At 44.3% G+C, this 72,089-nt stretch overlaps 2 protein-coding genes across 5 annotated transcripts; one reads left to right on the forward strand and one right to left on the reverse strand.

Moving 5' to 3' along the window:
* Positions 1-6,244: 6,244 nt before the first annotated feature.
* On the reverse strand, positions 6,245-26,474 carry LOC119650695 (calnexin). 4 transcript variants are annotated; one of them, XM_038053698.1, is made up of 13 exons: positions 26,315-26,465; positions 26,155-26,267; positions 25,838-25,992; positions 17,108-17,464; positions 16,974-17,045; positions 16,775-16,908; positions 16,489-16,696; positions 16,302-16,422; positions 15,913-16,175; positions 15,698-15,838; positions 15,501-15,626; positions 14,730-15,011; positions 6,245-6,689 (listed from the first exon to the last, which is right to left on the reverse strand). In XM_038053698.1, the coding sequence occupies exons 3-13, from the start codon at positions 25,958-25,960 to the stop codon at positions 6,633-6,635; spliced, it is 1,884 nt and encodes a 627-aa protein (XP_037909626.1). In that variant the 5' UTR covers positions 25,961-25,992; positions 26,155-26,267; positions 26,315-26,465; the 3' UTR covers positions 6,245-6,632. The 4 variants fall into 4 exon arrangements, with proteins under 4 accessions (XP_037909626.1, XP_037909635.1, XP_037909607.1 ...); XM_038053707.1 differs by lacking the exons at positions 15,501-15,626; positions 26,155-26,267 and adding an exon at positions 15,123-15,242 and having other exon boundaries at positions 26,315-26,474; XM_038053679.1 differs by lacking the exon at positions 26,155-26,267 and having other exon boundaries at positions 26,315-26,474.
* Positions 26,475-26,919: 445 nt separating this feature from the next.
* Positions 26,920-36,709, forward strand: LOC119650709 (putative neutral sphingomyelinase). The gene is made up of 6 exons (XM_038053718.1): positions 26,920-27,106; positions 34,944-35,117; positions 35,234-35,417; positions 35,630-35,787; positions 35,931-36,093; positions 36,171-36,709. Exons 1-6 carry the CDS (start codon positions 27,069-27,071, stop codon positions 36,654-36,656), a joined length of 1,203 nt encoding a protein of 400 aa, XP_037909646.1. The 5' UTR covers positions 26,920-27,068; the 3' UTR covers positions 36,657-36,709.
* Positions 36,710-72,089: the final 35,380 nt, after the last annotated feature.

A 72,089-nucleotide genomic window follows, 5' to 3' on the forward strand; every position in this document is an offset into this window, starting at 1 on the left:
AATGAGGAATGCGTAGTTAGTTAGTTAGTTTAGTTAACTGGGGGGCGATCCATCTTCCGTGACTGACCCGTCGGTGAAGATTATTAGGTCTGTAATCTGAAAAGACTCATGGCCACTTGTCGACCATTCCTCTCTTTCGGTGATTACGACAGTGTATGTCTTTTCAAAGACGAATCTGGAAACCATATGATCGATCGGCATCAGGGCTACCGGATGTTTTTCAAGGAATTTCCAGATAGACGCATGCCCGTTGGATTGGCCGCCTTTCCACATCCCAATGGTATCGAGCCTATATGCGTAGTTGGCCGCTTTCCGTTTCACCTCCAAGTGAATGGGGGGTAAATTTAGGATAGCTTCAAGTGCTACAGTCAGCGTAGTACTCATTGCTCCAGTAATACTTAGTCAACAAAGTCTCTGAATCTGCGTTAACAGCTTCCTGCTGTTAGCAAGGTTCAGTCTTGGCCACCAGACGATGCATGCATACATCAAAATGGGTTTTATTATGGATGTATCCATCCAGTATATCCGTTTAGGTGAAAGTCTCCAGGTCTTACCTATCGCATTCCTACAGCATCAGAGCAATCTGCAGGATTTCTGATATTGTTCCTGGATATGGTGATTCCACGTTAACTTGGAGTCGAAATGTACTCCTAAGTACTTGACTGTTTGTGCCAGCTGGATTTCCGCCCCTGCTAAGGTGGGTAGCGTATAGCTACCCCACCTGACGTTCCTAGTGAACATACCTAGTCCAGTTTTCCTAGCGTTCACCGTGAGTCCATTGCGGAGGCACCAGCTGTGGATTACATGCAGAGTTCCATTCAAGCGGTCACATACTGTGTCCGCAAACTTGCCGGTAATTATTTCGGCTAGGTCGTCCGCAAATGCTTGCGCGATGACTTTTTTGTCCTCCAGGAGCCACAGCAGAGTATCCATCACCAAGAGCCATAATAGTGGAGAGAGAACCCCTGCCTGTGGGTAGCCCCTGAGACATCCTGCTTCAATAGACTTCTGGCCGACCGATATGTGGATTTTTCTCCACTCTACATGTGAAGGATCCAACTGATTAGCAGCGGTTCGATTCCATGTTGTCTTGCCGCATCACAAATTGTCGCGAATGAGGCATAATTGAAGGCACCTTCGATGTCCATGAATGCGGCTAAGGCGTATTCTTTTTCGGACATCGCCTTTTCAATTTTTGCCGTATGTTCATGGAGTGCTGTCTCCGTGGATTTGCCTTTCTGGTAGGCGTGTTGCCTATGGTGAAGTGGCCACTTAGGAATGTGTGCATCCCTTACGAACCGATCTACTAGTCTTTCTAGTCCATTTAGCAGAAAGGACGTTAGACTGATCGGTCGAAAGCTTTTTGCGTCTGTGTAGGTGGGTTTTCCTGGTTTGGGAATGAACAACACCTTCACATCCCGCCATTTAATTGGAATATAAGCGTGTGCTAGGCATGCGCGATATATATTCCGAATATGTAGACCCATGGCATCCATTCCTTCTATTACTAGTGCAGTGATGATGCCATCCGGACCTGCAGATTTGTATCTATGGAACGAGTTAAATGCCCATTTCACTCGCTCCAGTGATATTACTTTGCATGCCAGATTCCAGTCTCTCGGTTGAGGGCTGTATGCACCTGTTGGCCCCGAGATTAGATTTTGGATGCTGCCTGGGAAGTGTACTTCAAGCAAATGATTTCCCGTTTCTTCATCGCTTTCTGTGTACTTCCCATTCTGTAAACGTAAATAACCCAGTTTCTGGCTACGTTCTTTAACCAGAATCCGCTTCAGCTTTGAGGTTGCCTCAAGAGAGTTAGTCTCTTCGCAAAAGCGTCTCCAAGATGATCGTTTGGCCGATCTTATGCTCTTCTTTAGAGCCTTCTGTGCCTCTTTATAGCGATTCCAGCTAGTGCTTGATTCACCCTTCAGAGCACGAATGAGGAGCATCCTTGTCGTTCTCCTCTGTTTTGTCAAATCCGAGTCCCACCATGGTGTTTTACCCTTCTTTGGTATCTTAAGTGGACAGCTTTCTTCGAAAACTTCTCTCATGCTAGTTGTGATCATCTGGGTTGTCTTCTCAATTCCAGCAATGGATTTGATGCGCTTCCCAGGGATCGTGATTCGGACGTTCAATTCTGTTTGATATATTACCCAATCTGTCTTCCTCGGATTCCGAAATGGAGTGGGTGGAGGTGGATCCATGCCCATAACGAAATCAATGCGTCTGTGATCCGAGAGTGTGATATCGTTTGATACTCTCCACTCTCCGATCAGAGCCGCGATGTCAGGAGATGCCACCGTGATGTCGATGACCTCCCGCCTGATCACGTTGAAGAAAGTGGGTTCATTACCCACATTTAGGATCTGCAAATCGGTTCCTACTAGATACCCCAGTAGTCTCGATCCTCTTGCATTGATGTTCGAACTTCCCCAGCATATGTGGTGAGCGTTGACATCACATCCTGCTATTACCCCCATGCCTCTACTTTTGGCATATTGGATAGCTCTGATGAATGTTCCACTGGGAACGTCTTCTGCGTCTTAGGGGAAATATGCAGGTTGTGCGGAACTACTAAAGTCTCTTTGGCTTCAGCGACTATTGGAGAGCGATTCTCTTGAGGTGCTGGCCGTGACTGCAGATAAAATACATGTGTACGCGCGCCCCGTGGTCATGGAGGTGTTTCACGAATCCGTCGACGTGACGCAACTTTGGAGACAATTAGTCGCGCTTACAAACACTGTGGCCATACTGCCGGCGGCGGTGGATGCTCTGCGTTCGAAAGAACGGTCTCGAACTCGTTCAATGGTCACCTTGAGAAATGGGTGTTCGGGCAGCCGGATACCGCGGTCCACATAGAACTGTGACGTGTCCAGGTACCACCGTACGTTTGCATACCATAAAATGTACTACCCCTTGCATTTTAAACGACTGCAAAAAACTGAGTTCGCTGATGTCCACGGCGACCTCTACCCGAAGCACAGCAACACGCCACTTTACATCTGGCAAACCCAGGCGCGTAAGTTTCCTCCCCATCTCCAGACCCAATAAACTATTTCCGGCAGCGGCAGCAAACTCCTGGCTATCGCAACTTACGGCTACAGGCAAGTTGACGTGAGTCTTGGCTTGCGTAGGACCTTTTCGTGGTGCTTCATTTTGGCTGACATCAGTGTCCCAAGTTTCATCCACTGTTTATAGCCTTTTTGCTTCTCACTAATTCAATTTTTTCGAAATCAATTGAGCCGGCAAGACGTACTTTACACGACACTCTGTGTGAAGTAGTTGCGCTCTTTCAAATCGACCTCGTTCCAGTGTGCCCAGTATCGCTCCGCCACAAACCTATGCTGATCTGTTTGCATCCTTCAGTGCTTCGTAAGCATTGTTTCCTGCTAGATTTGAAATAAGTAACGATAGGCCAAATTACAATCAAAAAAATCATTTTATTCACTTAATAGATTTTGGTTCTCATTCAATAGTACAATATATAACTAACTCTTATTAGTCCACTTTATTAATCTATTGATTCTTGGTTCAATATTACCCTTAAAAGCTGCGCGAGAAACTAAGATTGAATGGAATAATCAATTTATCATCATCCTTACATGTAAATACAAATATTTATGAAAAACAAAGCGACACGAACATTCTTTAAAAAAAACGCTTCCCGTTCAATAAATTAAGACAATATGAGTTTTCCTCTGATTCCGTTGCACAAGTAATCGTAAATATGAAAAAGGATTAGCTTAGAAATAGTTCTACTCCAATAGACGATCGATCACGAATATCAAATACGTAGAGATTACGGAGCGGTTTTACAGACCCGCTTAAAATCGAAACGAAAACTGTCTAAGGCTAAGCAATGTGTACAAATATGCAAAATGTTCGTTGATCTGAGAAACAGTTTGATGTATGAAAAATGAAGTAAAATCTTATCGTGTATTTTCCGCATTGGTTGTGAATAAACTCGTTCATCTATTGCTGCTCTATTTGTTCCTAACAATTTAACAAGGTAGTGTTTATCCAAAAACTGTACATTTTATGACTTTATGACTTCATATTTAACGCTGTGGAGGTTTCCTAGGTCTGGGAATATTTCATGGTTGGGATATGTAAAGGAAGTGCCGACCTAGCATGGGTTGATTTTCTTTTTGTCATTTGTTTATGGTTCCTTGGGGATGTAAAATTCACTTAACATATTATGTTGGGGAAAAAGTAATATCGTATTTTGTCAATAGATGGTGACACTGAAACATATCTTGTGTTGTACTTATCGCATCGGGTCATACTATACGGCGACAATCTGGCCTGCAGGTGCCTCTTTGACAGTTTTATGATCGTACGTTTCAGTCTCAAGTTATAGCGCGTCAAAGATGGAGTCCACCAAGGAAGAAATTCGTCATATTTTATATTTTTACTACCTGAGAGGTAAAAATGCAACGAAGGCGACCAAAAAAATTTGTGAAGTTTATGGGTCCGATACTGTAACGATTCGCACAGCACAGCGTTGGTTCGATCGATTTCGTTCTGGAGTAGTGGATGTCGAAGATACACCCCGTCCTGGTAGGCCAATCGTCGTCAAAACCGATAAAATCGTCGAAATCATCCAGGTAGACCGGCATGTGAGCATTCGCTCGATTGGTCAGGAACTGGGCAAGGACCATTTGGAACCATTGGCAGAAGATTGGATTCCAAAAAAAGCTGGATGTTTGGGTGCCAGACGAGTTGACGGAAAAAAATCTCTTGGACCGAATCAATGTCTGCGATGCACTGCTGAAACGGAAGGAATTCGACCCATTTTTGAAGCGGATGATGGGACTGGTGATGAAAAGTGGATCATTTTTGAAAATCTCAAGCGAAAAAGATCGTGGCCAAGTCGACCCAAACCATCGCCAAGCCCAGATTGACGGCCAGGAAGGTTTTGCTGTGTGTTTGGTGGGATTGGAAGGGAGTCATCCACTATGAGCTGCTCAACTATGGCCAGACTCTCAATTCGGTCCTCTACTGTGAGCAACTCGACCGTTTCAAGCAGGCGATTGACCAGAAGCGGCCAGGATTGGTCAATAGGAATGGTGTTGCGTCCCACCAGGACAACGCTCGGCTTCACACATCTTTGATGACCCGCCAGAAGGTACGGGAGCTCGGATGGGATGTCCTATCGCACCCATCGTATAGTCCGGACCTGACACCAAGTGATTACCATCTTTTCCGGTCCATGCAAAACGCTCTTCGTGCTACTAAGTTGGCCTGAAAAGAGGCTTACGAAAACTGGCTGAGTTTTTTGCAAATAAGGAGGGGGGTTTTATAAGAGGGTGATAATGGAGTTGCCTTCTAAATGGCAACAAGTTTGCGGACTTAAATCGGATAATTCTAAGTATGTTAAATAAAGCGTTAAAATTCGATCACAAATACGACATTACTTCTTCCCCAACCCAATATTTTCTTAGATAAATGCGTTTCTAATGTTCGTGAGAATGTTTAATGTTGCATAATGTGAATGTACGCCTAAGTGTAATCGATGTTGTTAACGTGGTCGCGCGAAAGCAAATTCGCTTTGGAGTGATTAAGGTCAGTTTTTCTCCCGATTTTCGTCCTGTATTCGGAATATTTGGGAGAGCGCCAGTGCAGTGTCGAATAAAATCAAAGTCCGACTTCTTAACTTTGCGAAAAAAATTAAACTTCTTGCCCCGCGTTTCTTTTGAAAATTTCATCGTTCACATTCCGAATCCTCCGAATCCAGCGAGTGGAAATCAACCTCCAAAGCTTTAATCAATTCCACACCCTGACTAGTCAGCGTTGCATTTGTTTACATGCTATCGTTTCGGAAGCAACTATTTCAGTTCAGTTCTTTTTTATATAATCCGATTCTAGTGAAAACGTAATAAATCTTTGGTAGAAAATGAAATGTATTCAATACTGAACCCATAAGAGTTCTGTTCGGACGCAAACACTTGCGATATTTAATAATAAAGAAATACTGAGAGATTGGGTTTTCTAGCCTAGGCGAACTATGTTGTTAGAACTTATATCCCTGCATCCCATAAAATGCGCGCCTTTACCAAGTTACTTTACTGAATAAATAAAAACAAGTAAAATAAGAATAAAAAGAAAACAGAAAAACGCAATACTCGTCATGATCCCTGATCACCTTACCCTAAACGCCCAAAATTGAAATTGTTGCTTGAGAAACATTCATTATTCTTAGACCATTGAACCTCTAGCTCGTATACGAAATAAAAGAATAAACTCCAATGAAATATTCGATTTATAAATTTACGGTTCATTCCCAGTCAATTGTGAACAAAAAACTGAACATATAGAAACGAATGTTTTCATGTGAACAATCACCGCACTTTGTAATGACGTAATACAGGTAAAGAAAATCAATCAACATACGTAATTCACTTCTCGGTGTTCTATTTCGTTTATGTTTCTCCTCTTTCTGCGACCTCTGCCCTTCTTTTTATATATTTATTACCGTTTATATAATTTTCATTTAAATAGCGCTAAAATTAAGAAAGAAAAAACTGAAAACGACTTGAGAAAATATCGCAATTACATAAATTTGTTTCATGGAGATATTTTGTCTACTGGATCGTTTTCTGTGTATCTCACAACATACACTAGATACTAATTTACTCTTTTCGAGGCCGACGCTTCTTCACGCCTTCTGTATGTTCAGGAACCGCTTCCTAGGTTTCAGAAAAAATAGTAGAATTTATGATTTGTTTAACAATAAATTTTATACGACACGAAAGTAAGGGAACAACCTTTAAGGGTCATCCGAATTGAATGGCTAAATTATCTTCTATCTTGATGCGCACACACATCTTACCAATTTTGTTATTGCAGTAGAATCCCGATTAACTCCCCTGTAGCCTGTCCCAAGCGATAATTGAGAAAGGAGGAGGGAGGGAAAGCTGTAGCCTGAATGGCTGAGTTACACCTAAGTGTCTCAGGTGAGTAGGGTGTCACGAACTACGTAGCCCAGTCTGCAACAACATAGTTGTATAAACTATGGCATGTTTCAAATCACCTGAAGCAGCTACCACCGAGGCCACCCCTGGATAGAATTTTGCGATGGGGCGACAACCCATGTATGTAAAAACTACGCCATCTCCAGAAACCCGGAACATTTGCCTTAAGATTGGACGGATAAACGATGACGACTAAGCAAACGCCTAATGGACTATTCTTTCGAATTCTGGAATGTACGCTCCTTGAACAAATCAGGTCCCGTCAAGACCCTACTCCTTCAACAGCTCGAGATTTACAAATTGAGCATGGTTTAGCGAAATAAGCGATATGAATTCACACACAATTTTCGAAAGTGGCAAACCGTCGAGCCACAAGGAGTTTGGAGTTGCATTTATAGTGAGCAAACAGCTCAAGCCGCACATCATCGACTTCACTTCGAAAATCGGAAACGAAAGCTGGTATCGAGGAACCACTGGAAGACACAGTCTCTATGAGGAATGTAATCATAACGGTCAACGATTAATTGACTTCGCCAGTAGTAGGAATCTTGTCGTAAGCTCCACATGCTTCCCGCATAGACACATTCACAAACAGACCTAGAAATCACCAGACGCATATACCTTCAACCAAATTTACCATTTCCTCATTAATAAAAGATGGGTGTCCAGTGTATTGGGTGTAAGATCTTATTGAGGAGGAAACTCCGATTCAGACCATCACTTGGTGCAGATTCTCCTCAGTGCACTAAACGGGAATCAGCCCTACCAAAATCTTTGGAGTTGATAAATTCCTGAGCGTATACAACCACTCTGGAGGAAAAACTATCATCTCTGTTACATGACTTCAGCAACACAGATGTACACGGGTTCTGGTGAGAATTTAAAGGCACCATCATCAAGAAAGTCGCAGAGAAGATCATGGGATACAAATCCCGGCGAATGCGAATTGACTGGTTTGACGATGAATGCAGAATATCATTTGACACAAAGAACGAAGCCAGCAGACAATATGTTCAACGTGCAACCGGAGCTAAAAAAGGAAAGTATGACGAGCTACGGCGAAATTCGAATAGAATAATTCGAAGTAAGAAACGAAAATATTTCTACGAGCAGTTGGTGGACATTATTAAAAGCGTTGCTAATAGAAACACTAGATAAGCATATATACTAATGAATACAAACGGTTATCAATCCAGGATTAGCCTTTCATAGGACAAAGATGGAACAACAAACGCTGGGCCTTCTATTTTAAAGTGATTCTGAATCCGACACCTGCTGCCCCCATACAAGTAGCCCAAATCGATGGTCCTGGTTCCACTACACATCCTCCGATAGCAGAAGAAATTAATTTCGCCGCGCGGTCACTGAAATCAAACACTGCGCCAGGCGCGGACGAGATTCCAGCCCAGCTGTTAAAAAGCAGTGGAACGTGTCTACTGAATGAGATACACCAACTGAGTCGACTAGATTCATCCTTATCCATCCAATGGCAATAACGATCTTAAGAGTTTACGCCCTTAAAGCGCTAGCTGGATCCTCCAAGTATCCACTGATACCTACCCGTTAAACCCAAGGACGAGAAAAAACAGTCACCAGAAATATTCGGGGGAGCTTACTAGAAATGGAATAGTCTAAAATGCGCCTATCCAATAAATGGCTTAGGATCATTGTGGGTGTATTCACCATCTATCGAAATTGAGGTTCTCCGAGGATATTAGCAGAAGATTCTGTGAAAAGGGCAATGAAACCTAAATACGTCATGATCTTCTTTTTGATTAAATAATAATAGTCGTATGCAGATGGGCGCCCAGGGTACGATCTTATCGGGGAGCAAACTGCGATTCGGACCATCACTTGGTGATGGCAACATATCGGTGCAGAATTTCCCCAGTGCACTAATCGGAAATCAGTCCTACCAAAATCTTCGTAGCTGATAAACTCCTGAGCGTCCTACTTTGAAAAGCGTAAGAGTAGCTCAAATCGATCGCGGTTTTGGTGATCCTGGCTCCACTACACATTTTCCAACAGTAGAAGAAGTTAATTTCGCCGTTCGGTCCCTGAAAACAAATAAAGCGGCGGGCGTGGCCGAGATTTCAGCTGAGCTGTTTAAATCTGATGGAACGGGTCTACTAAATGCGATACACCAACTACTGTTGCGAATCTGAGAGGACGAGGAGATCCTAGACGACTGGCGCATGAGCATCATCTGCCCCATCCACAAAAAGGGAGATAGATTACGTTGTGAAAACTACATAGGCATTTCACTAGTAAGTTCGTTCTATAAAATACGGACAAAAATTCTAGAGAATAGAATAAGACCACACGTCGAACGACTCATTGGCGAATATCAAGGAGGTTTCAGGTCGGATGCTCCGCAACCGCCCAGCTTTTTACCGTTAAACTAATTTTCCAAAAATGCTGGTAATATAAAGTTGACGTGTACCAAATCTTGGTCGACCTCAAGTAGGCACCCGACAGTATAGATCGTGGAGTACTGTATAACGCTGCAATTTTGTACACTACGTACTGGTTTGAAGCAGGGCGACGGACTGGTGTCGATGTTCTTTAACCTAGCACTCGAATATGCCCTAACCCAAGCCTCCGAAAATTTGCTAAACACATTCGAAAAGAAAGTTCTTTGGCGAATTTTCGGAATAATTAGGGACTGTGATGGATGGCGTATTCGGAAAAACCATGAGTTATATGAACTGTACGATGAGCTAAAAGTCTCGAAATTCGTTAAACTAAACGCCTTCAGTGGGCAGAGCATGTCCAACGAATGAGCAACTACTGGGTTTCTATGATTGGAAGATACGGTCACGTGAACGAGTTGATTGGAGGACAACAATGTCGGGAGTTCGGGAAGTAGGACAAGATCATGGTCTAGATCCATCTCCCTAAGAGGATGGATGATCGAGTAATAGATTGTCGGCCTCGGACAGGGCCCGATATCGGGCTGTAGTACTGCTACGATGATGATGATGAGAATCTAGATAAATCGTATGGTTGGGGACTACCAATTATAGGGAGCGCAAAGTAAAGAAAATTCTGGGGACCGGGAAATTTGTACGAACTAGCCGGAAATACGAATAATCGGACTTCCGCTGCATAGAAAAACTCATCCTGTAGAGAACACCATCTGGGGTAGAATCTATGGCGTTGCGACACAGTTTTTAAATATGTCAGATTGAGAACTTTCGTCACTCCAACTCTGCTTGTCGCCTTCAAATCCAGAGCTATTTGGCCAAGGTATATTGACTCAGTGAAGAAGCAGGCAAATGTCAACAACGTAGTGCAGTTAATAATAATAATCGTTGGCGCAACAATCCATATTGGATCAGGGCCTTGAAGTGTGTTAGAGCACTTCATTCAAGACCGTAACGGTACACTACAGTATATTGTAGGAGACAATGTGGTCAGCATAGCGCTAGTCGAGTTGCTTCGAGAAAAAATTACATCGTTAAATGAAAAGGTCAAATCCTCCAGCTAAGGTAGCATGAAGAAGTTACCGATAACGAGAAAAAAAAGTATTGGTGACAAAATTCTTGAATCCGCTTTGAATTTCAAATTTCTCACAAATTTTACCTGAATGCAGCAGGTGTCATATTACGCGGCCATAGGCTGCTCTGTTAACTGCTATTAGTTTGACCGGATTGTCTCTCCTGCGCACACATCCTGTTCACATTGTTGGCAGCTTTCTCCAAAATCGATAAAGATTAGGTCAAGCGAAAATCTGAATCCCACACGCTGTTCCAGACTGGGCTGATGTGGGCAATGCAGAGTAACCCAGAGCGAAAGCCATTTTGCTCTTCGTCGATTAAGCTTTGGGGGTTTTGCAGTGTTTCAGAATAATTTTAGACATTTTTTGTAACGGTAGGAAACGCACAAATGTCCCTGCAATTATCACATTCAACCCGAGCGCCCATCTCGGGATCGCAATGATCATTTTCCTCTTTCATTTATTGGGAAAGATCTCAAACTCCCAGAATTCACGAATGTTTGGAAGTAGTTACTCTGGAGCGACTGCAGGGACTGAACGGAATAGACCATCAAAATGCTTCCCTCCGTTTAACCGCGTTGATTGAAGATAATTTCGCTTTTGTTGAAGTGCTCAATTTAGCTGTTCATCATCTTAGGCGAAAGTCTGCTTCTCTCACCAACATAAAGGTGGAATTTCTTTTCTCGCCGCGTACGCTACGTTGCACTTCTCTAACTTTGTCACAAGAACGAAGCTCGCCTCCGCTCGCAGCCATCAACAAAGCTCTCAGTTCCTTGCGTTAATCGATTCGTCTCGAGATTTCCATAGTCAACCGGGTCTTTTGAGATTTGGCCGACAAGTTCATCCGCACCAGAAATAAAGGTTCTTTTAATGGCAGCTGAGTGTTCACCAATGTTGGATTCGGAGTCCTTGAGCAAGTTGGCCGTCATCGCAGATAAAATCCACGAGGACCACGCGTGACCCCTACTTGCTATAGTGTCTCATGAGACGACAAATCAGGTGGCTCAGCAGCAATAGTTGTTGTAGTGCTAATAACCACCTTTTTTGCGAGAAGTAGGATAAGATCGCGGTCTAACTCCATATACCTAAAAGTATGTCGAGTAAAAGGTCAACGAAGCGCTGGACAACCACCAGGACACCATCAGTGGTGGTGGTGGTACCAGTGTAGGTTCGCCGAGAATGCCACAAAATGTACCGGCCTCTGCATTTTCTCGACAAAAAGCTAGACTTATCGGGAGCTCTCACGTTGCCTGACAATTAAAGACCTCTTGAGGCGGCGCTACTAACTAGTCGATACAGGCTTTGAAGTATCAGTCCTCCCCAGATCCCGAAATCATTAATTCTCATCGACCCGCACGTATGGCTACAGGCACGAGCGTTTTCTTTACGTTTCATTATAGCAGATATCAACACTTCCATCTTAGATGGACTTTCTATGCCATCAATGAATGAATTGCTATTTGATTTGCATATCGTATTTCTTATTGACCCAATAACCTCCCATAGGTTATCATTAAGAATTTCAACCTGCATGGCCGACACACTTTCCGTCGTTTTTGAAGAGGTTGCCCAGCCAACCGCAACATCATTACCAAGCATAATCTCGCTGAGCCAGCTAAACATTATGTTTAGCACCACATCAATACTATTGGCTCCCCTATCCCCTTTCTAAGAAGCGTCTACTACCATCGCAGAAGCTTACAGCTATGTGGAAAGAGATTGAAGAACTGCTTAAGTGGGATATTTGCAGACCTTCAGACAGCTGTCAGTCTTCGTCACTTCATATTGTCCCTAAACCCACTGGCGAATGGAGGCTTAGTGGCGATTACAGACGTCCAAATGCTCAGACAATTCCAGATCGATACCCTAATTCTATTCATCCGACTTTCGGTACTCTATAACAAATTGCCGTATTTTCTTGACCTTGAAATTAGTCAAAGCATATTACCAAATCCCTGTATACATTCACTAAGACGACTTTTGGACTTTACAGTGCAGCGCAAACCTTTCAGAGGTTCATCTACTCTGTGCTGCGAAATCTCTATTTTTGTTTCGTTTGTTTTAGTGATGTTTTGGGCACATCATTCTCTGAGTCCGAGAATTTAGACCACCTCGAGTGCATTTTCAACGTCTCTTTGAGGCCGCTCTGCTACTCAATGTTGATAAATGAAAATTTTTGCAATTGCCGGTGGAAATCCTAGGACACCTGATTACTCCTGAAGGCATCCAACTAGTTAGTTCGCTTGCTTTCAAACAGAAGCTCGGTGAAGGATCGTTTCACCAATTTCGGCACCTGATCTTCATCAGCCACTTCACTTCCGACCTTCATCACGTGTCTGTAAAGGATAACATTGTTGGGGACGCTTTGTTATTTGTAGAAGGGGTAAAAATCCTCGCCATCGTTAATTTTCCGGCAATCGCGAATGTCGCAATTTTCAGTTCTTCAGGACTTACTACAAATACACAGGGAGTTTCCTAAGATCTCAGATAAGGGAACAAAAAGCCATATATTCTGGCGGATTTCTGTGAAGTATTTCACGCCGTTCAGGACCTACCGTATCCAGGCACCTAGCCAAATAAATCGATTAGTTACGATGTAAGATGTAGACGTGCCTCCCGTTTCACCAAACGCATCCACATAATCTAACTCGATATAATTGGAACTCGCTCGATTTCTGATATTGTCTGCCTCATAAACATTGATAGATTCACGCGTTGGCCAGAGACGATATCTTTGCACAATTTTGTGGCGAAGCTTTCCGTCGGGAGTGAATTCCACGCTTCGGTCATAATCACGGACCAAAGAATGCAGTTCAAGTCCTCTATTTACTCGGAGTTAGCCAAACTACTCGGCTTCAAACACCATCGGAAACTACGTACCATTCGCAGTCTAATGAAGTGCTTGAAAGATGGCGCAGGACACTGAAGGCTGCTATAAAGAGCGAAAACGACTCTTCTTGATCTAAGTCTTGCCAAACGTTCTACTTGGCCTACCTCAATGGCTAATCCCGCGTAGTTGGTATGCGGTGACAACATGAGACTTCCCAGTGAATTTGTACTAGACATTAGTTCGGGCCTTTACATTACTAGATTGCTGCGTCTGCTCAAGGAGCAGTGCTGAAAACAAAGTCACAACCATTCGTCAACCAAGAAAAACGTGGCCGACGTGCTCAGAAATTTCAACTCCTGCACGCATGTCCCAATTAGGTTGGACGCTTCCATTAGACCACTTTGCAGTCACTTTCCGAAGGCTACTCTGCTTTTCTTCACTCTTAACTTTAACTGTCTTTGAAAAACAACTTTTTACTGACTCAAAAAAATTGTTTTTCAAAGTCATGGTCGACTCTTTACAGAGGGCTCACTATTGCATGTGGTCGTCATACAAATTACTCATTCCGCCACAAAATAACTTTAACATTGTTTGCAAAACTTGTCCAGTTTCTTCTCTAATTTGTCGGATAGAACGGATAACGTTGTAGGATAATGGGAAATCTTCAAAATGCTCACTTCGTTCCTGTTACATTTTCAGTAAGACCTCTGGACAAAAAAAATCCAGACGCTGACTCTCCCCTGGGAGCAATGTGACCGAAGTCGTCACTGGGTGTTATTTGCCTTCTTACATATAATCCATAACACTCCCTGGATATGAATTATATTCATGTTAAGAAACGTCCAGTTCAGGCCTCAGCCCGTTGAGGCCGATTAATTTTTTTCACCGGGAAGTTTCTAGAGGGAAAGAATCAACTTGGCACCCGTTACTGAAGGATACTATACCAGCGCAATGGCCCAATAACATTAGCAATAGCATATCGCCGGATTTGAGGTATTGTGGTGTACATAGAGGAGTACGATAATAAGTTTGTTCCTCCATTTTTTACAGCAAAACCAATAAGATAAATCAAAACGTCGATGAAAAGGACATCTGCTGTTATAAGTAAAATATCGTGAGGATATTATCGCTATATGAATTGACAACAAAGTCGATACAAGTCCTATTAACTGCTGTTGTCCTTAAGTGTCCAATAAATATAAAGCATCAAACTAGATCCATACGGGCCGACCTCGCTACTGAATAGGATAAAAACTAAAGCAGAACTCTTCATAAGGGCATCGACGATCCTTTTCAAATATCGTTGTATTGGATCCATCAATTAGTCGATAATCTAGCGTGAAAATTTACTTCTTCAAGCACAAGAAACAGCTGACTTTCCCTGTACTTTCGTGTCAAATATTCTAATTAGTTAAATCTTAATTACCTCCGCTGAATTATCCTCGATTACAATTTCATCTTCACCTCCCTCCTCTTCATCATCGACGTTGTTATCTTGAAGCGTTTCAATATCATCATCTACTTCTAAATCAGACTTTTTACTTTTAGGACTAGGTTTTTGTTGGTGTGTTTCAGCATCACCGCCTGCTGCATTTTTGTGAGGTTGATTTTTCTCGCCTTTCTCACCATTCCTTGGTTCATCATCATCAGCTGTTGGCTCGTCTGTTTTTTTCGCTCGTGCTGCTGAGTCTGCTTGTGGGTCTTTGCCCTGTTCAATAGCAATTAGAAAACATTAGAGAAAAGAAATTTCCTAAGGAGGAATCACTACTACAAAGCCATGACTGATGGATGAGTTTAGCGAATTGAAACTACTAGTTACCTTGCTGGAGCACAAGCTATAAATAGTGTATGATAGCGGTACTCCTATGCCTAAAATGTATAGCGCCCACATCCATGGGTTATCATTTGTGTATTTAATTAGCTTACTAAGGAAGTTTTCCTAGAAATGAAGAAAAAAATGAACAACATATGAAAATATGGCATGAAATTTGAAAGGAATAGAATGAGTTTTGAGCAACATGTCTATCCTAATGTTTTCTGAGAACAGTGATGAAGTTCTGGAGACTGGGATTATGTCTCCGATAGCAACCGAGCCTAACTGAATACTCAATTATACGCTACACAATACAATGGCCAACTAAAATAAGCCTTGCATCTGATACAATAAATAGCCACTGCAATAATACGTTTCTGGTACCTCTTTCGCAAACTTGACAAGAATGCGGGCATATATCGCAATCGGTATTGCACAGTAAATAAAATATACCGCCCACCATCCCGGCTTGTAGCCCATATGACGCATCATACGGTGCCAAATAGTTTTCTTCAAAATATGTTTATTTCCATTATATTTTCCCAGTTAGATGCGTACGACCAGATCATTTCAGTACTTACCGAGTCTTTGTTAATTTGATGTCGCTTCAGCGAATACGTTGCTTTAGCCCATGCATCGGCATCTTCTAAATTGTCCGTTATGATGATGTTATCGAATAAAATATTATTAGACATCGACCAGATTTCAATGCCAACAGCTGACTGAAAATTCCGAAAGAAAAAAAGGTTGAGTCTGTATCAAGTGATCCGAGCTGCATAAAGCAGAATCGACCTACAATTGAGGTAAGTTTCTTGTATGGTTCTAAATCCTCAAAGAAGTCCGGATTGGGAATCTTGCGTGGTGCCCACTTTCCTTGGTAGTTGGGATTGTCGATTAAAGGAGCACGCCACTTGCCTTTGTAATTCGGATTAGAAATCAACGGTGCTTTCCATGGTCCACAGCCAGGCGCCTTTTCACATACGGGATTTTCGATGAGTGGAGCTTCCCATTCGCCGTCCATGTCAGAATCCCAATCCTCAGGCTTTTTGGCATTTGGATCTGTAGTAAAATTGTTGGGAAATCAAAGGGTGAATTGTGGTGACAGAGAGGGAAATTGAAGATGCAAAAAGTTCGTCTGAAGCTTCCACTTGCTGGAGAGAAAGAAATAGTGAAGACTATCCTCACCTGGAATCATTTCTTCCTCATCATCCAGCCACCCTCCAGGCTTGGCAGCATTGGGGTCTGGTATTTGTGGTGGAGCATCTTCATCCCAATCATCAGGTTTTTTCGAGTCTGGATCAGGAATCTGGAAAACAGATAAACTTAGACGTTAGAGAATGTCTTCCTGGAACTTTTCTGAGCCCGCTATTACCTTTTCACGTTCGTCCCAATTTTCTGGTTTTAGATCAGATGGATCGTCGATTTCCCGGGGCGGATTCACAGGCGGGGTGAAATCATTCAGTAGTGTGCCCTCGTTTATTGTCTTCTCATCGACCTGAATTCGATACTGTCCGTTTGGTTGCAAATACAATTGATACAGATGTGGATTTTTGTCTTTGAATGGTTCTTCTAAACGTTCCCTGTTTTGCGAGAAACAAATTAAGAATATTTAAAATCATCTATGAAAGTGCGATATGGAAACATGATGCAATACATACTTCGCCTTTCGACAATGCTTTTCAGTTACTGATCCGTTAATTGGATTAGTATAACGGAAAATGAAATGAAGCTTGACGTCATTGCCGCACTTGTCTGGCCCAAACATAATAGTGTACGGCGTTTTGTCGTGGAACTGAAAATATATATCATTTCATCAGACTTTGTTGAGAGTGCATTGTAAGCATATTATGCGATTACCTTGGTTAGGTCAGCGGTCTCTTTGCCAGTCGACAATAATTTAATATACGAACCGCCGCAGTCTTGTCCGTCCTGCATTTCGAAGAATTATTAGGAACTTCTTGGCAAGCATGATTAGAAGCAAAATTTCTTACCTGCATGGTAACTTCATATTGAACGACTAGAGCTTTATTGGGGTCACGAAAATCGAATGGCTTCGATAGCCGCGACGCGATAGCAGCATGTTTTGCTTTCGATTTTAGTACCAGACCAAAATCGTTTTTGAGAATTTGCTTTGCTGGGGCCTCTATCGCCCACTCGCCGTCGTACTTGGCTATCTCCTCGGCTATATCATCTTTCTTTGCTTGCGACTTAATCCATGCTTTTCCGAACCGGTCCAGATCGTCGAAATGCTCAGCGAAATAGAAAGTTTGGGGATTTGCTTCGGGACTTTGGTAGTTTTGAATGGCTTCTTCTGCGGCTGGATCCTCTTCTTCCACATCGGAATCATACTGGGAAAATGATATAAGTTGTAATTAATGCAGCTGGAATTCGGTAAACTTTGCAGTAAAGGGCAACGATGGGTCTCTGAATGGTAAATGGCCAATATGTCACGGTAGGCCTTCACAGGTGAGATTACGGGGGCTGGTAGAGTAATACACATGGAGAGAGTCGGGTCGGGTGAATTTACGTTGAACCGCTCTAAGACTACAGTCTGTTACATAAGAGCGTGGTCACTGTTACACGTAGATAAAAAATCTGAGGGTCCTGTTTCTTTTTCTATGACATAGAGGGCACCTCAGTCCTTCATGCTTTTTGTAAAAACTCAGCTCTCTGTCAAATTTACTCTTCAATGGAGTGGTTTTTCGAAATGAGTGCTGTTTACGCCTCTCGCTTTGAGGCAATTTTTCTATGTTTGCATGAAAAAGGACCCAAATTAACGCAAACTGCTGCTGCGAAATATATGGGAAAGTCGAAGCAGGTCGTTAGCAAGTGGATAAATCGCTATAAAAAGGTCGGTAACGTTGATGATTTTCCTGATCGCGGAAGTGCAAGCAAAGTCTCAAAAAAAGACGAAAAAAAGATTCTCGCATTGTTCTCGAAAGATCCAACTTTGACTTTACGTGGAGCTGCTGTGAAATTGAGAGCAAGAGGTGTTGACATATCTTACGGAACGATTCGCAGGCACTTGCTTGCCAATAAACTGAAATATCGCAGTACTTTGGAAAAACCAATGTTGAGTGCAAAACACGTTGAAAAACGAGTGGAATGGGCGAAGGAAAACTTGGACCGCGATTGGAGCAATGTAATTTTTTCTGATGAATCCTCCTTCTGGGCATTTCCGAGCATCAAACAGGCCTGGGCAACCTCCACCAGTAGGATGCTTCAACGGACTGTTGAACACCCCGTCAAAGTCCATGTTTTGGGGGTGCTTCTCAAACAAAGGTTTCGGTACTTTGTTCTTATTTACGGAGAATTTAAATGCCGAAAAAATGAATAAAATATATGAAAAGGCTTTGTTACCATCTGCTAAGCAATGGTATATCAAGAAAAATGAAAGCTGAATCCTTCAAGAGGACAACGATCCGAAACATCGGAGTCGAGCGTGTAGCGAGTGGAAGGCGCAAAACGAAGTTGTCACTTTAGATTGGCCATCTCAGCCACCGGATACAAATCTCATAGAAAATGTGTGGGCTCTGATGAAAATGCAGCTTCGCAGACGCAAGCCATGTAATTTAGATCAACTTTCTCGACAAATTCGGAGGTCTTTTCCGGTAGAATATGCAGAAAAACTAGTGGAAAGTATGCCCCGACGGTGCCAGGCCATAATTGACAATGCAGGAGATTGGACTTGCTACTGAGGTATTTGCATTGAGTATTGACGACCAAATTATCAATAAATTTGCGAATTTTCGAAAAATCAATTGTTGTTATTATTTAACAGTGACCACGCTCTTATGTAACAGATTGTAAGGCAATCATATCTGCGAAGAGGAGACCTAATCATGAAGCAATATTCAAGGATGTTGCCAACGAGGGTGAAGAAGGGTGTTGAAGAAAACTGGGTCGAGAAGCCAAAAAGGAACGCATGATGGAAGGTTGGTGATATCAAGGAAGTGGTAATTCATACAGAGTTTATTGATCTGAAAGGGATTGACCAACAAGAGATTCGAAGAAGGGATTTGAGCGAGCGACGCACTGAGGGGAATTTGTTCATGTTTAGGGTTAGCTTATTTGTAAAACATTAGCGAACCAAAAGGCAGCAACCTTGAACCCTGGGAGACACCAGAGGAAGGAGAAAAGACAGAAGGAAGAATATCGTGATCGACTGAATAAAAGGCTTTGAAAAACCATTGTAAATGATGTGTACATTCTGGGTTGAATTAAGACACCGAACAGTTTGCAGGTAGTAAACCGACGTTTTATGAAACTATGTTTCTCTTTTGATATAAGCTAGTCCTCTAGGGGTCTAGAGTCTTCGCTTTTGCGAACAGATACAGTTTCATTACCTACCCTTCTGCTGGGCTTTTTGGGCGCAGAGGTATTCTCGACGAATCCGACTATGGAACTGGCCCGAGCTCTCGGAAAAAGGACGACCATATTCCAGGCGGAGATATAGGACCTTTCATTGGCAGCAGAAGAATGCCTGCGACAAAAATGGAGGGGTCGCACCATTTGAATCTGTTCCGACAATCAGGCAGCATTATCAGCAACGACACATTAAGCCAGTTGGTATGGAGTTGTCATCTGGTGCTGCTGAAACTTGTCCGACTTGCTCGAAACATTCCTGATGTGGGTGCCGGGATAACCCAAACATCGTTGGTAATGAGGAGGCTCACAGACTGACTCTATCTGGATCTATAATGTTGGGGCCAGAACCAGCTTCTGGAATCCGGCCATTGTCACGTCTACTCTGAAGGTTGAAATTGCAAGGATTCACGCAGCCGAGTGAAGAAATTTCAACTCTTGTCGGTATTCGAAAGTCCTTGTGAAAGAACCTGAGGTGGCCAGAGCGGCATTTTTGTTGTCCCTTAAGAAGTGGGACATGAAAACCTTTAACGGGACACTGTTTCTTAAAATACTATATGGAAAAGATTGGGGTGGTCGGAGGAGTCTCCTCAGACGAAGACACCTTGGTAGGATTCTGAACACCCTCTGCCTCTAGAGAATGTTTTCACACTCGCTAAAGCCTGCGAACGTCGTCGGCCGGATTTACGGGGATAGTACAATGGGCCTAACAATGGCCTGAGTGCTCGCAGCTGCGGCTTGCCCCGTAAATTAAACTAACTCTTTTTTTTTTTCTGAGAATTGTGGGGTCCTAAGTCCGCATCAAATTGATGCCGGATCGGACTGAATGGGGAGCAACTTACTCCCTCTTTTTTTTTTTGGTCCATGGACCGAGACAGGACAGAGATGAGGCAGCGCCTGACGATTCGCCTCTGCCCTGATAAGAAACCGTAAATGCGTCATCGCCTAACATTAAACTAACTAAACTGGTCAAAACGTTAGTGGCCCTAATTCGATGAACAGGGTAGATAGGGTGTAGAAGGGGAGACAGAGGACTTTGCAGTATACACTAATGAGAAGTGTAAAGTAAATTAGATGAAAATAGTGAGGAGTCGAAAACGGAATTAGGAGATTTGAGCAAGTAGGAAAGAACTGGGCAGGGTTGAAGAACGGCAAAAATTGAGAAGGCAACGTTTGATAAAGAATACACCTTAGGCGCCCTCAATTATGCCTCATTCGCGGCGATTTCAGGTTCAATGCCGGGGTTCTGACCGTTGGGCAGCATTATCAGCAATAAACAACGACATAGCAAACCAGTTGGTGTGTAGTTGTCATCAGATGCTACTGAAACTTGGCCGACTGAACGAAACATTCCTGAAATGAGGAAGCTGATAAGACTGGCTCGCCAAGGTTCCGAATTCACTATGGGGGGGGGCCAGAACCAGCTGTTGGCATCCAGCATCAATCTTTGTGAAAGAACCCGGGGCCGCTAGAGCGACATTTTTGCTGTCCCTTAAGAAGTGGGACATGAAAACCCTAGTAAGGCTTTTAACGGGACACCGCCCTTTAAACTACATGGAAAAATCGGAGGCTGATGATTAGGCGATCTCCGAGGATAGTACAATGGGCCTAGCAAACGACTGAGTGCTTGGAGCTGCGGCTCCCTCCTTCTCGATTTTTGTTCTTAAATAATTAATTTATGTGGTCATTATTATTTACTTTAGGACGAGCTCGAGGACCATCTGGGAGCAGACGCGAACGACTTGATGACAGTAACTCCAGGAATATTTTTAACTAGCCAAGCTATGACCAATACTAGTGTTGCACAAGCAGAAGTAAAGTTAAATCCTCCTAAAAGATCGAAGAAGCTCTATGACGTAAAATTAAGTTTTACCGTAAATGAACTAAACAAAAACGTAAGCTTTAAGGATTCCAAAGGCCTCTATTGGCTACATTGGATTATTTGGCATCGTTATTATCTCGATCTCCTGATCTCGGGACGATTACGGTTTCTGTGGCCCCGCGATTTAATGACGGAACTTGGTACACTGGCCCGAAATAAGACTAAAATAAAAAGTAACAATTTTCGAGATCTCTCTCCGTTTTTGAAATATCGAATATTGAAGTTTTCGAATCGGCCCTTAGTCAAAACATGCACTTGGGTTACGGTTTCGGTGGCCATGGATTATGGATTCTCTTAACATAAGATAAAATTAAATTACGATTAGTTTCCGGAATATTGAAAACTTTTCAATATTTCGCTTAGTTTTTCATCGTTCCCCCCTAAGCTCAACCCTAGGTTCAAGTTCTTTATTCAATCAGTTGGGAACCAATCCTATTCGAATTTAGCCTGTAAAGGACGAGCTGAAGCAGGTCCCTTTTGCCAGCACTACTTATCCCGGACTTTAGTCGTCGCCACCTGTTTAGGCTTAGGTCTTTCTATAGGTAAGCATCTGCCTTCTGACAGAAAACATTATCCGGGTAAACGGGCTTCTGGTAAAACATTGCCTCTGAGCAAATTGTCTTCAGGCAAGCTTCAACCTACGGGTAGTGCCAATGCTGAGGAGAAAGGATCGCCGGGGTTATCTACAGCTAAAGGCAAATCGAGCCGCAGCGGCCCTCTGACTATATAAATCCCCAGCCCAAAGGATAGCAAAGAGGACTCGGTCAGCAACGGATAAGTCTTCATTTGTAGCCAAGGCTATAGAATCGAAGGGAGAGGACGACTCAGTATATCTGGTTGCGATAATATGTATTGCGAATAGCTTAGGAGGAAACTCTCCTAGCAGTAAGGACCGCATCATCGCCAGGCATCAAGCACGGCACATGTATACCTCAAAATCATCATCAACAGCGCAACAACCGGTATTCGGTCTAGGCCTGCCTTAATAGAACTCCAGACGTCCAGGTTTTGCGTCGAGGTCTACCAATTCGATATCCCTAAAAGCTGTCTGGCGTCCTGACCTATGCCATCGCTCCATCTTAGGCAGAGTCTGCCTCGTCTTCTTTTTCTACCATAGATATTGCCCTTATAGATTTTCCGGGTGGGATCATCCTCATCCATACGGATTAAGTGATCCGCCCACATTAATCTATTGAGCCGGATTTTATTCACAACCAAGTGGTCATGGTATGGCTCATAGATTTCGTCGTTCTGTAGGCTACGGAATCGTCCATCTTCATGTGGAGGCCAAAAATTCTTCGGAGGATTTTTCCCTCGAACGTGGCCAAGATTTCGCAATTTTTCTTGCTAAGAACCCAAGTTTCCGAGGAATACATGAGGACTGGCAAAATCATTGTCTTGTACAGTAAGAGCTTTGACCCTATGGTGAGACGTTTCGAGCGGAACAGTTTTTGGAAGCTGAAATAGGCTCTGCTGGCTGACAACAACCGTGCGCGGATTTCATCATCGTAGTTGTTATCGGTTGTGATTTTCGACCCTAGATAGGAGAAATTGTCAATGGTCTCAAAGTTGTATTCCCCTATCCTTATTCTTCTTCGTGTTTGTGTTTGACCAGTACGGTTTGATGTTGTTGGTTGGTTCGTCTTCGATGCTGACGTTGCCACCATATATTTTGTCTTTTCTTCATTGATGTGCAGCCCAAGATCTCACGCCGCCTGCTCGATCTGGATGAAGGCAGTTTGTACGTCTCGGGTGGTTCTTCCCATGATGTCGATATCGTCAGCATAGGCCAGTAGTTGGGTGGACTTGAAGAGGATCGTACCTCTTGCATTTACCTCAGCATCACGGATCACTTTCCCGAGGGCCAGGTTAAAGAGGACGCATGATAGTGCACCCCCTTGTCGTAGACCGTTGTTGATGTCGAATGGTCTTGAGAGTGATCCTGCTGCTTTTATCTGGCCTCGCACATTGGTCAGGGTCAGCCTAGTCAGTCTTATTAATTTCGTCGGGATACCGAATTCTCCCATGACCGTGTACAGTTTTGCCCTGGCTATGCTATCATAGGCGACTTTAAAGTCGATGAACAGATGGTGCAACTGTTGTCCATATTCCAACAGTTTTTCCATCACTTGCCGCAGAGAGAAAATCTGATCTGTTGCTGATTTGCCTGGAGTGAAGCCTCTTTGGTATGGGCCAATGATTTTCTGGGCGTATGGGGCTATCCGGCCTAGCAAGATAGCGGAGATTATCTTATAGATGGTACTCAGCAACGTGATACCTCTATAATTGCTGCACTGTGTGATATCTCCCTTTTTATGTATGAGACAGATCTTGCCTCGTTGCCAATCGTCAGGCATTGATTCGCTGTCCCATACCTTGAGCACAAGTTGATGAACCACTTGGTGTAACTGGTCGCCTCCATATTTAACCAATTCGGCTGTAATTCCATCGGCTCCTGGCGACTTATGACTTTTTAGCCGATGAATTGCACGGACTGTTTCTCCTAAACTTGGTGGTGGCAGTATTTGTCCGTCGTCTTCAGTTGGTGGGACCTCCAACTCGCCGATGTTTTGGTTGTTCAGTAGCTCATCAAAGTACTCAACCCATCGCTCTAATATGCCCATTCTGTCGGAAATCAGATTTCCCTCTTTGTCTCGGCAGGATGAGCATCGTGGTGTATAAGGCTTCATCCTGCTGACTTGTTGGTAAACCTTGCGCGCCTGGTGCGGTTGCTCCTTGTACTTTTCTAGTTCACAGACTTGTTGGTTCTCCCAGACTTCCTTTTTCCGTCTGTGAAGTCGCTTGTCTGCTCGACGGAGTTTGTGATAAGTCTCTGCGCGTGCTCGCGTTTTTTGAGAATGCAACATTACTCGATATACGGCATTCTTCCGTTCCGTTGCTAGCTTACATTCATCGTCCAACCAGCCGTTCCAACTCCTTTTGCGGCTGGAGCCAAGTATGTTTGTGGCCGTATCAATAATAAGGTTCTTCAGGTTGTTGTGAAGATCATTTGTTGATGCTTCATCTCCAGGTCCTCTGTTGACTGTGATTATTGCGGCATCCATTTCCCTCTTATAGGTGTCGCGGTGGGTTGTGTTGTGGATGGCTTCAGTGTTAACTCTCACCTGATTGTCAGAGGGGATTCTGGGTGGTGTTGTTATTCGAGCTCGGAACACCATGCCAATGAGATAGTGATCCGAGTCTATATTGGCCCCCCTATATGTTGTGACATTCATCAAGGCTAAGAGATGGCGGCGTTCGATCAACACGTGGTCAATTTGGTTGAAAGTGGTCCCGTCTGGAGAGGCTCACGTATGTTTGTGGACTGATTTCCGCGCAAATCCGGTACTTCAAACAACCATTTCGTGTGACCCTGCTAATTGAATAGTTTGCAGTCCGTTATCATTTGTATTTTGGTGTAAGCTATGGGGCCAACGTATCGCCTGAGTAGGGGCTCCTTCCCTACTTGGCTGTTAAAATCCCCAAGTATGATTTTGATATCATATCTGGGACAGGCTTCGAGGGTTCGTTCTACTGCCTTGTAGAAGGTATCCTTCTTCGACTCTGCAGTCTCCTCTGTAGGGGCGTGAACGTTAAAGTTGTTTTCCGTGTAGGGTTGTCAGCCCTACCTAACCCCTAACCTGGAGGACAGGTTGGTATAATTTGTCCCGTTTTTAGACGCGGGAGACTCGCCTTCATCCCTCTCCGTCTGCAGCTTTTCGTTAAGCAAGAGCTCCCAGCGGTTACCGCGTGGAGGTGGAGATAGGGTTTGGTAGTAGAGCTCTTGGTGTTGGTTCAGCAGACATTCCCCAGGTTTTATGCTCCATCGTGGGTACCAATCCACGTTTCGCCCTGGGACCTATACTACCCTTTGACCACATACATTAAAATGTTGCGGCTAAACTTTTCCGATGATCGATTTCCCCCAAGTGTTGTGTTGATATTAAGATCCAATGTTGAGCCTGCACTGCTACATTCAACATAGCATCCTAATCTGGTCTTTCAAGTTCAAAGGAGACAACTTATTATCTGCCAAGATAATTGCTAGATGTTATGTCTAACGAAGAGAATGGGCTGGAGTTTAACACTGTTTCCAAGTTGTTGACAAACTTTAAGTCCTAGTTACTCCACGTCATTACAGAGAAAAACTATAGAAAATTGGGAAAGCCAAAGGGGTTCATTGTCAAGATCCGGTACCGAGATTTTCGAAGAATCCAGAACAAAGGCAATTAATGCAGCCACAAGTACATTTAATTATGAACGTTCCATGGTAGAGAGTGTTGCCTAAGGCTGATACTCATAAGAAGGGGTTGTTCCCTAAATCTTGTACGCAAACAATCATCGAAATATTCCAGAAAGTGCAAAAACCCAAATGACCCGACATAACCTCAAACGTCGCCGACCCCCTTCCTAATTGGGACACGTAATGGTATGGAAAGTGCGCTTTCAATCAGTCGCGAGTTTCCCAACTTACATCGTCTGAATCATCTCCATCGTCGACTTCTGCTCCATCATCGCCGTCCGCTTCCTCCTCTGCTCGCACGGTCGCAATTAACGCCAACCCGAACAACAAAACTAGAACAAATTTCCACCTCATAATCGATTCTGAAATTTAGTGCTTGCGGTCAACTGCAATTGGGAAACGAGAAAAAAAATCGATTAGCCACGGAACTGACAGCGTTTTTCCACGATTTTCCGCAAATCTTTTTTTGCACGTCAGGTTTTCCAGGCACACTAATTTCCCGACGATCTCGGGGTGAAGTCGCGGTTGCTTCGATTGAGGCAACGCACCTTTCAGACGGACGATGGAATCCCCTTCGGCGATGGAAAACTGCTATGAGGTCCCTCGCGACCAATTTCCCTCACGCGGAAAATATTCTGGAAGCACTGCCCGAGTGGAAAATCTAAAACCTGTGTGAGGGGTAAACTCAAATAGACGCGAGAAACGCACCTTGTGGAAACGAATGAAAGCGATTTTCAGTAAGGAATTCTCGCAACTTTACCGGCACTTTTCCGACTACACGGAACTGGCCTCACGGCAACGCGACTTGAACAAAACACGGAATTTAGTGCAGCTTTCAATTGTTCGAATTCTAATCAGTTTAATGGATGACTGGGACTTATGGGTTGGTTATGTTGGCAGACTTGGTTGCATCGCGATGTTCTCAATTAAATCCTTGTTTTTATAAATGTTTGCTTTGTGCGCTAATTGGAGTGGTAGCGGACAACGGGAAAATTGAAACTAGGATTCCACCCCGATGCCGCCAAATCCCTATTTCCAGATATTTGCCGTTTTAAGGATAATTCAGATGCGATGTTATCTGACATTTGCCGTGCTGATAGTACTGTTTACAAACAGGACCTGATTAACAACCATAGTCCCCAAGGAGGGATTTTTCTAAAATTCGTCTAATCATGAATTAGAAATTGTTCGGCGGACGGTATTCTTCCATTCCTGAATTCTACTCATGGCTTTGAATAACATAAACTGAAGAATAATCGGAATTGACTCCACTTAGCATGTGTCATTGGCTGCCAATTTGGGAGAGGGGACCAGTGTAAATGTCATCGCGTTGACAGGTCACGGCTGGTTGAGTCCCCGAGAAGCATCTGTGAAAATGTGGCTTGCTTGATGGAAAGTTTTACATTTATTTTTAAAAGTTCATTCCGTGTTTTTTGAATTAAGAAGAATTTTATCAGTGAAAATGGCAATAGAACTGTGCATACTGACTTTAAACGTTTGGTGAGTAATCGACTCAGTTTACGTCCGTGGCTTACGTACAAAGAACAAAGTCGGGTCTTTGTATACACTTTAGGGAACTTGCCAGGTTTATTAACAAAAAGGCACAGAAGAAATTAGCTTCAGGACGACAGTAAAAGGGAGAGGATAAAACCTTCCCTACAATCTATCGAGAGAATATGGAGCACATATAGTAGTTCCTTGTAAATTGGTCATCAACACACATATCCGCCGAACTCGGTAGGTAGTGCTCCTCGTAACCCTTGACGTCAGAAACGCCTTCACTTCCGTAAGATGGAAAGACATTCTAGACACACTAGACAATACCTTCAACGTGCCGAACTATCTCTTACGGATTTTGAGGGACTATCTGAGGAACCGCTCCCTGCTCTATGAAACACTGGAGGGTCAAAGGTGGATGGAGGTCACGTCGGGGGTAGCACAGGGATCCATCCTAGGGCCGGACCTCTGGAACGCTACCTATGACAGTCTGCTTAAACTCGACATGCCAGAAGAGTCGCGCCTGGTCGGCTATGCAGATGATGTCGCAGCGCTTGTTGCTGGACGCACTGTCGAACAGGCGCAAAGCAGACTTGGCATGTTGATGCGACGGGTAAGCGGATGGATGACTACCCATGGTTTCAACCTTGCACTGGAAAAAACCGAAGTAGTCATCCTGACTAAAAAGAGAATTCCGATCCTGCGTCCCATATCGTTCGGTGAGTCGATGTTCGAGTCAAAATCAGCGGTAAAGTACCTCGGGTTGACTCTTGACTCAAAGATGAGCTTTTCTGAGCAGCGAACAAGGCTGCGGCTGGAGTTTCGGCGTTAAGTATGCTAATGGCAAACATTGGGGGTCCTATGTCTAGCAGGCGACGTCTCCTGATGAGTTCAACGCAGTTTGTCCTGCTCTACGGAGGAGGAAAAAGGAGGTATATCGTAAACGCCTGGCGCAAGTACAGAGACGGGGAGCTTTACGAGTGGCGTCTGCGTACCGCACTGTCTCTGAACCGGCCGTGATGGTGATCGCGGGAGTTATCCCCGTTGCCCTTCTTGCTAGGGAGCGTCAGGCCATATACAAGCGCAAGGGAGTTGAGCCAAGGGAGGTGGTTACTCGCGAAGAACGGCAACACACTCTAGACGAGATAAATGGACTGCGCGGCTCATCGGCAACTTAGATGCGTGGCTGAATCGGAAGCATGGTGAGACTGACTATTTCCTTACTCAATTTTTAAGTGGGCATGGAGGTTTTCAGTCTTACCTGCACAAGATTGGAAAGGCGCGTTCTCCGGATTGTGTTTTGCAATAGAGTTGTGGACGACGCTCACCACACTATCTTTTCTTGTGGAAGATGGGATGGGGTTCGTCAGCAGCTCTATTTAAAGACAGGGGATCTCTCTCCAGACAACATTGTCGAAGAGATGCTGAGGACTGCTGACAGGTGGAACCATGTTGCCCATTATGTTCGGCCCCTTCTCGTTGCTAAGAAGATAGAACTCGACCGGTGGAGGAACCGGATGGCAGGGGGTTCCTTGAACTGACAGTTTCCTTCCTCCTCTCCCCTCCCGTTGGTGAAAGGAATTCCCTGATTTGAAGGCTCCGCAAGACGGGAGAGTTCGGGGACTAGTCCGAAATAATGTGACAACCGGTTCCAGGCTAGCTAGGGGAGGTGTTTAGTTGGTAGTCCGACGACGTACCGAATCGGGAGTCCAACACTGTATGCGTAAATGCATTCACCTACTCTACCCCAAAAAAAAAAAAAAAAAATGTTTGGGGAAGTTACAAACCCTTGAGGAGCGCTTCCCTCAGATTTCAAGCTGTAGACTCATTTTATTCATAATACTTTCCTGGTTTGACAACTTGGCCCGCTTATTAACAACTCCAACTCGTGACCTGGACACCTGCCAACTCGAATATCGAACGTCATTCCAGCTCTGCTCCCCTGCTATGCATCTGCCAATGCCAAATTGTGATTGAAGTCGTCTTTTAATGAACCTCAGGTTCTTGCGTGATGTGTTACTTGTGCAAGCTTCCATTTCATTGGTCAGCAGATTTAGCAGATGCCTTCCGAATGTGCATAATAAAAAAAGTACTGACGAAAGGAACCACCATTTGATGGTTGCTTATCTCCCCTTAAATGTTGCTATTAGGTGATTTTCCCTGCAAAGCAGAGGGTCGGTCGGACCTGGTTGACTGCGGAAACATGAAGGCTGGTTGGAGTTCAGTTGTTACCTGAGAATAGGGGTAAATGCGACTTGCTAGTGAAAGAGAGGTTTTGCTATTGCATTGGTCAGGGAAGCAGACATTGTCGTATATAACTATAATGCCCCACGTCACTAAAGAGCTTTCAGGTGATTGTCAGCTTTTCAATAGTCATGTGAGGGACGCTAAAGGTAGACTTCTACCCCGCCATGATGAAGAGGTGAAGATGGGAAGGGAAATCTTCATCACGATTTTCAATGGTATAAGATCTAGTGAAGTTCTAGCTCTTGGGGATGATATGATATAGCAAACCACCTTAAAATGCTGAGAACCTAAGATCTTTCCCAAGGAAAGGATGGTCTTTCAGGGGGTATTTGCGTGCTTCCTGCTTTCGCGAAGATATTAGCTAAAATCATTCGAAAGCCTGATCGGCCGGGAACAGACTGGTTTCCTCTTTGAGTCCTCCTGTACCATACCACATTAATATCCTTCGCATGATGATTTGGCAGTGTGTGGAGTTTAGACTATAGTTCCTGTGTGGAGCTGCCAAATTTCTCATCAGGCGGGTCCCTTCGTCCGGATGAGGGAACGCTCGGCGGATGGGTTATGGGTATACACATGCATGCATCCGGAGAAGTGTGTATATGGGCATGATTATGCGCATGCCGTGTAGTTGGGAGCAAAAAGCCTGCCCGTGAATAAAAACTGGCTATGGGAACGATACTCAGAAATAAAACCAAACATGCGAGAAGTAGAAAAGAAGTAAGTTAGTGCAGGGTTTAGAAACCCAGTTCCGGCGGCTTTTAGGAGTGGGCAGGCAACGACCGCAGTGCCTCAGTAGTGGAAACCTTGGCTGCTGTGGCGTCTAATGTTACATACATCGGCGGATCCGTTCAGAAAAACTAGATTCTTTGCAGATCTCCCCTCTCCCAAATGGGCATAAGTCCGCGCTACCCCCAGTGTGAAGCGTGTAGCGGAATCCTGGGGGCCGAATCACCCGAGGTTTTAGGCAACGATCAGTCAACCTTTACTGCGCATTCATCAAAATATAAGGGCCATGATAAGAGGAATCCATTTGGCGTACGACAAGGCCCAAGACGAAAAAAGGGGAAGCAGTTGAACGAAAAATACGAAAGAAGAGAAACCGGGAAAGAGTTGAAAAGTTGAACGATTAAATACAACAAACCCTGAAAAGAAAAAAAGGAATTAACTCCCAAAAAGGCGGAGCACATGAGGACTACGATTGAAGTTGCCGACGAAACTATTGCAGTGGCGACCTTGGGAAGGGGGATTGGATCTCTAAAAAAGGATGTGCAAGCCTTTAGAAAAGTGGATCGGAGGAAGATAATACCGGAAGTGATTATCATTCCCAAAAAAGGGGGGGAGGGAGGTCAAACACTGCCAAACGCTGCCATTCTAGAAAGTGAAGGCAAACCCTTAACCCACCAACTTGGAAGATAATGTCAGCCGCATAAGACGGTCCCAAAAAAGAGATCTTATGTTGGAGCTCAAGAAATCCAAGGATGTAACCACGAACAAATTCTTGAGCCAAATCGGAAAGTCTTTTAGACAGGAAGTAGACATAAGGGCTACCAGGCCGGAGATCACTATAATTTGCAAAAATATAGATGAAATCGCCACGAAGGAGTTTCGCGAAGCCTTGGAGAAGTAGTCCGAGTGTCGGACTGCAGGAGTCAGCGGTGAAAACGCTTAGGAAAGCCTACGGAGGAACAAATCGATATCATCGGGTCACCAGTAGAGACATCACTCAAACTGTTAGCAGCAGGGAGAGTAAGAATAGTCTGGGCTAGGGAGCGGGTGACACTCAAGCGATGTTTTAGATGTTTTGGCTTCGGTCATATTGCGAAGGCATACCTCAGTTCAAATGATAGGTCGAAGCAATGCGGAGTGGAAGCCCATATCAAAGGACTACGGAGCTGACCCAAATTTCTTACTGTACAAAAGGGAAGAGAGTGTGGATAATCCACACATTGCAGGCAGCAGCAGGTGATTAGAATACAGAAGAGCCCTTAATATAATACAAGTCGCACATGAGGTTGATACAAGTCAATCTCAACACTGTCAGGCGGTGCGGGACCTACTTTTACAAATCATTCGGCAGAAAAACACCGATGTGGCCATAATTATGGAATGATGGAATAAAATTCCAGTCATAGACCAAAGGGGCCAGCAGGGCTATAGGCTTGTGGAGAACAAACCTTCGAAAATATAATGAAGTACCAGGAGGAGGTGTCCACATCAACAGCTGCTATGCTTCATCCAGCGCTACACTTGCCGAATATGAGCATATGCTTGCCGCTATAGTTTTGAATGCAAGAGGACGTTGGCCGACCATAATTTCAGCAGACTTTAATGAGTGGACTCTTGAACGGGGCAGACGGGAAACGAATGTGAGGGGAAGTGTTCTTCTTGAAGCATTCGCGGAGCTACATGTGGTACTCGCGAATGTTGTATCCTCGTACACATTCAAGGCAAGATACCTGGGGTCTACAATGGACCCGACATACGTGAGTGCCGCTTTAGCGAGTAGATTTGCTTGGCATGTCAGTGAGGACTATACTCGCAGCGACCACCAGGCAATCTGCATGGAAATCAAGGGCAGTTCCAGCTTGAAAAAGAGTTCTCGTAGAATGCCGAGTGGTTTGCTCGGCTGCACGGTGAAAGCTTTTGAGGGAGACACGTTTTCCGTGGCGCTCAAATCCGACATATCCCGGAATAGTACGGGCAAAGAAAAAGCCACCAAAATCATCCGATGCTACTATGCCCAGGAGGCAACTACTGGTGAAACAATGAAGTCGCAAGCTTGCGAACTGCATATTTCCGGGCACGGGGCTCTACCAGAGGCTCAGGGGAAAGCCCAGTGACGACGGTTGAGAGGAGGCACACATACAATTGCCCAAAAGAGAGTATATTCCCTGTCCAGTGGAAGTTGATTTTGCTTTCCAAACCTAAAAAGCCACCTGGAGATCCAGCATAATATCGTTATATTTATTTGCTGGATACAATGGGGAAGATGATGGAGATGTTAGATGTCAAAAACGCATTCAAGTCAGCCAACTGGAACAGAATTAAAGGGGCGTTGATTGACATTGGTGTCCCCGAGTACTTAGCGAATTTGGTGGGAAATTACCTCTCAGAGAGGACTCGGGACGGGACGAATGAGCGCCCCAAAGAGTACATTGTCGCAGAGTACATTGACGCATAGGGATTGGTACTTGGTCTCCTGTTGTGGAATATCATGTATAATGGGGTGCTTGCTCTTCCCGTCCCAGAGGGGACTACGATTGTCGACTTTACAAATGACCTAGCTGCGGTTGTTACAGCAAAACCCCCAGAAAATGTGGATGTCTACGCGACGGAAACAGTGAGAGTGGTAAATTCCTGGTTAGGAAGAGTCGGGCGGCCGTGAAAACGGAAGTGGTCTTATTAACGACTCGCAGGAAAAAGAACACTTTGAAAGTGGAAATCTGTGGGCATGCGGTCGTATAAAATACCTGGGGGTGATAATTGACACCAAATTGAGCTCTAGGGAACACCTAGAGGACGCATGTACAAAGGTAGCCAGTGCAATCGCGGCACTTGCAAAAATGTTGCCGAATATTGGCGGGCCCAAATACTGTCGGAAGCTATTTCTAGCCGGAGTGGTGCGATCCATACTGTTTTACTCGTCACCTGTATAGGCAGAGGCGCTTGCAAATCTCAGACCCTGAAGTAGGTGGACTCGGCTGATGGTTCTAAGGGTTTGCAGTGTAGTATTAAGAGCGGGGCACGATCTCTGTCGACATTCTGGTAAAATAAATAAGAATGCTGTACTATGCAAGATGTATGACGCAGCACACGGAACGTTTGTTTGCGGCAAGGTCAGGGTCGCATAATCTCTGGCAAGGAAAATGGGACGAGTCTACGAACAACATTAGGGTGTGGCTTGAGCGGAAACATGAGGAGACCAACTACCACATTACCCAGTTCAGTTCGCGGGATGCTTTTTAGTGGATGCGAATCCCACATGCGCTCGCTGTAGCTACTGCGTTTGTGCGGTGGAGCTGGAGCGGACGTGCCACATCTCGACCTGCTCTTCATCGATTTCGAGGGAGAATTCAATCGCGTGAACAGATTGTATCTGGAATGCTCTACAAAGGAGAGATATTCCAGAGAAATTAATAACTGTTATCAGTGTGACATATGGTGTAGTAAAATATCACGGGCTGCATCGAGGTAAAGTCACAGATGAATTTGAGGCCCAAAGCGAAGTCCACCAGGATTTCATCTTGTCGCCTATAATCTCCTCTCTTTATCGGTGACCTTTTTCGTGTTCCCTTTGATTGAGGACGAGGATGGGTTCATTTGATGATTTTATACTTCCTCAAACAATATGACTACGCTGATAAAATCCGTTAGCTCTTTCACCGAGTCATGGGCTCTGGTCAAATCGCTCTGGATTTGGGAAGAAAGGCAAATAGAATCGGACTGACGATAGATACCAACAAAACCAAGGTGTCCTGTCTAAATTGTTATCACACTCTTGAGATTTACATAAATGGGCAGAACGTGAACGTGACGTGTTTCTGGCGACGGCGGCAGTGAACTTGGATGTCGCTCGACGCATTAACACCGCTAAATCCGTTTTCGGCGAAAATCCAAGGAAGCCAAATCCCGAAAAATACTAAATGATGTTGTCCATAGTTAGTTAAAATGAGTGCCGCATACGCCAAACAGTTTGAAATTGTGTGTTCTTGTGTTTACACTTTTAATTCCCATTGCTATGGCAGGGCGATATTTAAAAAAGTCGAATCAGTCCAATTGCAAGTGAATTGACCAATATAACGCGAGGAAACCGGCCAAGGATCGTACGAAAATGTGTACGGAATCTTGCTGTAACGATGCTAGCGCGAAAATAAATCTTGATTAGTCTGAGGTCAATAACATGAAGGCAAAACACCCAATCTGTAGCGCTGGAATTTTCGTTCAATTTGGAGAAAGCGAGCATTTCGGCGGCCTCGATATCCTTGTTGGTAATTAGAATTACCAATCCTTACCGCTCGGACATCTGTGTTCTTAGCAAGAAAAATTGTGAACTCTTGACCGTGTTCAAGAGAAGAATCCTACGAAGAATTTTTGGCCCCCTACATGAGGATGGACGATTCAGTAGCGGTGGGCGGGTCATTTAGTCCGCATAGGTCACGATGATCCAGCCCGGAAAGTCTATAAGGGCAATATCTATGGTAGGAAAAGAAGGTGTAGCAGATCCTTCCTGAGATAGAGCAATGACGGACCCCAGGACGCCAGACACAAAACCGGGATGTCTAGAGTTCCTTACTAGGGCATGTTTAGGACGGTTACGCTATCGAGAATGCATATACTTAGGCCCGTTCTAGGGTTTCGAAGATAGTAAGCCCTCTCATTTGCTCTGATGTAGAGGGTATATTGAATTAACAGCGGGTACCATCAATAATGCATACAATTCCGACCTCCTCTATACCTATGCCACGATAGGGTTTAATTTCCTTTAAGGTTACCGGAAACGGGATCTAAGCTCTGCTTTCATGCTTTTATTAACGGGTCAAAATATGTGAACTATCAATTTCTAATGATGATCCCGCTTCTCTTTGAATTTCAGGGGCATTCCACTTATTTCATCCGACCGGGTGGCCAGAATTCAATCCATAACAACAGAATTGAAAAAAGGAACATACGACGTAGTCTCGCTTCAGGAGGTTTGGTCGGATTCCGATTATGAATACATTCGAAAAAGCACTGAGGAGGTTTTCCCCTACAGTCACTACTTCTACAGGTAAGTGTTTTGGGTACGTTTGATGAAATGTTTACTCCACTATTGAAAAAATTGCGTGATTTCATTGTGAACAACATGCACTAATCACTTGAACGTCTCCCTTTTTGTTTTGCCAGTGGCGTTTTCGGTTCAGGTCTTTGTATCTTATCCAAATATCCAATCATATCCGCACTCTTCCATTCGTGGGCTGTAAACGGATACGCACATAGAATTCAGCATGGTGATTGGTTCGGTGGAAAAGGTGTTGGACTTTGTCGTCTTCTAGTACAAAATCGTCCTGTTAATCTTTATATTGCTCATGTAAGTTTTAGAGTAGTAGCGGAGCAGTTTTTTGAGTTTCTTTGAATTTTTTGGTAAAGCGTATGAATTCTTTGTGGTACATCGTTTATTTCCCTTTTGAGGAGTGTTCATAAAAGTAATGATTACAGATAATGTCACCCTCGGTTCAGCCCTTTAGGTTTAGATATTTCAGACAGGACCTTTGTGCTCATTTGTTTGTTTTCATTCCACAGTTACATGCCGAATATGATAATATTAATGACGAATATAAAGCTCATCGTGTCATTCAAGCGTTTGATACAGCTCAATTTATCGAGAGTACGCGAAGCGATTCAATTCTACAAATTTTAGCTGGAGATTTGAATACGGAGCCTGGCGATATTGCTTTTAAGTAAGTTGGTAAAACTATGTCGAATGAATGTACTTAATTACTTTGTAACCGAGTTCTGAATATGGTCTTGGAACCTCAGAAGCCATACTACCCCAGGAAATTTGTTTCAATAGAAGCTAACTTTGTGTTCTTCTGTTCTCCAGGGTTTTAACACAGACATCTAATTTACAAGATACTTGTGAGGATGACATGATAGGAACCAATGAGTGCGAAGGCAATTCCTACACTGATAAAACAGTAGCCGTTAAAAGCCCAGCAGGCAAGCGTATTGATCACATATTGTATCGAGCAGGAAGAAGTGTGCGCGTAAGTTGTTATCATTTGATTTCATATTAGCGAGTTGAAAACAGTAATAAACGTTCAATTTTTCTCGATCCCACTAGGCTGCAGTCCAAGAGTTTGACCTTCCATTCCCGAATCGTGTTCCAGGCCAAAGTTTCAGCTATTCCGATCATGAAGCAGTTTTCGCTCGAATTCAAATTGCCGACGTCCCAGAAATGTATGAAGGTGATGGAATTTGCGAGAATATTTACAGTCCTGAGACCCGTGTGCAGGTTTTAGAGGAAAGCATAGAAATTTGCAATGCTCGCATATGGAAATTACGCAACGATCGGATTTTCTATGTATCTATGGCGTTGCTGGTGGCTATAGCACTATTTTTCATTGCCGACACGAAACCTGTTTACGGCCTTCAAACCTTTTTCACAATATCAAAATTTTTACTAAGTGCTGTGGTGGTTTTCTTTATCTTTATGAGTACAATTTGGAATACTATGGAACGGCACGGAATTTTATCAGGAAAATTATCTATGGAGATTGCTTGTAAATATGCAAAGTCTATGAGACAATGTGACGAGAAAATTAATTAGTTTTTGCCTATTGTCGCATTTATTTCTTAAATATACAATTTATGCTAATGTTAGTGCGCTGTTTTCATTTTAAATAGTTTTATAAGCACACACAACTTCCTTCTTATTTAGACGCTATGAAAATCTAAAGATACCAATTTATGGATCTAACTGAAAGCTCAGTTGACATTGCGAGAGGTTTGTCCACGTAATAATATTACCGTCTATATCGTTGCTGAAAAAGAACTGATGAATTGAAAATACGATGGCTGAGGTGGCAGCATGCTTTTCACGTGGAGCCTAGTAAGGACGCTATTGGCATACTCCAACATTCGTGTCTTTGCAGCGATGCGGAAAAAAATCCTCAAACTTCTGCCTTTGTTGAAAATTCTATATGAGCGAGAAAAGTAGAGACTTCCACAGTTTTCAAGCAATGAAAATGTTTTGCTGACACATTCCACACATAAGGATTAAAACTTTCATTATTATTCTGCGGTCGTTCTTGCTGAGGGTCTCGTAAACTGGTATTATAGCATCTTGTATTTCTTTCGCCAATGCTAAAGGGTGATGATAGTTTTTATGTACTTTCCCAGCTTCATCCAGTTTCCGCCTGCATTGGCTTCTTTCGTACTCTGGGCAATTAATGTTCTGCGAATTTTCGTCCTCGAAAAATTTCTGGAAGAAAGTCGCCCAAATTGCTTTCTTCATATTCTGGACAAAATCAAGAGGTTATGCAGGCGGGTTTAACCACATCTGTGTAGTAGGACTCCGTAGGTCATCACATGCAGGGACTGCCTTCAGGGGAAACTCCTATTGTAAGACCTTACAGTGTATGTTGATAACATCGATATAATTATATCGGGAATATTCCCGTAAACAATTTCAGAGCTGGTACAATAAACTCCGAGTCTAGTAGAATTCTGCGTTCACTAAAAACACAAAGTTGAGTGACCTCACATTCCTAACTTTTTTGGTTAACGGCTTCGACTATTGAATGAGGCAAAATATTTGGGAGTGTTCTTGGATACAAGGCTAAATTGGAACAAATATCCTGAATATTTAATGGGCACTTACCGTTCCAAAAATGGTTGTAAATAAAAATGGGGCTTGAAACCACACATAGTATAGTGGATAAACCCTCCTGTGGTGAAGCTTGTGTTGATCTGCCTTGCTCGCTGATAAAGGAATGTCTGGAAAACCGCAATCATAAACCTTGAAACTAAGTAAACTGGCAATGAGGACACTGTTTCGTCTAATAACCGATCATTGTTCTCTACGAGAGGAAAGAACTTTCCCCATCCTATTTGATTGTTTCGTGTTCTAGGAATGAAAACATGGTGAATAACAAATCCTGAGAAGGGTTTGGTTGAATGCATCTACTGAATTATTTGCTTATTCTTGCGACTAGGACCGGAATTCTCCCATCAATGACCGTTGGCAAGTTATACAATAAGCCAACGGGTTGCATTATTGGGCAACGTGACGCATCATAATAACCCCTATCAATGGTTGCCATAGAGCCCCTCGTCTTCACGAATGTCCACCTGTTCGAACATGCTTTGTTTTTACTCCAGTGTAATTATTTTAGTTTCCATTTGTATAGTGACTTGAATTTTCAATTTATTTGGTGTAATTTGTTTATAAATCGCGGATCGCATATGAACTTTATTTTAATAGTAATTCATTCGTGAGTGAGAGGGTCAGGATTTGGTTCTGGGCTTATTCACTTTTCACACTTCCAGCGTGAACTCATCTCTTGTTCAGTTCTTACTGTTCTGAATCGAATCCGTGTAATCCATTAATCTTTTGTTGACGATTTTCACATAATCCATACTAATCGGAATCTAAGAAAGAAAAGTTATTTTCGATTACCTAAATGTGCACTTAATCTTCCAACATGAAAGTGTTCTTATAGCTCAGCCATATCGTGTGTAGCCTGCGGCCGAGAGCTTCGGAATTCGATTCACACTGGCTCCGATTTCCTTCTTTTCTCACTTTTTAAAATCTATGTGCAAGCAAAAGTGTATTTATAATATTACAGTCTATTCTGCGGAGTGCTTTTACAATAGATTCAAGGCCAACTGACTTATTTCTGCACTTTTTTGACCTACGGATCTTTACGTTTCATCATTAGTACTATGGTGTCGTCTTCGCCGACATTCGCTGCAGTATTTGTAAAGAGCCTGAAATCTGAGATAAATCTTACCACACTAAATGGCGAACCCTCTAGTCCAAACTTCGCCCGTCGAACTTGCTTCACCAGAAGAGGCTGCTCTTTACCTGCCGATAGGAGTGCTTGGGAGATCCATAGCTCTTCCAATAGCAGCTAACCCATCTTCAGCGCGCTATCTTGCCACCGGATTATCAATGCATTCCGCCGCAGTGTACCAGACATCAGTCACCTTAATTTCGAATTCCTCTTCTACGCACTCGGGTGACCCTTTGCTGCAAGTCGCATCACCGCCTAAGCAACTTTTCGTTACCGTGATCGCGGTTAAGTCCCTTCAGCGAACCGAATCCATATTTTCTTCATCTTCTATCCTCTATGATTGTATCATCTTACATGCTTTCCCTCCCAACGACGGTCCTTTTATTATATGTTGCGTATACTTTCTTTGTTTCAACCCCTTCTATCTGCACGTTGAACTCTTCGACAGTCTTTCAGAAGTCCTTACTGTAACTCTCCGCTCTCTTCCCTTCATTGCCTATGGTGACTTTAACCTTCCTCTGCTCTCCTAGTCTAACATTCACGGTTCGCCACAACTTCCAATTTGTTCCTCTCATCCATCTCACCCTTTATTCACTTTCATGAACACCTGTGCTGCACCACCATAAATCATCTAAATTTCGATCTAGTCCTCTCCAACATGCCAGAACGGCTCCATTCTCAATCTTCTCTAGCTCTTCCCTATGTTGCTCCTGATGTCTATCATCGTGCTCTTGAGTTCGAGGTACAACTGCCACGCCTCAACTCCCGCAAGTGTTCTAAGCTCAACTTTCGTAAGGGCAACTTTGAGGGTTTGAACTTTGCTCTGGTGTCAATCAACTGGGCTCCCATTCTTCCACCATTAACCTGCGACCAAACCCTCCTCTCCTTTTATTCTATTCAGTCTGACCGCCTTCCTAGTTACGTTCCTTCCTCTCCCAAATCCCTGAACTGCTACCCATTATGGTTCACCACTGAAATCGCGATCTTCAGTTAAGTCGCTGATAGTTACGTCTAGGAAGGATTATCTGGGCAGTGTTGAAATCGAATTGACGCGTGGTAACTTGAAGCCTTTCTGGTCTCACATCCATAATACCCTCAATGCCTCCCAGTCCCCTCCCACTTTCTTCAAATTCTCTAGATCCACCGCTACCTCTCCTCAACTATCCCGTGATTTACTTTGTAGTTACTTCTCCTGGGTGCATAACCCCTCTCCCCTTTTTTCCTCTTCCAGCTTCTCCTGAATCTCCTGCCATTTCCATGGTTACTCCCTCTTTGGTGGAGTACCTCATTGACAACCTTGATGCCAATGTCGGACCTGGTCCCGCTGGTCTCCCCAACCCCTTCCTGATTAAAACCTCTAAGTTAATTTTCCTTTCTCACTGCATTATTTTCAATATGAGCCTCGAAGAGCGTCATTTTCCCAGCCTGTGGAAAGAACCCCTTATTTTTCCCATACGCAAAGGCTATACCTTATAACTAAGGAGTAGTACGGGTTCATAAAACGTCGATCCACCGCTACCAATCGTCACTAACTTTGTGGCCAAATCCCTCAACCCTCAGCAATAAGTCCACGTTATTTACACGGAATTTTCTACGGCTTTCAATTCCATTAACCACTAGATACTATTGTCCAAACTCACCTCTCTCAACATTCCTCTATCACTTATTACATGGCTTGCTTCCTACTTCTCCCTCCGGTCCTGTAGCGTTTCCTTTGATGGTTGCACTTCTAGTCCTTTTCCTCCACCTCTGGTGTGCCACAAGGATCCATTCTAGGACCTATTTTATTTTTATTCTTTATTAACGACCTCCCCTCTATGCTCACTTGTCCTTGCTTGTTATACGCTCTAGTTGTTGTCCCTTGCTCCGTTCCCAATGGATTGCGCTTCCCTGCAGGCAAATGTGGATACTTTGATCCATTGGTGCACAGTTAATAAGTTGGCTCTTAATGTCGGCAAATGTCACTCGAGGTGTTACTCACTTAAAACCTCTCTAACCCCTTTTTCCTACTCTCATGTTGGTTGCTTTGTCCTGTCGGAACTCTATCCTCGACCTAGGCGTAAACCTTGACGATAAACTCCATTTTGATAGCCACTACTTCGATATCACCAACCGTGCTTCCAAAATGTCAGGTTTCATACTGCGTTCCGGTACTGATTTCACATCGGTCCAACTCTCTATAATGCTTTTTAACTCCCTCGTGAGAAGTGTCCTTGAGTATTGTTCCGTGATTCTGTCGCCCTTCCGTAATTGTGATTGTCTTGCCATAGAGAAGACACTTAACTACGATCTTTGCTTTTTCCTCCTTCTGTAATTGGACTTTTTTTCTGTTTATTGTCCGTTTAATAAATAAATAAATAAATATCCTGGGGCACTGGGTCCCATTAGATAACATAACCCGCAATGGAGTGGTTTTATTGCGAGGGCCTAATCGACCCTTTTGAAACAGTTTCCGTAGAAAGTTTCATACAATTTAAGAAGGAGAACGTAGGATTTGCACTTTGATTCAGAAAATTTTACAGAATGCCTACCGCTGCAAAGCGCAATTTTTTGAATATTTAAACCCAAAAATTTAACTATAACATATCAAAGGCATGTTGGTCTTTTGATATCTTTAGTCATTAGTACCTTTACGACGAAATTTTTATTCTCAAAAGGACGACGGTTTCTGGCAGGGTAATTCAACGTATAACGCATTACATATGCATAATCGCCAAAGAATCACGCCAGTGCAATTATAGCTAGTGAGAAAAACACCCTTGTTCAGATCTAAGCTTGCCTCTAATGAGTTTTGAGGTAGCCTTGAGTCTGGATCCACTTAATGATGGGGAACAATTGGGGAGAAACTTTCCCCAACTTTTGTAGTCCAAGAGCCTCTTTTGGGGCTAAACACCTAAATTTTTACAAAAGGCTGACTGACGGTTTCGTCCAGGGCAGGGGTCCGATCGGTCATCAAGTGGATGCGGACTCAAAACTCCCTCAATCTCTAAATAAAATTCTTCATTTCAGTCCATGAAGGCTATGCTTCCAAGAAGACTTTGATTGAAATTAATTAGTGGATTGAATCTAAAGTAATTAAAAATTTGTAGGGCTAACAAGTCGCTAAGGAGCAAAATATGTTTTGCGTTGATTCTATATTTTTCAACGGATCCCTTCATATGACCTGCTCGACTTGTGACAAGGGAATCATTTTAAATGGACCTGAACGTACTGAAAGTTTTTCTGAAAACAAAAAGTATCTTAATGGAAGTGCTTGTTCGCTTTTACCATCCAATCAATTATTTGAAGACAATGAACGCGATATACTTTGATCCTTTCGCAAAGAAAGGTTCAATGAATCCTGGGTGCCCGGCGTGCTGTTGAACTCATTTTGGCTTTTATTTATTTATTGCGAGTACTTTCCATTGAAGTTGTCTAACCACCAAGCGATGCAAAAGCGAAAACATTGCGAATCCACCCTGAAGCAATAAATCTCCATCAGCAAATTATGATGTAGAGTTGTGATGGGAGGAGTTGTGTGTGGGATGTCACGCACTCCGTTTGGTAGTTTGAGGTGTAGTTGGCATTGTTAGATTTGAGAATGTCTATCTCGGAAAATTCATCTGTGTTTGCCTAAACTGCAATACTTGAGATAGTCCTCATTTTTTCGACTAACAACAGATTCAAGCTTCCGATTTTGTGAGCCTTGCTACCTCTCACCATCTCCTCCGCTGAGAGTAACCCATCCATACCCATGCCTGGAATCACACAACTCAGTAATGAAACATTTTGTTGTCCGCAAATTGGGAGGTGTAATATATTTTCCAGAAAATCAGCGCCCTGTGCAATAATGGCCTGCAAACAAGTGGAGTGGCACAGGAAGTGTAGAGATGATAGCCATAAATCTAGATTAGGCGATTTAGTGAAAGCCTCTTGCCTGGTGAGTTTTCCGGTGAGTGGGATTACATACATCCCAGTCCAGCGGTGAAGCCAGGCATCACCATTAGGTCTTTGAACCCTGCATGCTGTATGATCCCGGAATTTGCTTCCTTCCTTGCTGCGTTGGTCACGTAAGTTCACGGGCACACTTCTTGGTCTGTCGCGTCTCCCGAGAGTTCAGTTGTGTTTCCCGAGTCCTGCTCCTTTGTGCTTTGTCAAGGCGTTAATGCTGTTCTGTTTGATAGTTGTTTGTAAATAATGAAACATGGAGCACTTTCTCAGGACATGGCTCGTTGCTTGGAAAATTTGCTCAGCATTATGTGCTCCAAGGATAATTTATTATCCAAATAACGATTGTTTCAAAAGGATGGGATTGAGTATTAAGGGAAAAGTGTACATGAGGTTTTTGAACGTGGAGAAAATTTCAGTTGCGGACTCGTAAGATGAAAGATGAATGGAAATGTGATGCTTGTGGAAACAAGAAATCCTTGGTTACTGGGAAGTCGACTTTGACAGGGAGTTCTTGAGTGAGAGAATGGTTGGAAATTGATTGCTAAATAAAATGAGACATGACACACATGAGACATATGGTTTCAAGCACGTGATCTTTATTAAAGCCTGAGAGAAGAATAAGTTTCCTTGAATTGAGTTTTAACTAAAAGAGTTACCACTTACTTCATACAATCGTTTCGTCAACGTATCTCCAATGTAAAGTGTTTCGCGAGGCAGATGTGAATGCGAGAGGCACCATCCTTTTCAAGTCCACCCAACTAATGGCCTACGCTGACGATATTGACATTATGGGAAGACAACCCAGATGATCACAACTAGCATGAGAGAAGCTTTCGAAGAAAGCTGTCCACTCAAGATGCCAAAGAAGGGTAAAACACTATGGTGGAACTCGGATTTGGCAAAGCAGAGGAGGCTCCTTAATCGTGCTCTGAAGGGTGAATCAAGCACTAGCTGGAATCGCTATAAAGAGGCACAGAAGGCTCTAAAGAAGAGCATAAGATCGGCTAAATGATCATCTTGGAGACGCTTTTGCGAAGAGACTAACTCTCTTGAGGCAACCTCAAAGCTGAAGCGGATTCTGGTCAAAGAACGTAGCCAGAAACTGGGTTATTTACGTTTACAGAATGGAGAGTACACAGAAAGTGATGAAGAAACTGCAAATCATTTGCTTGAAGTACACTTCCCAGGCAGCATCCAAAATCTAATCTCGGAGCCAACAGGTGCATACAGCCCTCAACCGAGAGACTGGAATCTGGCATGCAAAGTAGTATCACTGGAGCGAGTGAAATAGGCATTTAACTCGTTCCATAGATACAAGTCTGCAGGTCCGGATGGCATCATCCCTGCGCTAGTAATAGAAGGAATGGATGCCCTGAGTCTCCACATTCGGAATATATATCGTGCATGCCTTGCACACGCTTATATTCCAATTAGATGGCGGAATGTGAAGGTGTTGTTCATTCCCAAACCAGGTAAACCCACCTACACAGACGCAAAAACGTTTCGACTGATCAGCCTAACATCCTTTCTGCTAAAAGGACTAGAAAGACTAGTCGATCGGTTCATAAGGGATACACACATTTCTAAGTGGCCACTTCACCATAGGCAACACGCCTACCAGAAAGGCAAATCCACGGAGACAGCACTCCATGAACTTACGGCAAAAATTGAAAAGGTGATGTCCGAAAAAGAATACGGCTTAGGCGCATTCATGGACATCGAAGGTGCCTTCAATTATGCCTCATTCGCGGGAATTTGTGATGCGGCAAGACAACATGGAATCGAACCGCTGCAAATCAGAGAAAAATCCACATATCGGTCGGCCAGAAGTCTATTGAAGCAGGATGTCTCAGGAGCTGTCCACAGTGAGGGGTTCTCTCTCCACTGTTATGGCTCTTGGTAATGGACAAAAAAGGAGGACAAAAAAGTCTTCGCGCAAGCATTTGCGGACGACCTAGCCGTAATAATTACCGGGAAGTTTGCGGATACGGTATGTGACCGCTTGAATGGAACTCTGCATGTAATCCACAGCTGGTGCGTCCGCAATGGACTCACGGTGAACGCTAGGAAGACTGGACTAGTTATGTTCACTAGGAAAGTCAGGTGGGACAGCTATACGCTATACGCTACAAGTGGCCATGAGTTTTTTCAGATTACAGACCTAATAATCTTCACCTACGGGTCAGTCATGGAGGATGGATCGCCCGCAGGGGTGTTCTCGGAGAATCCGATTATAGAACTGGCCCGACCCCTCGGAAAAATGACGACCATATTCTAGGCGGAGATATATGCCATTTCATTGGCAGCAGAAGAATGTCTGCGACAGAAAAGGAGGGGTCGCACCATTCGAATCTGTTCCGACAGTCGGGCGGCATTATCAGCACTAAATGGCAACAACATATCAAGCCAGTTGGTATGGAGTTGTCATCAGGTGCTGCTGAAACTTGGCCGACTGAATGAATGGTGTGGGTGCCGGGGCACTCTAACATCGCCGGTAATGAGATGGCTGACAGACTGGCTCGCCGAGGGTCTGGATCCACAATGGTGGGGCCAGAACCAGCTCTTGGAATCCGACCATCTACTGTCAAGTCTACTCTGAAAGGTGAAATTGCAAGGATTCACGCAACCGAGTGGAGAAGTTTGGACTCTTGCCGGCAAGCGAAAATCCTTGTGAAGGAGCCTAGGGCCACTAGAGCGGCATTTTTGCTGTCCCTTAAGAAGTGGGACATGAAAACCCTAGTAGGGCTTTTGACGGGGCACTGCCCTTTAAACTACCATATGGAAAAGATTGGGGTAGTGATTTCGGCTGTGTGCAGCCAATGTGAGGAGGAGGAGGAGACGGCCCTGCACTTTTTATGCAGCTGCCCGGCATTCTCAGATCTCAGTCGAAGACACCTTGGCAAGGTTTTCTTCAATGAAGAATCTGCACACTCTCTGCCTCTGGTGAATGTTCTCAGATTCGCTAAAGCCTGCGAACGTCGTAGGCGGGAAGCCATTGAATAGGCAACTTACGGGGATAGTACAATGGGCCTAACAATAGCCTGAGTGCTCGGAGCTGCGGCTCCCCTCAGTCAACTAAACTAACTAACTAACCACTTTGAGACCGTTGAAAATTTCCCCTACCTAGGGTCGAAAATCTCAACCGATAACAAATCCTTTCACGGTTGTTGGCTGCCAGGAGAGCCTATTTCAGTTTATAGAAACTGTTCCGCTCGAAACGTCTTACCATAGGGTCAAAGGTCTTACTGTACGAGATTATGATCTTGCCAGTCTTTATGCATTCGTCAGAGATCTGGATTCTTAGCAAAAAAAGTGCGAACTCTTGGCCGCTTTTGAGAGAAGAATTCTCCGAAGAATTTTTGGCCCCCTAAATGAGGAAGGACGATTTCGTAGCCTACGTAACGACGAAATCTATGAGCGATACCGCGACCGTCTGGTTGTGGATAAAATCCGGCTCAATAGGTTGCGGTGGGCGGGTCATCTAATCCGTATGGATGAGGCTGATTCAGTGGGGAAAGTCTATAAGGGCAATATTTATGGTAGAAAAATAAAACGAGGCCTCAGATGGAGCGATGACGTAAGTCAGGACACCAGATTTCGGCCAAAATCGGGGTGTCTGGAGTTCCTTACTAGGGCAGGGCTAGACCGGCTACCGGTTGTTGGGCCGTTGATGATGATGACGATCTACAATATAATTGAAGGTAGCTTTCACCAATGCTTATGGATCCATATGCACGTGTATTTCTCAATTCCGGATGCCACGGGGCTTCACCATCAAAATTACGATGAAAGGAGGAAAGGAAATGTTTTCCCCCAAATAATGTGGATCAAAATGTCTTGTTCTGCCGCAATAGATCCGGGTGGACGAAAATATGATTTCTGCTGAACTCGGTGGTTGCCCATCACGTCCAGTTTGTACACAATCACTCATATGTACGTATGCGGGCACGCTTCCTCCATTCATTTAAGTAAGCATGATCGCTTACTTAAAATACTTTATCGGCCGGTCATCTATTGGAGTCATGGTCGTGAGATTCCTAGCCGCTTTTCAGATTGTGTACAATTAACCCTAATGTGTCTATGAACGATGGCTATAGCCTCTATTGACTCAGCATCATATCTAGTGCAGAAATGCTAATTCTGAATCGACTGGATTTATGCTTGTCTACTTTGCTTCTGACAATTATAAATATTTTAGCAGCCAATTCCGATCGATTGCTTAGTGCTAACGTAAATTATTTGTGTCGAGTGATGTTAGCGGCTGGCGCATTTGTTTTCCTTTGGGAAAATTCTCTTAAAAATTATCTGAAATCTAAATAAATATGATAGGAGTATATACATGTACAGAAATCTGTACATTGGATTCTCAGAAAGAAGGAAGATGTTGCATATCAAAATTTGCCTAATTTATTCAACTCCGTGATCCATGCCTTCAGCTCTAGCAGTTGCTATTCACTTCTTTGCTTCGTTGTGTAGGAATCTCATTTTTTCAAGGAAACCAATCTATATCGTTCATTTTCATTTCCAGTCGGCCAAATAAGATAGTTTTTTAATGTAGTGGCTTGCTCAAAATGGACTCAAGGGCAGCAATGCTCTACAGATGAGCTTTTCTTCTTGATGCCTTTTGCTATCAGGCCTACTGTCAGGAGACAGCGACGAAAATGACAATTTAGTCATCAAAAGGTGATGATTAAAGGTGTAACATTTTAATGACAATTGGAAAATTTCCAAGTGTAGAGATTAAATTATTTTAAATTAAATATTAAATTAATCATTGGGCCGACAATCCAATTGGATCAGAGCCTTGAAATGTGTTTGACTAAAGAAAACTGTATACAGAAGATTCAACTCCCAGTGCATTCTTCAAAATGTTATGGGCAAAAAATCATTGTGCGTCTTCGATCGTGGCGGCAATTGTAGGAGAAAAATTCCGCATATAAGGTCTGGTGGTAGTGACATTACACAGCTGTTTATCGCTTGTTACATGAGATGAGGAAACACACACAAGAAAACAATCTACCCGCCATCGACACACCGATCACCAATACATTAACCACATGTGTCAAAGATACACAATGACATGCCGCTGAATTTGCTCCCCTTTTATAGTCTTCTTGGCTAGAGCACTTCATCCAAGACCATAACGGTACATTACAGGATTATAGTACCCTGTTAGAGACAATGTGGTCAGCATTGCACTCGTCCGGGATTATAATTCTAATTTAACTCAGGTGCTTATTCACAGCTGAGTCGATTGGAATCCGATGTCAAATCATGCTAGAATTTCTACTCTCATCAGTGAGGAGTGTTCAGTGATTTACTTAAGGAGGTGCTTGCTAAGAAATTGAACGCTGCTCGGAGTATATCCTGGCTACATACATACATACTAGGTTGTTCAATATGATATGAGGTGGTGATATTATTTTCGTCGTTTTATTTTTCTAAAGATTGTAATACTGTTTGATGAGCACATGTGAAGTCTGCTGCAGATTTGTCAACGCATTCCCATATGTAACTGCTCCAAGTTGGTAATGACAAATAAGCGTTTTCGATGGTCAAAAGACCATCCTCAGTGGCTGGAGGCGACCAAGAAGGGACAGCTACCCACAAAAACCTAGAAGCTCCATCGAAGTGCTCCGACGACACGTGTGCTAGCCTGGTTCGGGAATGTGAGGGGGTCCTTTGAGCGCTCAATTCCTTCGGTGCGTGGGTCCGCACCAGATCCTAAAAAAGATTCAACCATGGGGATTCGCGTGCACCTAACACAATAAACACACTGGAGCTAAACCTGAAAAAGAAAAAAAAAGACGAGTCGACCACGCGTATTGAGCCGTAAAATTACAGACCGGAGAACCGCGATCGAATGGGAGGATCTTGGCGGACGGGAAACATCCCTGTTAACAACACCGTTGCATGATATTAGTGGGACTAAACTGTCCCTCCCGAGTCCTTAAGTTTCGAGATTTCTTCTGCGATCAAAGCGCAGGTCTTTATCTGAGTCTAATTACGCGGTATTTCTAGCGATTAAATTATTTGAAATAATAAAAACCTGATTTTTCTATCCGCTAGTGTTATTTATTGGTCTTGCAAAAACCGATATTTCGGGAACCGCTTGTTCCCTTCATCAGTGTCAACAAGTCTCTAGATTGCACTATTTGTGGCTGTCCTGGTCCTGGACGGAGCCAATGGGGGATTGTCCCGGGAATGGAACAGCACAACAAACACAAGCAGACGAACGCCTAACTTTTCCCGCGGCACACCCTTGAGTGTGGAAAACTAAACGAATCTGTACGTTTGCTTCCGTGTGCAGAGCTCTTTCCGTCATCAGAAAAATCAGAAAAGAATTCAAAACGAACGTGCCACGTCACAGCGCATGCAATCCACTTCAATGGGCCTCCCTTGGATCACATCTGAAACCGAAATGCAACTCAACGAATTCAGAATTATTATTCATTTATATAGCATAAACTGGTAACCCGAAAAATCGGGGCTCTGCGGAAACCCTGTTCACTTAAGGCCGAGCAGATGGACCGCATTGTAAGGGCACTCTTCCCTGCGCACCCCGTATGGGATGCTGACGTCGGCGCGGAGAGCACAGAGGACTGTCCACTTTTCTCTATAAAAGAGTTGGAACAGGCAGTCCTCTCTATGAAAAACAAGAAGGCTTCCTGCTCTATGAAACACTAGAGGGTCAAAGGTGGATGGAGTTCACGTCGGGGGTAGCACAGGGATCCATCCTAGGGCCGGACCTATGGAACGCTACCTATGACAGTCTGTTTAAACTCGACATGCCAGAAGAGTCGCGCCTGGTCCGCTATGCAGATGATGTCGCAGCGCTTGTTGCTGGACGCACTGTCGAACAGGCGCAAAGCAGACTCGGCATATTGATGCGACGGGTAAGCGGATGGATGACTACTCATGGTTTCAACCTTGCACTGGAAAAAACCGAAGTAGTCATCCTGACTAAAAAGAGAATTCCGACCCTGCGTCCCATATCACTCGGCGAGTCGATCTTCGAGTCAAAATCAGCGGTCAAGTACCTCGGGTTGACTCTTGACTCAAAGATAAGTTTTTCTGAGCAAATCCAAGCAGCAGCGAACAAGGCTGCGGCTGGAGTTTCGGCGTTAAGTAGGCTAATGGCAAACATTGGGGGTCCTAGGTCTAATAGGCGACGTCTCCTGATGAGCTCAACGCAGTCTGTCCTGCTCTACGGCGCAGAGGTATGGGCTGGCGCTCTTAACAGGGAGGTATATCGTAAACGCCTCGCGCAAGTACAGAGACGGGGAGCTTTACGGGTGGCGTCTGTGTACCGCACTGTCTCTGAACCGACCGTGATGGTGATCGCGGGAGTTATCCCCGTTGCCTTTCTTGCTAGGGAGCGTCAGGCCATATACAAGCGCAAGGGAGATGAGCCCTGGGAGGTGGTTGCTCGCGAAGAACGGCAACACACTCCAGACGAGTGGCAGCTCTCTTGGCAAAATGAAACTAGAGGCAGATGGACTGCGCGGCTCATCGGCAACTTAGGTGCGTGGCTGAATCGGAAGCATGGTGAGACTGACTATTTCCTTACCCAATTTTTAAGTGGGCATGGAGGTTTTCAGTCTTACCTGCACAAGATTGGAAAGGCGCGTTCTCCGGATTGTGTGTTTTGCAATGGAGTTGTGGACGACGCCCACCACACTTTTTTTTCTTGTGAAAGGTGGGATGGGGTTCGTTAGCAGCTCTATTTTAACACAGGGGATCTCTCTCCAGACAACATTGTCGAAGAGATGCTGAGGACTGCTGACAGGTGGAACCATGTTGCCCATTACGTTCGGGCCCTTCTCGTTGCTAAGAAGATAGAACTCGACCGGTGGAGGAGCCGGATGGCAGGGGGTTCCTTGAACTGACAGTTCCCTTCTTCCTCTCCCCTCCCGTTGGTGAAAGGAATTCCTTGATTTGAGGGCTCCGCAAGGCGGGATTGATTTCTATATTCAGGCCAATCTTTCAAATTATGTTAAAGTGGTACACAATGTAACGATCCTTAAAACGTTAGGGTTGGAAGGAGTCGATCTGAGACGAATGGGAGTCATAATTTTCGCAAGCGAAACCAGGCTAACAGAATTATTTCCCACAGAGAACGTGAGCCTCTCCATATATACGTTCTCTTTGAAAAACGAAATGCTACTAGCATCCTCGACGTAGGCTGATATTGTAGTGTGAACTGCGACAGCAATCAGCCTCTCGTTAAAGCCAGATATTTATACCGGATCTGGCCGGAGACTTAGAGAAGAATGAGAATTGGTGAGTCCAACGCTTCGAAGAATTACTAAACATGATAACACACTTCACCAACTTAGGAGCAGTGAAAACTGTAGGTGACGACTATTTGTCAATAGGCTTGAAGGTTTGATTCCATTGCAAAAGATCGTTTCTACAGAATTGTTGCCTGTGCTAATCAAATAGATCCCCCTAGTTGAAAGCTTTGACCAAATCAATTCTGCTGAGGATTTCGGATCGGTGTGTAGCCATGCGTACACCCTTTTAAGATAGACAACATCAAACTGATATTGGACTACCGGGTGAATCAAATTGGACGTCTTTCGTGAGGCTCATCGTTATTAATTGAAAGACCCAATAGAGGACTGGAATATCCTTGAGCTGATGCTGAAGAAAAAGAAGAAGAAGAAGACTTTGATGACTACCATGGGGCTATACTTTACCTAGGCAATTGGATAAGGAACATCAAGGAATCCTCCTTAACAGAAGATTGATTGATTAGATTGCTATGTCGTAGAATGAGGCCCGACCGATGCATAGAGACAAATTCCTTATTTTCCAACTAGTACAGTTTATGAAAAATTGTGAAAACGTCTTTCAAGCAGGCTCTGCAACAATTTTGACAGTTGTTTTGATGAGTCTGCAGCGCATTTGAGCATTTGGTCTACTGCCGATATTTCTGCTGCTGTTGTAGAGACTACCCAATAAACATCAACCCCAATGTTCAATATATGTTGTTCCAGAATCCATTTCCAGTCTTTAAGTCGCAACTTATGTAACATTGAAGCTGCATTCAGGTGCTACCCGACTGTAAATTTTACATCTTAAGATATTGAGATAGCACTGCGACCATGATTGGCCATGATCCCTCCAAGTCTTCATTTATGTCAAGTTAAAAAGTCGGAAAGTAACGAACGGGAACTGCATATTGTTACGTGGATGCTGCGTCTCCAATGTTCCGCCTGGGACACAGTGTACACACTGTACCAATCCAATGGAAGGAATGGGAGATAAGGTAAATCCATGGCTTAAGAAAAATATACAAAGGAAGATAACTTCAGCTGCAAAGGGGCGCGAAATCTCACTGTACACCTTTCGGGTAGGGACGAAGTAGGTAAGTGGTAGGTGTGTCGATATCGCCTAGATAGTTTTCTTGTTTGTGTTTCTTCATTTTATCCCGGCAGGAAATGGATGCATCTGAAAGATTGATCTTAGATGCACCTACTTATTTGCTCCCCACTTCCTATGAGAACAAACATAGATATATTGCCAAGAATGTGGTGCGTGTTTGCTTTTATCAAGCTTCCCATAGAGGAATTTTGAAGCATCATTCGCTCAGTGATTCTAATAAGATCCATTACCAATAATTCGAAATGAATCTTTAAGGAAGCTCTGCCTTTGGTTCCCGCTAGGATGTGCGTAGTCATAATTAGCTGTGCAATGTCTGTTGTTATGACAGATGCTGCCACGTGGGCGCATACCAATGCATTGCATCACATACACGTCACTAAACTAGCCCCTATGCGTGGAATTTTGCTAGCGCAACTCCCGTCGCAGTTGAACGTGTGCAAGACTTTCCCGTCTCCTTAAAATTTAAAAAAATGTGATGGGACTTGAATTTCCTGTATATAGTCTTCTTGCTCTGGTTGTATTTGCAAGGATCATGAAAATTTGAACCCTTTCATCTTTCCACCCAGCGGGGGTTAAGTGAATTTCATCATTTTTAAATCTCAAAACATAAATAATACTATAAACACAATAAATCTTATGAATGGCCATCCAATAAAATTAAATTTTACGTGCTGTCGACGAAATATGCATGTACAGTGGAATTACGCACGAAAATCGCCACCGTCATAAACAGGAAGCGAATAAAAGACGTCGCATCAATTTCTAACGATTTCGATGACAAATTGATTTCTTGGAAAATAGATTTGATTATTTCCATCATATTTGGAATGTTGATCCTTTGCAAATTATCAAACATTTCCTGACTGATATATTTACGGTTTATGTGTGTGTGTTCAAGTTTGAAATTGTATGCCCAATTTCTGCGCGTAAAGATTGATTTAGGATTTAGATGAAACAAATATTTAGCCAAAATTCGGTATTTGAATGGGGAAAGCAATCAAGACGAATAATAAAATTTAATTGGATAGAAATAGTCAGAATCGGAAGGTGAATTATTATTATTGGAGAAGTACGTTCCGGTGTTCAGAAAGAGCTGGAATACTGCTTTCAACTCTAATCCTGTGGAATTTTCCAGAATTTCTCTAAATATCGTTCGTAATAACGAAGAAAATGTGCATATCATCTGGTTTTCGTTGCCAGGGGAGTTCTGAGTCCGCATTCAGTTGATGATGGACCACGCCCGTTGGAAAATGGTGGGAAAAACTGAAAATTTTAAGAAGATCGATATCACCGTAATATTTGTGAATATTTCGAAAAAAAGCCGGAGGTAGGTACTTGTGGACAGACAGACAGAGGGCACCTGGTTACTCCTATGGTAATGTTGATTGCCGGGGAATGTGAGTCAGTATTCGATAAGGACAAAATCTATTGATACTGAAAATTTCAAATTAAACTTCATATTAGATACTCACTCACAAAGCCATTCAGAAGGCTATTGAATTTCATAAGGTCCGGTACGGATAACCAGCGGGAGTCGTCTGACTTGGTGATTGAGTTGGGCTCTCGTAATGGACAGCACGGTGTCGAAACCACTAGTCGTGGGGCGGTTCGACATCTAGACGCCACGACGACCAGGAGCAAAGCTCCGCCTGCTGCAGCTGTTGTGCCACAATCTGTGGCGACCACTTCGGCAGGTTCGCGTAGGAAGCGGATGAAATGGAGTGAAGAAATGAACCTCTGCATCATCCGCTCCTACTACGAACTGAGGGCGGGGGCAGGTATAACATCTTACCGCCCCTTGTTGCACCAGAGATTCGTCGAGCGTTTCCCGCAATTGGCGCACGTGACTGCGCAGCGAGTCGCAGACCAGTGCCGCTTTATTACTCGCAGCGACACAATCCCGGCCCGGAGGTCATCGGGGAAACTGGTGACCGAGTGTCGACGGGGGCAGAGACGGCGGCATCAACAACACCACGCCGTACAGTAGGCAGGAAGCACTCTTCTCCACCGTCCAGCTGAGGTTTCCGCTGAGGTTCGGGACGAATTCCAAAGAGCGTGTATGGAATCCTCGGATATGGATCCTTTGCATAGACCAGGTATTCCCAGGCTCTATGCATCTCCAGCAACTCCGGGAATTCTATCTCAAATCAACGATGAGATTGCATCTAGACTGTGTGCTGATATGTCGCTGCTGCAACTGCAATCACTTGTGTATTGTGGTGCAGTTGCGGCTATCAGATTGCACGGTCAGAAGATTCGCTTTCGTGTTATTGGTTTGGGTGACAAAAGAGATCCACCATGGAAAATTCGTCTGGAACGTCGGCGGGACTCACTAAGGCAGGACATTGCTGGACTGATTCAGATCAGCACTGGCAATGCCAGCCGACGGGTGAGAAACAAAGTGCAGAGGGTTTGTCGGAACTATGCCATCCCCATTGAGACACCCGTAGTTGAAATTCTGGACACATTAAAACAGAAACTTTCTGTCATATGCAGTCGGTTACGACGGTATGGCGAAAGTTATTCCAGACGTGTCCAGAATGCAACATACGCGGGGAACCAACGGAGCTTTTTCAGATCTCTCAACGAATCCCAACAGAGCGCCCAGACAATACAGTTCTCGGTGACGGAAGCGAAACACTATTGGGGTGGACTTTGGGGGTTGCCCGCCCAGCATGCTGAGTGGATCACCGTTGAAGGCACCCGCCATGCCAATACGTTTGGCATGAATTTTACGGATGTTACCGAAGAGGAAGTTCGATGAGCCATAAACAGCTCGAAGAACTGGAGGTGCCCAGGTCTGGATCGGGTGCAGAATTTCTGGTATAAGAAATTTACCAGCGTACACAGTCGGTTGGCACGTAGTATAAATGAGGTCATGAGTCGGCCGTAGGAATTTCCACCTTTCAATACTGCGGGGATTACCTACACAGACACAATACCGATCACTTGCTTACCAACCCTCTACAAATTCATCACGTCCATTATTAGTGGAAGGATCAATGCGCACCTCGAGACCAATAACATTTTGTCCGAGGAGCAGAAGGGCTGCCGAGTTGGGTTAAGGGGTTGCAAAGAGCAACTCATTATCGACTCGGTAGTTCTAGGACAAGCAACTAGAGACCAAAGAAACCTCTTTAGTTGCTATATCGATTATGCCAAGGCTTTTGATAGCGCTCTGCATACCTGGCTAATCGATATCCTACATCTGTATCGCATTGATCCGAAACTAAGTTTTTGGGGACAGTCATGGAAGGGTGGCATACCACCTTATCGGTCCGTACATCTGAGAGTGCTAATACCTCAGAGCCCATCCGTATACGAAGGGGCATCTTCCAGGGGGATTCGCTGAGTCCTGAGTGGTTTTGTATGACATTGAACCCCCTCTCATGGCTACTGAATGATGCTAGAGGACATGGTTTCGCAATAAAATATGGCCTACGTGCTAAGTGTGAACTGACACACTTGATGTACTTAGATGACATCAAGCTGTATGCTGGTACTGACAACCATCTTAGAAGTCTGTTGCAAATAATCGACATGTTCAGCCGTGATATTCGGATGGAGTTTGGATTAGACAAATGTCGAATCCAAGGCATCCGCAAAGGTCATCACGAGCCGCATGCCGGACATAGCATTGATGACCTCCACATCCAAGCTATGACCGAGACAGACTTCTACAAGTACCTAGGAATTCTGCAAGGAACCCATGCTCGAGTTGGTGATTTGAAGGAAGCTCTGCTGTCCGAATTCCTGCGACGTGTAAAGGTGGTGCTGAAATCGCATCTCTCGGGGAAGAATAAAATAAGCGCGTTGAATGTATTCGCTATCCCTTCACTGGCTTATGCATTCGGAATATTGCCGTGGACGAAGACCGACCTGGAAAACGTCCAGCGGCGGATACGGACAACTATGTCCAAATTCCGAATGGATCACCCAAAGTCTGCCGTGGAGCGGATGAACCTGCCTCGTGACATCGGAGGTAGGAGGTTGACGTGACGGCACAACATCATCGCCAAGTCGACTTGCTGCGCGCTTATTTTTACAGTAAAGAGCAGGCGAGTCCCTTGCATGCGGCTGCCTGTAAGGCAGACTGTGAACTGACTCCACTTAACTTGAAGGATCGATCTTTCAATCCTCTGAGTGGGGTGAAGTAGGACCAGGAGCGGATCGATGAATGGAAGTCGAAGGCACGTGAATTGTCTTTGGCACCCATTTATCGATTTGCATTTGTCGAACAGATCGCTGTGTGCTGGGGAGCTTTTTGCTGAGACGGAGGGGTTCACCCGAGCTTATAAAAAGCTCATCATGAAAGAACGGGTGGAGAACGACCAGTGCAGAATGTGTGGTTCGGCGTTAGAGACGTTGGACCATCTCATTTCTGGCTGTACTGTTATGGCACCGGTGCAATACATCACCAGGCATAATGCTGTATGTAAGGTTATCCATCAAAACCTTGCATATAAGCATATGAGCCGCAAGCAGTATTTGATAGTTCTGCTTACAGCATGTATTGGGACCGGCAAGTTCTGACTGATCGCCATACCGCACACAACAAGCCTGACGTACTGTTAGTTGACAAGACGGGTCGCTCCGCGTATATTATTGATGTTGCTATCCTCCATAATAGCAACATTGAACGGAAATACGTGGAGAAGAAGGTGAACTATGAGCCATTGGCTCGGGAAATCAAAGAAATTTGACGTCTCGAGCGGGTGGTTGTAGTTCCCATAATATTGTCAGCTACAGGTATTGTACCTAAATCCCTCACGGCTTCCCTTGATGTCCTGGGACTTTCGCACAGTATGGTTCAAGCCATGCAGAAGTACACCATTCTGCATACATGCTCGATGTTGTGGAGAGTACTCGACGGATTCTCGCACTGACCTACCACCGGCCACCACCACAGTAGGTAGGATCGTCTGAGCCTAAATGCTTGGCACTTAGTGCTAGTATTAAGTAAAATCCGGCATCTACCGAGATTGTGATAACTCGGAAATAATTACAATCGATGGTGTAACAATTCAGTCTGGATTTAAGCCCGGAAGCATCTTAGAGCACTTCTTTTCAAGACCGAAACCCTATACTAGGAAGAAATATGGTCAGTGTTGCGTTCGCCCGGAACTATGATTATGATTTGACCAAGGTACTCATTCACCGCTAAATCCATCGATATCTGACTTCTAGTCACAATACTAATTTGTCTGCTACCAGATATCCCGAAAGGGACCACAAGGTTCAAAAAGAAGAAGGTAGGTCTGTGGAAGCAATATATACGCAAATCTTCATAGAGGTGTCGCCAGATCAGTCTCATAAGTTAAGCACCTCATGGTAGAAAATCCACATACTGGTCCAGTATAGAAACGACTAGCCTTCAATTGGATTGACTGTCTGCCAGTTTAGTAGGCAACACCGTTCAGAAAGGATGAAACCAGCAGAAACTTGAAGTTGGCCCTGGGGAAATGAAGGAGAATATTCTAAGGAACTGCTCAAAAGCGTATGTCTGTAGGTCTATGAGGGAGAGCCTATTAGAACTGTGACGATTCAACGTTTGTAAGCCTGAAGCGGTCCAGTGGCAGTCAGCACAAAACTCAAATTACAAAAGCAGGTGGAATCAACGGGGCTATGGAGCAGTTCCCTCGATTTGGACATGCTATTTTTTCGCACGATCCGATATGTTTAAATATGACAAAGGGCGGGGATCACGTATTATTTCAATGCCTGACGTCCGCACTGTTCAGGGCCAAACTAGAGTCTATAGCCTAAAGGATTTTAACACTGGAGAGTATCTTCGAGCCTATTCTGAGGTCGCATGGGCAATAGTAGAAAAGACGATTGGAGGCAATAAAAAGAGGGCATTTTTCATCGGCCTTCGCCATTTTATTTTTCCAGGGAGACAATTTTTCTGGTGAGGCTTGCCAGTTTTGCTGGAATTCCCAAGTTAAGCATCTTTGTACAGTACATTTCTGTCAATACTGTCATATTCTTGTTTGAAGTCAACTAATTTTTGATGGACGTCGATGAATTTCCAGCATTTTACCATAAATAGCTGGTCAATTTTCCATCTTCCAGTTCGAAAACCTCCTTGGTGTTCAGCAATCGTTTTATCGATGTACAGTCTAACATTTTGGGAGATGCTTTTGAAATTGTCGCATGTGTACCTTTTTAGGGAAGGGCGGCTCAAACTTTTGACCATTCTTGGTTCCAGATAGAGAGAATCAAAATATGGTTAGCTTTCATAGTCCATGGACCATCTAATTTGATGAGTTCAGTTGGGATGTCCTTATCTCCTTTTTTTGACATTTGGAGGTTGGCCCTATTTCTTCCAATGTTGGGGCAATGTTCAATGTTCCTATTATGCTCAACCATAATTCTTGTAAGTTCCGGAGATTGAGTTTTGCGCGAGGGGTTGGGGAATTCTTTGAATAAGACGACAGTCCCGTGTTTTGCTTTTCTCTACTTTGTAGGTTTATTTTGTATTGTTGCTCTTAATATTTACCTCAATTACCTTTAATTTGTCTTCAAAATGTTTTTGTTTCTCTTGCCTTAATACTTTATCAGATGTTCGTTGGAAATTTGCGTAATTTTTTCTCTTGGTTCTGTTTTCTTCTATATGTTTTCTGTATATCCTATTTTCTTGTCAAGCGTTTCTTGGTAGTCATCACCAAACCAAACACTTCTCCGGCGCTGGGATTCATATCTAACCACGTCTTTTGCTGTTGTTTTGATAACGCGTTTTAGGTTATGCCGGGTGTTATCTATGGGCTTTTCATGAAGTTCTTGAGAATAACAATGCTTTTTATCATGTAGTAGTCGGAGTTGCAGTGTGCTCCGCGATATGATCTCATGGCGTGAATGCCGACCATATTTTGGTGATGAGAACGTAGTCTATTTGGTTGAAAGTAATGCCTTCTGGGGACGCACATGTCCTTTTGTGAATGCATTTATGTGGAAAGCAAGTCAATTTTATAATTAAATTTCTGTTACTTGCAAAATCAATGGAGCATTGTCCGTTGTCATTTGGCATATCAGGGAAACTGTGCCCCGAGGCCTTTCTTCGAGGTGTCTTCCCGTTTCCGACATTTGCGTTGAAATCACCGAGCTACATCTGCACGTCATCTGCAGGAAGTGAGTCATATAATTTTTGCCTCTTTCAGACAATAACCTTAGCAATGCTGCAAGGACGTTCAAAGCTATGACACCATTAAGTTTGCAGTGCAGGCTCAGTTGAGATGGGCTCCTGACTAGCGGCTGATCCCGGCTCTGACCACAAACACTCATAAGGACTTGTGTCAACCCACACGTGATCTCCCTACTCGCACAGACATTTAAGGCAACTGCACTTTCTAGCGGAGATAGTGGCTTACAGAGAACCCAAATTAAAATAACAAGAACAGCAACAACAAACATGAGGAAAACCGGCTAAAGCCGAAATTTTCAGAAAGAGCAACAAGACAATACACCATGCTCACCGCTTCTGGCAACCAAAATGGGAGATACCTTTATAAATCTCCTTGTAAGATGCGAGAAGTTAAGACGATTACCTACTGGAAAAGTAGAAAGGTCCACTGCCCCAACGGTGAAGACGATTGGAAATAGAAAAGGGATGCGGTTCCAAAAACCTCGGTGCCCATTTATAACCTTGTTCTATGGAAGCAGCAAAGATGGAAGAAATCGTGCAGGGACTTTTTCCTGCCCATCCTATCTGAACTGCCGCAGAGTTGAGGAATGCCCACTCATCACTACAAAGTAAACAAGAAAGCACTAGGAGCGGAAGGTGTTCCCAGCGAAGTGCTGAAACTCGTACGTAAATACGAGCCGAACTTGCTACTCGACGCATTTAACGCATGTCTGACAGCGGATGTTTTTCCCTTCCGGTGGGAGATTGCGAGACTTGTGCTGATAAGCAAGGACAAAGGCGACCCAGAGGCGCCGTTTGCGTATCGCCCGTTCAGTGTGTTGGACACAGCTTGAGAAGCTCATCAAACCACGACTGACTGACTGACTCTGGGGAAAACTGTGAGCTGACCATGGAGTGGGTTTCCACAGTCCTCGCAGTTCAGGTTGATGAAACCATGGTTTTGTCAAAACTTGCGGTGGAATATCTCGGCATCATGATAGATTCGAAGTGAGCCTCCTAGAGCAGAGGTTATTCCGATCGCTCTTCATACTGCCGAGCGGAGGCTTATATACCTCAGAAAATGCGAGAGAAATAAGGAAGTTGTTGCTTGTGAAGAGAGAGCTTGTATTTTGGAAAGACCATCGAGAGGTAAATGGACCGCGCATCTCATAAAAAATGTTCAGTTGAAAGTACGATGAGGTTGACTATTGCCTAACACATGTGCGCTGAGCAGATTTAAATCTTACCGACTATGCATTAATTGCACACCTTTTTCTTTTGCAGAAGGTAGAAGCGCCATCGCCGTCACCTTTCGATGGAAGGGTGCCTTGCGTCCCCGGACACCATAATTGAGGCCATGCTGCAGAGCGAGGACAGGCAGGTTCCACTCAATTCTTTCGTAAGGCGAAAAAGAGAGAAATGGGGATGAGAGATGTCAGGGTAGCTGAGGCTCCTTGAATCCACAGAGTTTTGCTCGGTTTTCACATAACATGACAGTTTATCTGTTATACAAAGATTGATTTAAAGGTGAGCGGTTCTGTTGCAAATACATTTTCATCTGATTTGCACAATCAAATCTTGAAACTCAGAATATCCACTTTCAGATTCCTAAGATGCGTGATTTTAATCTGTTGTTCCCTCATCTTTTCTTTACAAATTCATGCGTGCAAAACCAAAGAACTAGACGAAAACGCAAGTTTGGCAATTCTTTGTTCAAATTTGAAGTGGTAAACAAGTCGGGAAACCGGAAGCTGGTATGAAAGGTTTTGTTGCTTCTTCTGTGAGTATATTTGAGTGTAGAACTATCCCATTTGTAAAAATATGGTAATATACAATTATTAACTTAATTTGAACAGATATCGATATGGAGAGTATTTTGAGGCCTGGGCACTGTATAGAGGCAGCTTCATGATTTTTTTCAGATTATTCGGTTGGATAGTTTCTGAGAATGGCTCCGTTAAAGAAATCATCACTTTGCACCCCTCCCACTCCCCGCCTTTTTAACAAATCTCAAAACTAAGAGCGGCTTCGAAAAGTATTAATCGGGACCTTTCATTTGATGCCCCACATGATTATATTTGGTGAAAAAATGTTTACACCCCCCTTTTACATGCATGGGAACCCCCACCAAAACTCAACGCAGGAGGATACCACTCATTGCATGTTTGGGGGTCCACAGGTCCCACCTTCTCACCGAATTTCGTGTCAATCGGTATAGCCGTTTCTGAGAAAAGTGCCTGTGACAGACAGACAGGCAGACATATAGTTACTTAACTGAAAGGAGGCTCTGGTATGACACCGATGACGGACCCCAGGAGTACGTTGTCTCCGCGGGTGTCTCACAGGGCTCCGTATTGGGCCCACTACTAAGGAGCATCATGTACAACGATGTACTTAATCTTCCCCTTCCGAGGGAAGCCATAGTGGTTGGTTACGCTGATGACATAGCGCTGGTTGTTGTCGCAAAGCATCTCGAAGATGCTGAGTTATACTCAAGCGAGGCAATCCGTGCTATTAAAAGTTGGCTAGAGAGCTCTGGTTTGACACTTGCGGAGGCAAAAACAGAAGCGGTCCTCATCACGAAGCGCTGGAAGAGAAATTTCGTCTGTATTAGAATCGGGAATCATATCATCACTTCCAAGCCGACCATCAAATACTTGGAGGTGGTGATAGACAGGAAGCTCAGCTATAAGCAGCATGTGCAGTATATTTGCGATAAATCATCCAATATGGTCCTGGCGAGGATGATGCCGAACGTGGGAGGGCCACGGCATACCTCTAGGTTGCTTATAGTCAGGGTGGTGACTTCGATCATGCTCTATGCAACCCCGGTTTGGAGGGAGGCGTTGCGGATGTCAGGGAACACTACCAAACTGAGTTCAGAATATAGGAAGACAGCCCTGAGGGTATGCTCTGCCTTCAGGGCTGTGTCAGATGATGCAGTGTTGGTGTTGCTTCCAAAGCCTGGCAAGCCACCTGGAAACCCAGCGTCTTATCGTCCTATCCGCCTGTTGGATACAATGGGGAAGATGATGGAGAGAGTCATCTACAACAGACTCCTGCCCATCGTCGAAGCCAGCAATGGTTTTTCGGAACGCCAGTTTGGTTTCCGACGCGCCCACTCTACGGTGGACGCAATTGGCATGGTGGTAAACCTGGCAAAAGGTGGACTGATTTCTTGCAGCTGCTGTGCCGTGGTGGCGTTGGATGTGAAAAACGCATTCAACTCGGCCAACTGGAATAGAATTAAACGGGCGTTGACTCAGATAGGTGTCCCCGGATACTTAGCGAATTTGGTAGAAAACTATAATACCTCTCAGAGGACTCTCTGGTATGGGACGGATGAGGGCCCTAAAGAGTACATTGTCACAGCCGGGGTACCACAGGGATTGGTACTTGGTCCCCTGTTATGGAATATCATGTATAATGGGGTGCTTGCTCTTCCCGTCCCAGAGGGGACTACGATTGACGGCTTTGCTAATGACCTAGCTGTGGTTGTTGCAGCAAAACACCCAGAAGATGTGGTGGTTTACGCAACAGAAATAATGAGAGCGGTAAAGTCCTGGCTAGAAAAGGCCGGGCTGACCTTGGCGGACGCGAAAACGGAAGCGGTCTTAATAACGAAACGCAGGAAAAATAACACTGTAAAAGTGGAGGTTGGTGGACATACGGTCGTATCAAAGCCGGCTGTCAAATACCTGGGGGTAATAATTGATACCAAATTGAGTTTTAGGGAACACCTAGAGTATGCATGCCAAAAGGCAGCCGGTGCCACCACGGCACTTGCAAAAATGTTGCCAAATATTGGTGGACCGAAACATTGCCGGAGGTTGGTGCTAGCCGGAGTGGTGCGCTCCATCCTGCTCTACTCGTCGTCTGTGTGGGCAGAGGAGCTTGCAAACTCTCAGAGACGGAAGCAGGTGAACTCGGTTTACCGGCGGATGGCTTTGAGGGTTTGCAGTGCTTTTAGAACCACATCAGATGAGGCAGTATTGGTGGTGGCAGGCATGATCCCGGTTGACATTCTGGCCAAAGAAATGAGTGTCCTGTACAATGCAAGACATATGGAGGGGCATGCACAGCGTATAAATGCGGCAAGGTCAGAGTCGCTTGATCTCTGGCAACGCAGATGGGACGAGTCTACGAAAGGTCGGTGGACGCACAGGCTCATTCCCAACATTAGGGTGTGGCTTGAGCGAAAACATGGGGAGACCAACTACCACATTACCCAGTTCCTCACGGGACACGGTGGTTGCTACAGGCAGTATCTGCACCGCTTTAGGTTGGATGATTCTCCGAACTGTCCCAGATGGGATGGCATACCGGAGGATCCAGAGCATGAGATGTTTCACTGCCCACGATTTGCGATGGAGAGAAGGAGCTTAAACCAGGTGCTGGGCAGGAGGGGGACCCCGGAGAGCTTGGTTACTGAGATGCTGGAGTCCGAGGGGAAGTGGCTTGCGGTTGGCTCCGCAATCATCCAAATGCAGGAGGAGTTGCTGAAGGCCGCAAATAGGAGAAGGATGAGTGCCTAAGAGCAAACTTACTCCGCGAAGTAATACCTCAATGGTGGTCCCGCGGGGCTGGGGCTGGAGAGACGGGGGGTGGTTTTTAGTGGGTGTGAATCTCACACGCGCCCGCTGTAGTTCCGCCGTTCGGGCGGCGGACGTGTCTTTCTAAGATTTTCCACCTCCGTGTACGCACAAAAAAAAAAAAAAAATTATGCAGTGTTCGTCATCTCTGGAATGATGTCGATTGACATCTTGGCAGATGAGATGGCGAATATATACCATACGAAGCCAATCTCTCCCTTATTGCAGACGAAGAACACTGAAAGGGAGAGATCCATAAATAGATGGCAAGAGCGGTGGGAACGCTCGGGAAAGGGTCGGTGGAATCACTGGCTCATTCCTGCCATTAAGGAGTGGTTGAAGAGACGACATCTCACCCAGTTTCTCACGGGACATGGAGGATATCTCCAATACCTTCACAGGTTTAAATTGGAGACCTCACCCGAGTGTCCACATTGTGATGGAGTCCCAGAGGACCCAGAGCCTGTATTCTTCTCCTGTCCGAGATTTGTGAAAGAAAGGAGGAATCTAGAGGAGACTCTAGGAGAGGTGCTGGTACCAAAAAATCTGGTGCCGAAAATGCTAGCACATCAAGAGAATTGGGATGCGGTCAACTCCATGATCGTATCTATTCAAGATAAATTGCGAAAGGCAGAGGAAAGGAGAAAAACGCGGTCACGTGCGCCACGTATAGAAGAAATGGGATTAAGCTAGAGTGAGCTGACTCCACCCAGTGATGGAATACCTTATGGTGGTTCCGCAGGGCAGGGAGGGAGTCGGGGGTGGTTTTAGTGGGTAAAAATCACACACGCTGGTGTGTCCAGACCAGTGTCTTTTAAAGATTTCCACCTCCTCAAACAACTATGCGAAATTTGGATAGATTTCACTTTTGTGGAAAGTCCATCATTGAAAATCCTCGCAATCAGGGCGAGGAGGACATCAAGCTCTCAAATACTATGGCGAATGAAAAACTTCAATCGAAAATCATTTAAGATAAAAGTATAATACAACAATTTTCCTGCGTGTTCATAAAAATCTACTCAACATTCTATGTTTCTTCCCCAGTCATATGTGTAGTAATACGATAAAACAATACAATGAATGCGGACAGCTCGTGGCTTATATTATTTCCTGGATATCTAAAAATATAAAATGTAGTTTCAATGGAAGCCTAAAGCATGTGTAACTCTATGGATACAACATGCGAAACACATAACTGATTTCTCGAGTCAATCAACAACAATTTGCGGGAAATAAGGAAAACAGTAGGAGAGGAAAAATTGTCGGCCAGAGCAAAAAATGACCACGTGCCAGAATCATTTTAGAAGGATTACCAAAGCGAGCGACCATACACACTTGTGTGTCCTCATATGTGGAGACAAGTAGGGCACGTTGTCCTTAGTAACTCTTTTCATTGCCCTTTCAGTTCCACAAGGAAAATGTAACCACTGATCACTGATGCAATGAACTGCAATATTTTACATCCCATCCGTGTTTGGTTGAATGACATTAATTTGAACTGGCGGAGGCACATAATTTATACATAAGGATGTATGCATGTACTATATATGCTTGGTATACGAGGCGACTGCAGTAAAAGTGCAGCATGCGCTTGGCAGAAACCTATAAATCGGTCTAGAGTCCATACTAAACTAGCATCAACGAGCTTGTTTGCCACGACATTAGTGTCCTGCAAAGGCGCTTTCCTTTGCCCTTCAATGACTCCCAGGGGTCCCCCACTGAGAAAACTTGTCATACCAATGAATGTGAGCTCGCCGAGGATAATTTGGGATAAATCATAGCAAATGAGGTCCGTAATGCACGGGCATTCGAATGGCTACACGTGGAAGTTGCAAATTGGTTGAATGAATTTATCCTTGATTTCATTGCTGCGTCACAAACGCCTGCTGGTCTTGCTTTCCTTAAAACACGCGTTACGAAAGTATCATTACAGCGTCCATGTTGCTTTAAGATGCGCATTTATATTGTAAGTTATTAAAAAAAATTGATTGATCTGGTCTATACTGGTGACTGCTATACTCTCTATTATCCTTGCTTTGAGTCACTGCAAGTTTGAGTTCATTACAGGCGAGATAACCTGTTGACCATATTATACACGTGCATATATCAGGACCTTTTCCTGTGTAGGCGCTTGCCGTAAAGAGCAATTGGCAAAGGTGATGGCGGTTATTGAGCCTTTTCTGTTTTCATTGAAGATAAGCTCATTGCTGAGGAATGCAATGTCCGAAGCGGCGAAAGTATATAGCAGATAACCTGCCTCGGATGAGTCGGCCCCAATAAGTGTAGGTGTCTTTGCTTATTATCCTTAATAGGCCCCCGTCCGTTATGTCGAGTGCTGTTATCGACCAAATCTGTACATTTAACGTTTGAAAGATAGTTTGGGCCATTTGTGCATTCAGGAAGGAAGTGTATCCAAACCTACCTATCATCATCATCAACGGCGCGACAACCGGTATCCGGTCTAGGCCTGCCTTAATAAGGAACTCCAGACATCCCGGTTTTGCGCCGAGGTCCACCAATTCGATATCCCTAAAAGCTGTCTGGCGTCCTGACCTACGCCATCGCTCCATCTTAGGCAGGGTCTGCCTCGTCTTCTTTTTCTACCATAGATATTGCCCTTACAGACTTTCCGGGTGGGATCATCCTCATCCATACGGATTAAATGACCTGCCCACCGTAACCTCTTGAGCCGGATTTTATCCACAACCGGACGGTCATGGTATCGCTCATAGATTTCGTCATTGTGTAGGCTACGGAATCGTCCATCCTCATGTAGGGGGCCAAAAATTCTTCGGAGGATTCTTCTCTCGAACGCGGCCAAGAGTTCGCAATTTTTCTTGCTAAGAACCCAAGTTTCCAAGGAATACATGAGGACTGGCAAGATCATAGTCTTGTACAGTAAGAGCTTTGACCCTATGGTGAGACGTTTCGAGCGGAACAGTCTTTGTAAGCTAAAATAGGCTCTGTTGGCTGACAACAACCGTGCCCGGATTTCATCATCATAGTTGTTATCGGTTGTAATTTTCGACCCTAGATAGGAGAAATTGTCAACGGTCTCAAAGTTGTATTCTCCTATCCTTATTCTTCTTCGTGTTTGTATTTGACCAGTGCGGTTTGATGTTGTTGGTTGATTCGTCTTCGGTGCTGACGTTGTCACCATATATTTTGTCTTGCCTTCATTGATGTGCAGCCCAAGATCTCTCCCCGATTACCGCCTGCTCGATCTGGATGAAGGCAGTTTGTACGTCTCGGGTGGTTCTTCCCATGATGTCGATATCGTCAGCATAGCCCAGTAGTTGGGTGGACTTGAAGAGGATCGTACCTCTTGCATTTACCTCAGCATCACGGATCACTTTTTCGAGGGCCAGGTTAAAGAGGACGCATGATAGGGCATCCCCTTGTTGTAGACCGTTGATGATGTCGAATGGTCTTGAGAGTGATCCTGCTGCTTTTATCTGCCCTCGCACATTGGTCAGGGTCAGCCTAATCAGTCTTATTAATTTCATCGGGATACCGAATTCTCTCATGGCCGTGTACAGTTTTACCCTGGCTATGCTATCATAGGCGGCTTTAAAGTCGATGAACAGATGGTGCAACTGTTGTCCATATTCCAACAGTTTTTCCATCGCTTGCTGCAGAGAGAAAATCTGATCTGTTGCTGATTTGCCTGGAGTGAAGCCTCTTTGGTATGGGCCAATGATGTTCTGGGCGTATGGGGCTATCCGGCCTAGCAAGATAGTGGAGAATATCTTATAGATGGTACTCAGCAACGTGATACCTCTATAATTGCTGCACTGTGTGATATCTCCCTTTTTATGTATGAGACAGATAATGCCTCGTTGCCAATCGTTAGGCATTGATTCGCTGTACCATACTTTGAGCACAAGTTGATGAACCACTTGGTGTAACTGGTCGCCTCCATATTTAACCAATTCGGCTGTAATTCCATCGGCTCCTGGCGACTTATGATTTTTAAGCCGATGAAATGCACGGACTGTTTCTCCTAAACTTGGTGGTGGCAGTATATGTCCGTCGTCTTCAGTTGGCGGGACCTCCAACTCGCCGACGTTCTAGTTGTTCAGTAGCTCATCAAAGTACTCAACCTATCGCTCTAATATGCCCATTCTATCGGAAATCAGATTTCCCTCTTTGTCTCGGCAGACGGAGCATCGAGGTGTATAAGGCTTCATCCTGCTGACTTGTTGGTAAAACGTCCGCGCCTGGTGCGGTTGCTCCCTGTACTTTTCTAGTTCACAGACTTGTTGGTTCTCCCTGGCTTCCTTTTTTCGTCTGTGAAGTCGCTTGTCTGCTCGACGGAGTTTGTGATAAGTCTCTGCGCGTGCTCGCGTTTTTTGAGAATGCAACATTACTCGATATACGGCATTCTTCCGTTCCGTTGCTAGCTTACATTCATCGTCCAACCAGCCGTTCCAACTCCTTTTGCGGCTGGAGCCAAGTATGTTTGTGGCCGTATCAATAATAAGGTTCTTCAGGTTGTTGTGAAGATCATTTGTTGATGCTTCATCTCCAGGTCCTCTGTTGACTGCGGTTATTGCGGCATCCATTTCCCTCTTATAGGTGTCGCGAAGGGTTGTGTTATGGATGGCTTCAGTGTTCACTCTCACCTGATTGTCAGAGGGGATTCTGGGTGGTATTGTTATTCGAGTTCGGAGCGCCATGCCAACGAGATAGTGATCCGAGTCTATATTGGCCCCCCTCCTACATGTTCTGACATTCATCAAGGCTGAGAGGTGGCGGCGTTCGCTCAAGACATGGTCAATTTGGTTGAAAGTGGTCCCGTCTGGAGAGGCCCACGTATGTTTGTGGACCGCTTTCCGCGCAAACCAGGTATTTCCAACAACCATTTCGTGTGACCCTGCTAATTGAATAATCCGCAGTCCGTTATGATTTGTTTTTTCGTGTAAGCTATGGGAGCCAAAGTATCACCTGAATACGGGCTCGTTCCCTACTTGGCTGTTAAAATCCCCAAGTATGATTTTGATATCATATCTGGGACAGGCTTCGAGGGTTCGTTCCACTGCCTCGTAGAAGGTATCCTTCTCCGACTCTGTAGGGTCCTCTGTAGGGGCGTGAACGTTTATGAGGCTTATATTTCTAAACTTGCCTCGTAAGCGCAGAGTGCATAGCCGTTCGCTTATTTTTTCAAAGCTCAAAGCCGATAACAGCAGGTTTCATTTTTTGGCTGACTAAGAAACCTACTCCGAGCACATGGTTTACTGGATGACCGCTATAATATATGGTGTAGTGGCTCTTTTGCAAGAAACCGGTCCCTGTCCATCGCATCTCTTGTAACGCTGTTATATCAGCCCTATATTGGGACAGGGTATCGGCTAGCTGCTCATCAGCTTCATCTCTGTACAGGGAGCGCACGTTCCCTGAGAAAATGCGCAAATCGTTGATCCGTTGTCGTTGCCGGGTCCGTCGTTTTAAAGTTCGTCCTGTCCGAGGCTCCTGTTGTGGCTTCGTAACAAGTTGTTTTCCGTGTAGGGTTGTCAGCCCTACGCAACCCCCAACCTGGAGGACCAGTTAGTACAATTTGTGCCGTTTTTAGGCGCGGGAGACTCGCCTTCATCCTTCTTCGTCTGCGGCTTTTCGTTAAGAAAGAGCTCCCAGCGGTCACCACATGGAGGTGGAGATAGGGTTTGGTAGTAGAGCTGTTGGTGTTGGTTCAGCAGGCATTTCCCAGGTTTTATGCTCCATCGTGGGTACCAATCCACGTTTCGCCCTGGGACCTATACTACCTTTTGACCACCTACCTATACGCTAGGATTTTCGGTTTTTTGGGCTTTGAAGCAATATCCACCACTGACGAAAGCAGCAGAAAGTAGTAGGAAGAAGCCTAAAATATGGAGAAGAGGGTTATCTAGATGTCTTGAACGGGCTTATATTATGCAAGAGGAATAGTACTATGAGCAATCGGTTTTCGATACTAGACAGAGCTTCAGCAGCATCTACATTTTATTCGAGTGAAAATAAAAGGGATTAGTTTATTTCTGGTAAAGATTCTATTGAAGATCGAGGGAACAACGTTCAAAAGAGGGTAAATTTGGCAGATCGTTGAATTTCAGTGAATTCAGCAACAAGTTAGGTGAGCTGGTTCCACTCAGACTAATTAAAAGTGTATGAAACTAGGCATCTAAAGTAGTTCTCAGATTCTACAGACGACTCATCCGGTTTTGACTTTGTCAGTTTCCTGTAGCATGTTTCTCCATACAGTGGGCAATCTGGCTCCTGTTTGTATATCGCTGTATGCTTTAACTATGTTTGGAGTTTGAAATTGTCACGCCAATTCCCGCCATGTGTTTTCTTTTGTTGTAGTCTTGTAGAGGTCCCTTCACTTTACAATTATTATATCTTGTGAGTTAACTGCCTCACGGCAACTTCCTTTCCTGCGTCTATCGGACTTCTTTTCGTTTTCCTGATTCTTCTCGTCGTCTCATCTTCATCACCCAGGCGCTTAACACCGGGCGTCTGTTTACCTTCCGAGAATCTCAGCGTAAGAGAGAATACCCTGACTTTTAATAAAAATTACCTACGGACGGAAAACTCGTGTTCCTGAACTTGGCGATTGGATCTTTGGTCGATTCTAAAAGGGTTTTGAGTTGGTTGTTTTGTTACTGAAGACGACGTCCAAACCGTGACTCCCCAGTTTTCGTTTCAACGAAACGGAAAATTTCGTTGAATTCCAAAGTTATTCTAAGGCTGGGCTCTTGATTTGAATTTAGCTTGGCGAGCGCTTGGCGTAGCGTGCGCTCGTTATATCAATTAAGTCTGGCGACCTCGAAAATATGCATCATCTCTTTTATCACTCCCTCCGAGGAAGTGGAACCAGTTAGCATCCGGTGAATTATGTGGTTGAAAGAGGCGACTTTGTGCTGATAAGTGCGGCTTGAAGTGCTGGGGATAACTCGTTTGACGTCCGTAAGTTCCTTGTAGATTCCTATGTCTAATTTCTTTTGCTTCCTTCTAATTGTCTTTCCTCTTCTATCCCCAGACTGAACTGGTTACTTGGCTGCAATTTCTGGAGGAAGTCGAGAGATTTTTCCATATTTTTCCAAAAACGTGTGGTTATTGAGTGTAAAGACTTGGACGAGATCACAACGAAGGAAGAAATTTGTCAAGCCCTACAATCCCAGTTCGGAATACAGTCGGTCCAGGAGCGAGATATTCTACGGCTGAGGAAGGCATATGGCGCCACACAAACTGCGTCCATAAGTCTAACACTTGAAGCGGAAAAAAGAGCTATCACTGCCAGTAAAGTTAGAATTGGCTGGGTAGTCTGCCGGCTACGAGAACAGATAACTCTGAAAGGATGCTTCAGGTGTTTGGAATTCGGGCACGTGGCGAAAAAATATACTAGCATTCACGATAGGTCCGACCTGTGTCGTAAATGCGGAAATAAAGGCCACATTGCAAAAGCCTGCGAGGAAAAACCCAATTGTCTGTTCTGCAGACAAATAAACGACATTGACAGCGCCCATATCACAGGCAGCAGCACATGCCCGGTGTATAGGAAGGCGATCGACACTATGCGCAAATGAAGTTCCTACAGCTAAACCTGAACCATTGCCAAGCGGCTCAGGACCTGCTCTCCTAGACGATATTGGAAAACAAAATCGACGTTGCTATTCTCTGCGAGCAGTACAAAAATCTAGACAGTGGAGTATGAGTCGCGGATAAGAGCGGAAAGGCAAAGATGTGGACATGCGGAAATCGAGCCGTAGAAGGAACCACGAAGATCCTCGAGAATGGCTTCACTAGAGTAAAAATAGGCGGAATATCTATTTACAGCTGTTATGCGGCTCCAAGCCTTACGACGGAGGAGTTCCATTCTTTGGTGGAGAGGCTAGCAACAGATGCACACGACCATAGCCCTAAGATAGTGGCTGGAAGTTTCAACGCATATGCTGAAGAATGGGGCAGCCGAGAAACGAACGCAAGAGGACGTATATTACTCGAAGCTCTTTCTCGTCTGAATCTTGTAGTTGCTAACACTGGATGCGTGAACACTTTCCGTAAGAGAGAAATGGGGTCCGTGATAGATGTCACTTTTGTTAGCGATGTTTTAGCTAAGGATCTGCAGTGGTATGTCAGTGACGAATATACACATAGCGACCACCAGGCCCTCATTTTTGAAATCCGGCATGGTAAACGAATGAAACGGTCTCGGACGAGAGCTGAAAGGTGGGCAG

The sequence above is a fragment of the Hermetia illucens genome, chromosome 1 (genome assembly GCF_905115235.1).
Source record: "Hermetia illucens chromosome 1, iHerIll2.2.curated.20191125, whole genome shotgun sequence".
In the NCBI taxonomy this organism is placed as follows: domain Eukaryota; kingdom Metazoa; phylum Arthropoda; class Insecta; order Diptera; family Stratiomyidae; genus Hermetia; species Hermetia illucens.

What these genes read in the sequence shown, in the direction of transcription:
- LOC119650695 (XM_038053679.1), bottom strand. Translation starts at nt 25,960, where the DNA reads ATGAGGTGGAAATTTGTTCTAGTTTTGTTGTTCGGGTTGGCGTTAATT. An exon ending in ATCAAATTAACAAAGACTCG is followed by an intron (nt 15,627 to 15,697) that starts GTAAGTACTGAA and finishes CATATTTTGAAG; the next exon opens with AAAACTATTTGGCACCGTAT. An exon ending in TTGTCAAGTTTGCGAAAGAG is followed by an intron (nt 15,012 to 15,500) that starts GTACCAGAAACG and finishes GCTATTGAACAG; the next exon opens with GGCAAAGACCCACAAGCAGA.
- LOC119650709 (XM_038053718.1), top strand. Translation starts at nt 27,069, where the DNA reads ATGGCAATAGAACTGTGCATACTGACTTTAAACGTTTG. An exon ending in TACAGTCACTACTTCTACAG is followed by an intron (nt 35,118 to 35,233) that starts GTAAGTGTTTTG and finishes TTGTTTTGCCAG; the next exon opens with TGGCGTTTTCGGTTCAGGTC. An exon ending in CCTGGCGATATTGCTTTTAA is followed by an intron (nt 35,788 to 35,930) that starts GTAAGTTGGTAA and finishes TCTGTTCTCCAG; the next exon opens with GGTTTTAACACAGACATCTA.